The sequence below is a fragment of the Dipteris shenzhenensis genome, chromosome 13, assembly GCF_047967505.1.
Source record: "Dipteris shenzhenensis isolate YYH24624 ecotype China chromosome 13, Dip_SZ_1.0, whole genome shotgun sequence".
Classification (NCBI taxonomy): Eukaryota; Viridiplantae; Streptophyta; class Polypodiopsida; order Gleicheniales; family Dipteridaceae; genus Dipteris; species Dipteris shenzhenensis.
In genome coordinates, this window is record NC_141608.1 from 47,843,981 (window position 1) to 47,896,212 (window position 52,232).

Here is a 52,232-nt window from a genome sequence, read left to right on the forward strand (position 1 = left end):
CTCAAGGAGGTGGATAAGGTTAGAGGTTTGAAGGTGTTATGCAAGGTCAACATGCACTCGAGCTCCCCCACCACCTCATGGAATCATTCAAGCTCCACTCCTACTCAATCCTATGTTCAAGCACAACCCAAGCTTTAAATGGACCATCTTGATCTTAACAATGTCATAGTGAAAAAGAAGCAACTCAACAGTTTGAATGCACATGAGGTAACTAGATAGAAAATGATTATAGGTTGGGTGGAGGACATGCAAAATTAGAAGTAGATCATGGAATAGGATCAATTGGTTTGCAATCCACCTTTAAATCTGCTTGTAGGAACAACAACTTCATGTCAAGTTGTCAAAATTAAGCACCCAACACGATCAAAACTAGAACAAAGGAAGCTTCAACATGATCAGAATCATGAAATGTCTTCTTTGAGAAAACAACCTCCTCTACCTTTTGTTTCCACCAACAAAAATTGCCTTTTGCCACACTCAAGAAGGATGATCTTGCACTCAGAGCTGAGTACTTTGCCTCTAAGCAAGAGGCTCAAACATGTAAGAGAACCAAGAATAATCAAAACTGAGCTATGTGAGAACAAGAGAGATAAAGCAAGAGAGATATAAACAAAAGGATTGATCCATTTACTTAGGGGAAGTTGTTACATCATATTGGGACTTTACAGTTGTAACTTCTTTCTTGGGATCGTAGAGGACATGATCAATTACACTTACCGTCTAAGTAAGCATGTGTGTGAGGACTTTAGGTCTTGTTTTTCACTCCGATACTCCCCTATAAGACAAAAAGTCTGAATGAGTAGCAAAGTATGGTTTACAATCACTAGTTTTATGTGTGGAGAGTCGCATGAGTGCTTGCGTGTATTGCCTATCTAGATAGGATCAAACATGGCATGTACCTCAAATTTTTATACAAAATATACATAATTCTTTCATTTTTACGCGGGGAGTAGGACTATCTTGAATTATTTCTTCCAAAACATCACCTTCTGCCTGGAGTTTGGTGAGTAGCTTCTCACGAGCTTGAAAGAGAGTTTATGCCACAAGTAAATATAGAGGTCGATTGTTTTATTGTGATTCGGCCATTGGATGATGAATATGAGAATCACTTTAAGTTGCCCAAGCAAGCATTTCAAAATTTTAGGTTGCCTTGATTTGTACTTTCCATCATTTTTGCCATCGGTCCCAAGCGTTAACATCTGAAAATTGGGTGAGAATCAACTTCAAAGTTGTTTCTCCTCCATGCCAAACAAAACATCTAGCTTCACCTCAAAGGTCAATGCTATTAAATTCGTGCATCACAAATTCCTTTCGTTTCATGTTGGTTGCGATCTTACAAACTGAAAACTCTCGCACCTCGAGCTGGACATTGCGGGAATTCCCTCTTCTCTAGGTCAACCCCACCTTCCCTACATTCATGGATGGTGTCTCAAATCAAGGACATCAGATGGCCACCTACACATCCACATGTCACCATCCTAGTATCCAAACCTTTACCAACAGTTGTTGTGGGTGTGTATGTGCCGATCAAGCCCTAGGGTTATGTAGCTCATGGCTTTATCTTGGTCGCTCTGTATGGGGGCACTGTTGGCACTTTCAATTTCAATACAACACAAAAAATAAATAAAAAATTGAACCTTAAACAACCTACCTAATGTATCTTTCACCTAGGATCATCTACTTTAAACTCCCCCTCCCTCTCCCCCTCTCGCCCCCTTCCCTTCTTGTCCCTTTTGACTTCTATCTCCTCTCCTTCCCCTTTTACCTTTCTCCTCTCCTTTCTTCTCGGACATTAATAAGTTTCTTACAACCTTATGTCATGGGGCCTAGAAACATAAGAAATGTGTTTTTTAAATATTCAATGCAATTGAAATACATCATAATAACATCCTAATGGCCCTCCCTCTATCCAAGTTACCACTAGAGGCTTCAAACCTTAGGATGCTCCCCCTCCTGCTATTTCTTGTCTTTTTCACATCTCCCACCCTCTCTTGTTATGACGTTGGCTGTAAAAAAACTAATTTGCTAAGGAAAAGATACATGAAAAGCTGCTTGCATTTCAGGACACAAACCCCTTAGAAATGGTGCACATATGGTGATATGATTTTTCGTAGCAAAGTATTCGATGTTGGAGGACCTCCATGGTAAATTAAATATATGGCAAAATGCTCCACACCCGCCTCTCTCACCCCCTTCAATTTCATCAACAGCTAGTGTCGAGAGAATCAAAATCATGACCATATGATAGGTTAAACACCATTGAAGGCCGGCAATCTGATTTAATAGTTACTCGGTCGGAAACCTAGACAACCGGCTCTCGGCCTAACGGTCAATTGGGGGTCAATTGCCACTTGTCAGAGTGGAGCACATTCCGTACTCCCATCATTACATCAGCCTTATCATTCCTCTCGCTTTTTACACTGCCTATCAGTGAATTGATAACCATCTTTTGGGTGCAAAGTTCGGCTTGTTATTTATCGTCTGGCTTGATTTCTGTAATTTGAACTGAACGTATGCAATTGCTATGGAAAGCTTTGCTGTACGACATCCAGTTATATTCCATGATGGGGGGCAGAGTGGCACCCATCCGCTTCTGAGATTAAAGAGGTTTCGGGCCGGACTCCCCAAGTTGCTTCATGCGGAAGCATTCCAATCCCAACGTTACACAAGATTTGGCAGGACATTCGGACCAACTGCCAAACAAATCACACCGGTGGTGGTTCACAGTTTTTCGAGCAATCCGACAACTTCAGCAACATCACGCTTTGAAAGGCCACAGCACGGTTTTGACGATGAATATGAAACGGAGAATGTTCTTGTGTTCATCTTTCGGAATTTACTCAGGTTAGTTTTCTCCGTCATTCCATTCTTATTGGAAGAGTGCCATAGTGCCCCTCGTGTAACAAAATCTCGTTAAATAAGGCGTCATAATCCTTACTTGGATTACCTTGTTAAAAAGTTTACACGTGGCTCTTTAACATTCATATATGGTAGCTAAGTTTTCAAATTCGTTTGGTTGGGACTATTCAAAGATATTTTGACTCTTCTCTTGGTAAAACGTGATATTAAAAGAACAACGTGAATAATATTGTAAAGTAAGGGTGGAAGGAATATTCTAGTCGTTTCGTGTCAAAGATCTTGACCAGAGAAAGTTCTATACCAATACCAAGCAGAGGTTAAGAAAACCTGATTCACCATAAGGGCTCTAGAGGCTATGATGGTTGAACGCCAATAAAGCAGCTTTCTCCTCACATGCTCCAAGACTGGAGCAAATTGTAGGGAGGAGCAGATATCCACTCCTACTTGACAACTCAGATATCTTGTGGTAGTGCCTCTCTTCATCCATTTCTCAAGCTCGTTGTCGACGTAAAGTTCTTTGCCATTTTGTGTGGGAAGGTAAAAGCCAGTAGTCCGTTTCTGCAAATGGAAGAAATGTCTCATTGCCTCAGTCACAAACAAATATAGAAAGGGGTAGCCAAGTCTAAAATTGTCCCCTCTAGCACTTTGTGTGAGAACCTAGCTTTGAGTTGATTGATAAAGCGAGAGACTCGAGAGACTCCTAAGATCCATTGCTCACAAAACACCCATCCGACATAGGATTCCCTTTAGAAGCTCTAGTCCACTTTGCCCTATGTTTTCTCAATGAGAAGGCAAGTACAAGAATGGCTAAGGTCTGTGGCTTTCCTTGGCTCATTCAAGTGCTTGCCAAAATGTCTTTTCATTGTCGAAGATGCTCCTGCTTTGTACGAAGCCGGTTTGAGTGTAATAAATGCCCTTCTCAGATACCAGATAAGCTTGACATTGAGGATCTTCACGAGTTGCAAATGTGGCCAAGTGTTTATTGAAGTCATCTTCATCATCCCAGGGTGGGCACTACTGAAGTCATAGACCACTCAATATCAAATAGCACTCCCAATCGACAGAGTCACTTGATGTAGTCCCTGAAGCCCCATTTCTCTTATTTCCCACATGATTGCAAGTCTCTTGCAAGGTTCTTTCAGCTCTATGACCCTTGATTGAGTGTCTCAGTGTATTCCCTCAAGCCCCATTATTGACTAACTGCTGCGAGCTGATCGCGCACCACCTTCATCTTGGTGATGTGCTCCCGTACTAAATCCCCCTCATCCATGCTCCTCATGCCATAGAGCTCTGTCTGGTGGTTCAAAATCCTCACTTCATTCTTGAGCTCATACACGTCCCTCAAAATTGTCCAGGCCTTGAAGGAAGAGCCCGCCGTCTGTTTGTGAGGGAGTATAGCATCCGCTGTGGTGCTCACAATGATAGCCAATGCCTTCGCATCTCGTATTCGCCAGGCTCTCACCAAGATTGGTACAATCATTTGCGTTACAGTCACTGTTGCTAGAGTTGTCGTTGCCTGAGGTATTAACTCTCTATGTGTTGCAATCCTCTAAGACTCTCTCATCACTAAATTGCTCCTGACCTTCATCTTCCATAGTCCCATCCAACTTGGTTCCCAAAATTAGGAATAGTATACCTCTGGGTCATGACAATGAACAGAGAAAATATAAAGCAAGAGTGTTGTGCACCTGTTTGAACTTGAGCCTCCCTCCTTCTCACAAGGGCACAAGCCTTTAGACATCGAGCACTAAATGAAGTTCATTCTTCAGCAAGGTCCTTGCCTTCAAGCTCCACTTCCCGTGAACTTCCGATGAGGGCTCTGATACCATGTTAGAAGTGATCCCGACAGAGGGTATCCTGCAGCGGAAGACTGATAGAGCATCCTAGGAATTCACGTGGAAGTGTTTAACTACAGAATCCAAAACTTCTTTACTTGTGTGTACTCCACAAACATGTATGTGTGCTAGCCAGTAATTACACAATGATCCAAGAGAGATATAGCACCATTAAAAGATATATTTCTGTCCTCAAATGGACACTATACAAAAGACAGGTCTAGAGTCCCACCAAACCATGGTCCTCTGTCCTTAGCAAAAGTTCCCCTACTATCTCCTTGGCACCTCTAGAAACCTGAGTCCGCGTGCTCCTCACTGAGCTTCCGTAGGAGTAGTCTCTGTGTCTCTCCACCTTGTTGTGAGCTTGCTGCCCATATGTCAGCCAAAGTGGTGCCCATGTGGCAGCCACATCGCCCTATGGTCCACCCCCCCTTTGCTCTCCTCATATGGGGGCTTAAAGATGGGGAGCTGACCAACGCTATTCCAACAAGATTGATACTATGGATGAAAGATAGGCTTCAAATATATTGAGTCTCTCCGTACGCCTCCTTTATAGAGGGAGTAGTGGGTTCTAGATTCAAGATATTGAGAATTGCGTCGAAGCTTCCATTCTACAACACAGTGCCAAAACAAGAGCTTTGAAGGCTACAATGACAAGTGATGCCGACCTGCATACAAAGAAATTAAGGGCCTTTCAGGCTTGGGTGTCCAACCAGTCAACGACAACATGATATGGTATTAAGCAAAATAGGGCAAACAGTGCCTAGACAAAGAAGCAGCAGCAGCTAAAAACAAAAAGGGGGTTGCTGAATAGCCTGCTATTCTTTTAGTTTCAAAAGAGAGTTTGATTGAGTATGCATGTGCTTTTAGGAATGTAATTTTTGCATCTTTGTAGGAAGTGGTACATAAGTGTAAGAGGTTCTTTTTTTAATATTATAAATGTTTTAAATAATTCATTCCTTTTGTAAATTCTTTCTTTCAGTCCTGCATGAGAGAGAGAGACACAGAGAGAGAGAGAGAGAGATTTTATTCCTGTTTTTTGATCGATCTTGTTTCTTGATTTGCTTGTTTATTTTTGCTTAGTCACCTTCTTCCTTTCTTCTTCCTTTCTTGTTTTCTTTCTCTTTTGTTTATTCGACGTATTTTAGTAAGCATTGGGTTTGCCCAAGAGACTCCGTGGGTCTTTAGAAACCCAATATAGCGGCTTATGCTTGGTTATTGATGATGACGTAAGTGATGCTTTGCTTGCTAAGTATACCTTCTTTTGTTTTTCAAAAGAATTGTTACCTCTTTTTTCTTCTCTGTCGTTTTCCCTTTTTTTCGTGTAGATTTTTGGACTTTAGAACAACAAAATTTCTAAATTTGTACGATTGGATATATTCTAGTCGTACAAAATTTGTACAAGGGTTGTGCTGAATAGCCTGTTTTTCTTTTAGTTTCAAAAGAGAGTTTGATTGAGTGTACAAGGGGGCCTTTCAGGCTTGGGTGTTTCTTTCAGTCCTGCATGAGAGAGAGAGAGAGAGAGAGAGAGAGAGAGAGAGAGAGAGAGAGAGAGATTTTATTCTTGTTTTTTGATCGATTTCGTTTCTTGATTTGCTTGTTTATTTTTGCTTGGTCACCTTCCTCCTTTCTTCTTTATTTCTTGTTTTCTCTCTCTTTTGTTTTCGACGTATTTAGTAAGCATTGGGTCTGCCCAAGAGACTCTGCGGGTCTTTAGAAACCCAATATAGCTGCTTATGCTTGGGCACTGATGACGACATAAGCGATGCTTTGCTTGCTAAATATGCCTTCCTTGTGTTTTTCAAAAAAATTGTTACCTCTTTTTTCTTCTCTTCCGTTTTCTTTTTTTCTGTGTAGATTTTTTGACTTTGGAACAACAAAATTTCTAAATTTGTACGATTGGATATATTCTAGTCGCACAAAGGTATATATGTATATTTAATGACGATTTGCCGAGCTTTGAAGAAGAGCCTAGAAGGGGCTTCCATCTCCAAAAGACGTAGCAGCATAGCCTTCAATGATGATCTGCAAGAGCTCTGAAGAAGAGCCTAGAAGGGGATTTCATCTCCGTTGACATGCACAAGGAAGAAAATCAAGAACAGAGCATCAGTGGCAAAACGTGCTGCAAACATATCAGAAGCTGATGGAAATATGGGTCATTTCTAACATGGTATTAGAGCCCAAGTAGGAGGCTCACAGGTGTGGGAGCTTGAAGGCAGGGACCTTGTTGAAGGACGACCCTGATTCAGACGCTCTTGGGAATCGACTTCCACAACTGGAGGATTGTGCCCTTGCGAGAAGGAGGGTGACTCAGGTTTAGTCAGGTGCGTTTAAAGTTCGCGGTACAGGTTATTTGGAGATGTACTTTTGTTGCAGACCTTGCCAAAGGAAGGACGGGTTGAAACAGACTGTGCGGAAGCGGAACCAGACCTGGTGGAGCAGGAGCCACTGGATGAAAAGCCAGGAAAAGATTTTGACATCGAAAATTTCCAGAGGACTACGACCAAGGAGTTACTGGAGCATCTTCATCGACGTGTTGGCATTGGGCATGGATGTGTCGGTGAGAGGGGGTGTGTAATAGAGGGTTACTTTTTACTTAGGCTAAAAGTTAGTAGAAAGGCCTTTATTGGCTTGTAAGTGTTTTCTTCTTTTTTTAAGGGATACCATAAGTTGCCACGTGGCATCCTAGGAGGTAATCCCATAAACAATACTGCTTTGCACTACCTTGGGCCATACCTATATAAGGGCTCTAGTTGTACTTGGCAAGACATTCATGACTTGTACTTCATTACTGAAATAGAAATTACAGCAAGAGTTCAATACTCAGCTGAATTCCAAAAAGGATTGACTTCCTCCTGTCCTTGTGCAGCCCCTCACAAGTATCTATTGTAGGTCCAGCCCATGACCTTCCACTCCTACCTTTTTCCTAAAACATAAGGTACTTCACTACTCTAACTTTCCTCCATATTCTACCAATTTTAGGAAAGTTTACTGTCAGTTAGGAGCAGTCCTGTTGCATTGGTATCATAGCACTTTTCGTGGGAATTTGTGGGAAATTCTTTGTCCAATCACTTTGAAATTTGGAGCATCTACTCTTGAGCCTAGGGCCTACCTCTCTGCAAAAATTCAGCACCTATCTTGGTATGTCCTGATTTCTCTCAACCTTTTATAATAATTGAGGCTGATGCTAGTGGAAGGGGCATTGGAGCTGTCCTAAAGCAGAGTCATGGAGTTATTGCCTTTGAAAGTCGGAAATTGGATGACAAAGACTCAAGTTTCCACATTTATGACCAAGAGATGTTGGCAATACTTCATGCAATCAAAAAGTGGCACCACTACATTTATGGCAGCCATTTCAATTGAGGTCAAGACTGATCATAAGACTCTTAGATATTTTCTATCTCAGTCTTCTCTATCACCCAAGCAAAGGAGATGGCTATCCATTGTGCAAAACTATGACTTTGACATAGATTACAAGATGGGCAAAGAAAATATTGTGGCAGATTCTCTTTCCAGGATATGGGCTTGTACTTTATCATCTATTACTGAGGTTTATGAAGATTGGATCCATGGCATTCAAGAAGAGTATCTCAATGATCCTCAAGCAGCTGCTATGTTCCAAGACTTGCAAGATCTTGACTGTCAGCAATATCCCAATTTCAAGTTGCACAATGGGCTCTTGTGGTATAATGATAGAATATTTCTTACTGAAAATTCCTCCTATAAGCTGCTAATCTTGCAGGAATTTCACTCATCTCCTATTGCTGGGCATATAGGCCTCAACAAGACGTATGATAAGGTAAAACATAGTTTTGACTGGAAGGGGCTTTGGAAGGATGTTCTTGCTTATGTTCAAAGCTGTAAACCCTGTCAACAAAACAGGGAGTTGAATTTGAGGCCAGCTGGTCTACTACAACCTCTACCTATACCTCAAGGTAAATGGACACATATCAGCATGGACTATATTACAGGTCTACTAGTGACCTCTAAGGGTTGGAACAGTATCTTTGTGGTTGTTGATAGACTTACTAAAGCTGCCCACTTTATTCCTATTAAGACCCAATTTACAGCTTCCAAGGTGGCTAAGCAATTCATGGAGAATGTGTTTAAATTACATGGACTTCCTCAGGAGATTTTGAGTGATCGTGATGCTAAGTTCATGGGGCATTTTTGGCAAGAGCTTTTCAGTTCCATGGGAACACTTCTTACCCCAAGTACAGCAGATCACCCTCAAACTGATGGGCAAACAGAGAGGGTTAACCGCTGGTTGGAAGAGTATCTAAGGCATTTTTGCTTTGAGACCCAAGCATCGTGGGATCAATGGTTGCATCTAGCTGAATTTTGTTATAATACCACCAAGCATACTTCAATTGGTATGAGCCCTTTTGAAGCCATGTTTGGCTGTAAAGCTCATGTCCCATCAACCATTATTGATCAAGCATCGACAAGCCAACAAGCCAAGGATGATTTGGCTCACATGACTGCTCTATTACAGCAATGTGAAGATAATATGGTAAGGGCCCAAGCAAGGATGAAGGATTATGCTGATGAGCATAGGAGAGATCTTCATTTTGAAGAAGGGAATTATGTATTTCTCAGATTACATAAGTCTAGGCGTGCTTCTTTGAAAGGTAATACCAATATTAAACTTGCTCATAGGTATTATGGACCTTACAAGGTTTTGAGGAAAGTTGGGGAAGTGGCTTATGAGTTGGAGCTCCCACCATCCTCTAGAATACACAAAGTATTCCATGTATCACTGCTCAAGAAGTATTTGGGGCCTAGGGAGCAAGTTATGGAAGAGCTACCTCCTATGGATGAAGAGGGCCGAATTGAGTATATACGTGAGAAGATCCTTGGATTTAGAGATCATGTGTTGAGGAACAAGTCCTACATGGAATATCTTATCAAATGGAGAGGTCTACCTAATGAGGAGTCTTCTTGGCAGCCATCTACAATTGTGGAGCAGTACCCTCAATTGCTTAGCTGAATTCTATGGCCAAAATTGAGTCTTTATGAGCAGATTTGATTTTCTCTTGCTATATAGCATACATGGACATGCTGCAGCCAGCATTCACTTTTCTTTCTCAGATCAGCATGTCTCTCACTGGATTATATGATCAGATCTGTTATATTGGACAGCATAGCTCTTCCACCCAATTGCTTGATTTCTTGGGAATATTATATGATATATTTACAGATCAGCATGCCTACAGGGAGGTATTTGACTGAGAAACTTCATTGTTCAGTTGATATGACCAGAATTGAGCTGTTCAGGTTTACAAGGAGCATTGGATGTCCAGGTTACAGCCTTTTCAAATTTGAGGACAAATTTCTATTTGAGGAGGGAGGATTGTAACAGAGGGTTACTTTTTACTTAGGCTAAAAGTTAGTAGAAAGGCCTTTATTGGCTTGTAAGTGTTTTCTTCTTTTTTTAGGGGATACCATAAGTTGCCACGTGGCATCCTAGGAGGTAATCCCATAAGCAATACTGCTTTGTACTACCCTGGGCCATACCTATATAAGGGCTCTAGTTGTACTTGGCAAGACATTCATGACTTGTACTTCATTACTGAAATAGAAATTACAGCAAGAGTTCAATACTCAGCTGAATTCTAAAAAGGATTGACTTCCTTCTGTCCTTGTGCAGCCCTCACAAGTCTCTGTTGTAGGTCCAGCCCATGACCTTCCACTCCTACCTTTTTCCTAAAACATAAGGTACTTCACTACTCTAACTTTCTGCATATTCTACCAATTTTAGGGAAGTTTACTGTCAGTTAGGAGCAGTCCTGTTGCAGGGTGTTGGAATGGTCACCTCCCCATCTGTAAGTCCCCATATGAGGAGAGCGTGGTGGAGGGAGACCTAGGGCAGAAGATGCCTAGACAGATCCTTGGAGGCACGATGACATCAGCAGGGTGCGCCGACCTGTATGGTTGCAGTACGGCTGCATGGCGGGGGTCTATGGGCAGGTATGAAGCTTGCAAGAGCGTCTCCAGCAGCAACAAAAGGGCAGCCTAGCAGCAGCCCAAAAGGGCCTGGCTAGGGCCCTTATATAGGGTCTGAAGAAAAGCCCCAACCAGGTCGGTTTTACAGAACGGGGGGGGGGGCAGACTGGTTGGCCCAAACAGACCAGCTAGTCTGCCCATTTAGGGCTGGCTGGTCGGTTGGTTCAAGGGGGCCTTGAGCCCTATAAAAGGAGAGGCCCTGGGCCTCATTTCATATCCAACTATCCAGCAAGAAAAGGAGCAGACAGAAGCCACTCCCTTGGGCCTCACACTGGGGGTGAAGGAGAGTGGAAGGTGTGCTGCAGACTGAGTTCCCTAGAGGCTGGACCTTGGCTGTCTTCTAGGGCAGCAAGGTGTTGTGATCATCATATCATTTGGAGCAGCAGAGCCTCAGCAGACTGGAGCAGCAGATCAGCACCTATAGGGCCTACATCCAGGAGGTGTATAGGAGGCTGAAGAGCTGCAGACAAGCTGAGTTAGGGCTGCGCACCTAGGCTGACATCCAGGGCAGCAAGGTGTAGAGATCAAGGCACGGTGACCAAGTCTACAGAAGCTCGACAAGGAGCACGCGGGCTCGAGTCTAGAGATAGCCAGCAGATAGGAGAAGTACCTTGTGGTAAGATCAGAGGACCACACCATTGGTGGGACTCTTGATCTATCTCTTTTGTATTGTGTCCATAGCTTTGGACAAAGATATATTATTTTGGTGGTTTCTCTATCTGGCTGGTTTATTGTCTATTGATGAGTCTGCACTTCCATTTTATGCACATAAGTTAAGAAGTTTGAGATTCCACACACCCACACCACACTGTGTGAGCTCTTGGGCATTACTATCAGTCTTCTACTGTGCGTACCCTTTGTTGGGTCATTTCTAACAATCTCCATAACCAGTCGCTGCTAAAGCGGTCCTGAACAAAACTCCTGAAGAGGAGCCTACAAGTGTAAAGCCTAAATTGATTACCTAAGGATATGTGGCTGTGCTTGCATCCCTGATGCCAACAGAATGAAACTTGATAATAAATCATTGAGAGGGATATTTGTTGCCTATAGTAACGATCACAAGGCTCTCCTGAAGCATGCAAGATCGTCGCAAGAAGCTATGCTATTTTTTATGAAGAAGGTATAATATACTCCACAACAATATTCAGTCCTATCACTGAGCAAGTGGTATTGAAAGAGGATGAACCATCTACTGCTGAAGCCTTCATCAAGTATTGTTAAGATGAAGCTGAGTCAAGGACCTTGCCTAGATGGCTTTATGAAACCATCAGAGGGTCAGGTTATAGATGACCCCCTTGACATGTGAGAATAGACTCAGAAGATCTACTAGGATATGAAAGGGGAACTGATAGGCTCAATGTAAGTCATACTAAGTGATGAAAGTAAAGAAAAGGGGTAAAGCAAGGTTGGTTGCAAAGGGGTATGCCTAGAAGGAGCACATAGATTATGACGAAACCTTTGCACCAATTGCCAAGCATAATACTATCAGATCGATTGTAGCCCTTGCCACTTACTATGGCTGGCCTCTTTCTCAAATGGATGTTAAACCCATCAGTTGTATTTTTCATTCTAGCCAGTGTTGGCATTTTCCATTGCAGCAATTCATTTGTTCTGTATGCATCTATTCCTGCTGCATGTATGTGGACCGCATTGTAATCTAGAAGGCCTCCACCTGTTTTCTTTCAGGAAAAGTCATTTATTAATTGCGAATCATCTATATTGTGGAGAATTGTTAATTTGTAAACTTGCATTCCTGATGAAAGGGTCATTCCTAATTACCCACATTGTCCTGTCCTCGCTTCCATGTCTGTATGTGCACATCATTACTAAAGAAGTTAACATCTGTGTCCATCCTTATAAGAGTTTGGTTCGATTTTATTCGAGATGGCTTGAATGCAATTTGTCCCTCTATCATGCAGAAAGGGCTTCTGTATGCCATAGGTGTGCTGCATTCACAATTTTTGGTAACACAAGTGAACTAGGAAAGCTGGACTAGAAAGGGTTCTCCCTTGTCATTGTAAACAATTTCCAAGTTCTAAGATTTTATCTAACGACTTATTGATGTTTGAAAAAGAACATGCTAAGGGGTGTTGGAGTGAATTATAAGAGTTGGGTGTATTGAGGATTTGTGTAGATGGTAACATAAAGCGAAGCTTTTATATTGATGCAGTGATTTGCGGAATGGTTTGTTGTTCCTATTGAAGCAGCCCAGTGAGTTGAAATACCTGGAATTCCCTTCTCTTCAGAGTGCGGTAAAATTTTAACCTTCTGCACTTTTCAAAATAATTTAGGATGATGGAAATGTTGATTAGTAATTAAATTCATCTTCTATGTGGCTTTGGAAGGCTTTGTATTGTGTATATTACATTCTAACTAGTTTTCAGAACATTTTAACTAGAATGTATTATGTACATTCTAACTAGTTTTCATAACATTCTTGAAAGCGGAATTCGGTTCTTCTGGCTTTGACATCAGTCTGCAAATTACATGTATTGACATAGTCTGTTTATATGGTGCGAAAAAACCATGGCAAGTATCTTGTTATCACAAAAATTATGCCCAGCTTATTCGACAGACCTTCTTCTGATAAACTAGGCATATAAATATTGAGTGTAGCCCTCAGCCTTTGCTTTTTCCCTCGTCTCTTGCCTTACCTTACTCCTTTTTCCCTTCCACCTCTTCGTTAGCACTGCCCTGCCTTCTTACACTTTTGAGAAAATGTGTCCCTTCAATTATATCTGGCCACGTTTGCTCCTTTCTATTCCAAGTGATCTCTCTCTCTCTCTCTCTCTCTCTCTCTATTCTATGTGTCTGCCCAGTCTACTATGAGATCCGAGGACGATATCACTGCCTCTTTCAGGAGGGACATGGCTTTGGTCCACTCACATGGCTGATACATTTTCACGATCAAGTCCGTGTTGGGCTCTACCTACTTGAGATGCGTCGACGGAGAGACACACTAATGCGACAGGCCAGAGAGCAGCATGGACTGATGCCACAGGTCACCGTTGATAGATCACAGACTTTTGTGACACACTTCTATGCATCTGAGTCAGCTGCCGGTGTGGTTGAGGGAGAGGAGCTTGATGAGATGAGAGCATCATGGATCAGCAGTAGGAGTGTTCACTGCGATGCGACCAAATGAGGGACACACTCTCCCCGTGCGACATGGAGAGAGACCAGATCACACACGATCGAGGTCCGGTCTATCTCAGCCCTTCTCAGAGGCAACCGCCAGAGACGAGGCATCACCCTTGACATAGCCCACCGGATCCAGAGATCGAGGAGACCACGCCCTCCCCCACGTCGCGAGACAGCTCGATAGACACAGATACGAGAGCTTCTCACATCTCATCAAAGTGTCACTAGGTTACCTGGATATGTGGAACCTGAGCATGTACTAGGAGTGCTAGCCCTGACACTCTTCTGTTACGTTGCTACTCTATATTTTGCTCACTAGTTTAGCATTTTAGCACTTTAGCTTTAGCTTTCAGTTTTCAGTTTTCCTCAGTGGCTTGTATGAGGTACCTTTTGGATTTGCACTTTGTCTCATAGGCCCGCGAGGCCTCTTGCAGACGTTAATACATCTTTCTTTATTTTCTTTTTCTCCCTCTTTCTTCTGTCTCTCCTCCCTCTTTCCTCTCCCCCTTCCCAAATCAACTCTTCTCTCTCTCTCTCTCTCTCTCTCTCTCTCTAAGGGTAGTGCTCACGAGTACTTGTACTCGCTTGTTGTTGTTACTTTTTTTCCTTTGTTGTCTTCTTTCCTCACTTTTGGTCATAAATGTTTGTAGTTATGAAGAATTCAAGAGTACCACAAGAAGTCGTTGCCATGACTAGAGGACTCCCATGGCAGCTCTCTGCCCAACCTTATTGGCCTAAGCATCTTCTAGTTGAGAGCAAGTGGTGAGAGAGGCCCGAGGGAGAGGGGGTGTATGGAGGGGCAAACGCTCTTGGGGCTATCCGGTAATTTTGATTTTTTGGTATTGATAAGGGGCATGCTGATCTAACATGCCTTATATAAGGGCATGGGCCAATGTTGACAAAATGCATTGTAAATAGAAGCCACGGTCTTGGAGGGCATAAGAAATGTAATGTACATCATCCTCTTTGCTGATCCTACATTCGGCTCATGCTGCATGCTCAACCCTCCTTTCTCCCTCCTGAGTTTCTCTCACTCTTGGTCCTTCTGTTTGGCTCCATCCATCAAATAGTGCCTCCACCTTTTTTCGAGGCCAAACCCTTATGGCAAGTATTTGTGAGCAGTGTGTGCCAATAGACATGTTGCATACCTTTCCTGCGCTGGATGGCACAGATGTTTCTTGATCAAGGCATTCAAAATGCAAGGTGGAGAATGCTCAAGCCACCATAAGAGCCAATCATAGAGTGGGTGAGAGCAAGGAGAGATTGCTAACTGCTCGAGATAAACTGAAGGTGCAAGAGAAAAGAGAGTAATCTGGAGCGAGGGGGGGGGGGAGCAAGGAGGCAAGTATGCTATGGTGAGAGCGGAGAGTGAGTTGAAGGGAAGTAGTTTCCCCACCACCCCCAAGATATTTGGGGAAGACATCGGTTAGCTGCACCCTGCTCCCGAGCTGCTCCTCCTCCTCCCTCGCCATAGCCTTCTCCTCCTCCCGCCATCTCCCCCGCCTCCAGCTCCCCCGCCTCCAGCTCCTCCTTAGCCTCCTCCCATCTCCTCCTCAGCCCCGCGCCTCCATCTCCACTGCCTCCCGCTATCTCTTTCTCCCGCTACCTTCTTTGCCTGGCTCCTCCTCCTGCCTGCTCCTACTGCCTCCTCCTCCTCCTTCCGACTTCTTCTCCTCCCGCCTCCATCTCCCCTACCTCCTCCTCCTCTGCGTCCATCTCCCCCCTCTGTCCATCTCTCCTCCCCCGGCCTTCCCCTCCCATTCCCTGCTCCGCACCCCCCCCCCCTCTTCGATTCCCGCTTCGCCCCTGGTCCCATTCGTCCTCCTCTACCGTCCCCGTCCTTCTCTGCTTGCTTTCTTTTGGAGTTTTTCATTTTCCCTTTTTCTGCCCCTCCTCTTCCTTCACGCAGTTTCAGGTTAATTGTTTAGGCCATGGAGAAAGAAACCTTGGTTGTGACACTTGTCTGGTCAGAAGGGCTTAATGGCAGCTCTCCTCAGGACAAGCAACAGGTTAAGAAAGCAGTTTAGTCCCTCACAGACAAAGGAGTAGTGGGTCGGATAGTAGGGCTCACACCTTCCAAGAGTCAGATAAGAGATTGGTTATTGGTGAGTTTAGCGCTAGAGGGGGCCATATTTAGGAGGTCACCTTCTATGGACAAGGATTCTTTCTTCCCCAGCTTTGCTCACCCGACACCACCCTGGCATTGGTGGAGCAGAGCCCCATCTACCTTGGCCCGCACCTTGTTTACCTTTTTCCTTGGTACCACGGCTTCACAGTAGAGGACATGGAGTTGACTCATCATGTGCCTCGCTTTTCGGTGACGATCCGCTCCCCAGGGCTTCCCAAGGAGTACAGGTCGAGTTCTCGAGTCTTGAGGTGTCAAGTCTACCAAGTCAGTGCCTTTGATGCAGAGAGTGGGGACATTTGGATAGGGACTGTCCTCGAGGTTAGCGACAATCCTTTCCCTAGCAGGATCACTAGTGGGCATCACAGGTGGATAGGTCGAGCCTCCCTCGCAGGCATCAACAAGTCTCAGACCCCCCCGCAGGCTAGACAGAGTCAGTAGCGGGAGCCCCAGGAGACCAAGAACTAGCAGCCCATCAAGTTGTAGCAGCAGTTGGAGGAGTCGTCCCAAACCCCTTGGGTGACACCCTCAGAGGGAGAGTGGACCAAGGTGGTTAAGATAAAGCCTAGCAAGTGGGCCCCAAAGCGCAGTAGACAGCACGCTCGATTGACACATCCCAGCACTCCTGAAACCTCTGATCTGCAAACAAACACACACAACGTGAGAAACTGAGCAGGCTGCTCACCACCCAACCATGACATCTACGGGATGTGATCCCGAATCAGGAGATGTCCCCTCCGAGCCACGAGTTGAGCTACTGGCACGATTTCCCAATCAGATCCAAACCAGCCTGGTGTCCCATACCACCAGGTGGTGCTGTGAAGCTTGGGATCTGCTATTGGGCCTTGGGCTACGCTAACATGCAGGCGCGCGTCCGCGACTCAATCCAGGATCAGACCTAGCACCTGGGAACGAAACTTGCTCCCATCGGCTCCCTGAGAACTGAACCCCTGGGCCCCTTTTATAGACTCGGGCCCCAAGCGCCAAAAATAGCGAAGACCTCTAATTGGTTCGTACCCTTGCCACTCAACCCGAGAATCAAGCCTGCCTAGCTCTAAGCCTCCTCAGGCTACTTGAGCTAGTCTTGTGTACCCAGTACACGTCAGATACCAATCCGTGCACATGACATACAATCCATGGAAATACTTTCCCATTTATTTCCTGGAATCTGTAATGGCTGTAATAGACCCGCGCTTCTAAGGCGTTCTGCCTTAGTAACCTGACAAACCCGGCAACCTACTACATAGTTCTCAATAAATGCACGCATCTTAGGCCAATAAAAGGTATGCTTCACAAGAGACAGAGTCCGATGTATACCCGGATGTCCAGCACTAGGAGCATCATGACACTCCCAGAGAATCTTGGATCTAAGTTCCAGAACATCTGGCACACAAATCTTTCCATTCCGGAACAGCAAGCCGTTCCTAATCATCCACTGACCTCCCGCTGCCTGTACCGTAGGTGGCACAATCCATGAGTCCTGGTCAACCATGGAGCTCCCATCCTGGACTCTCTGCCAATAAGAACTGAAATGACTATCAGTTGCGTATAGCCCTCTCAAGGATTGAAACAGATATTTCCGTAAATGACATAGCATTTACAAACTTGACTCGACTTAAGGCATCCGCCACACTATTCAACGAACCCTTACGATAACGTATTTCAAAATCAAAGTCTTGCATTAATTCTGCCCATCTAGCTTTCCGTCCCCTCAATTCAGATCCATCACACACATACTTAATTGACTGATGATCAGTCAATACAAGAAACTTCGAACCATACAAGTAGTGTCTCCAAACCTTAAGGGCATACACTACAGCATAAAGTTCCTTTTCTAGTGTGGGCCAACGATATTGGGTGTGTCATCTAGCTTTTTACTTTCAAAAGCTACAGGTCTGCCCTCTTGGAATAGAGCTGCCCCAATCGCAAAATCACTCGCATCGGCCTCTAAAACATAAGGTCGGGTAGGATTGGGTAATGCAAGAACGGGTGCTTCCTTGATAGAAAACTTCAAGGTTTCAAAAGCCTTGTTAATTGCATCATTCCAAGAGATCGGCTGGGTAGACCTGCGTCCACGACCTTTCAATATGTTTGTCAGGGGTGCCGTGATATGTGAATAATCACGCACAGACTTCCGTAGAAATACCGTAAATCCTAGGAAAGAACGAAGTTGTTTCACAGTCTAAGGGATAGGCCATTCTAAAACCTTGTGGATATGATCCAGATCAATGCTAATATCTTCAGAAGAAATCTTGTGTCCTAAGTAAATGATCTCCTTCATAAAGAAGTCACATTTACTCATCTTGGCATAGAGCTTATGCTGTCTTAGAATAACTAAGACAATCCAGAGGTGTCCTATGTGATCCTCAAGCGTTCGGCTATATACTAAGATGTCATCTAAGAACACTACAACGAATTTGCCCAGAAAATCTCGGAACAAATCGTTCATCATCTGCTGGAAGGTAGCAGGAGCATTGGTCAAACCAAAAGGTAATACAAGAAACTCGTAGTGACCATATCTAGTTCGGAATGCGGTTCTATCTATGTGTTTAGCATAGATACGGATTTGGTGATAACCCGTACGCAAATCAATCTTAGTGAAATACTTCGCTCCGGCCAAACGGTCTATTAGATCATCGGAACGAGGTAGAGGGTATCGATTCTTAATTGTCACTTTATTTAATCGTTTATAATCTATACACATTCTCCATGTAGAATCTTTCTTCTTCCTTAAGAGGACAGGTGCACCCCAAGGTGATTTACTTGGGCGAATATAGCCCATATTCAGGTAATCGTGTAGCTGTGTAGCTAACTCATCCTCCTCAAGCTGGCTCATCCTATAAGGTGGTACACTAATAGGTTGAGCCCCTGGGACTAAGTCTATGCGATGATCTACTGCCCGTTCTGGAGGTAAACCTTCTGGCAGTGGAGCAGGGAATACATCCTTAAAACTATCTAACAACATTCTCAATTCACGGTGTTCAAACACACTTAAATCATTCTTGTTATTTACAGAGACAACAAATGAAGAAAGCGGAATCAAAACACACTGATAGACATCATAATGAGAAGTGTTTAATATATTCCGAAGCTGCATTGATACAATAGGTCCCCGAGAAGAGGGAATTTTATCACACTGAATACAAAATTGGATGTCCTTATCCACAAAAGAAAGGGTATGCTCCGTCCATCCAATCCGAATATTGTGGGTTTTAAACCACTCTATTCCGATTAACAAGTCCACATGCTCTAAGTGCATAACATAGCACGTAAGAGCCCCTGTGTATGCTTGAATCTGGATAGGAAGCGCTTCAATCTTGCGATCCCAAAACTGCTTCCCAGCTGGAAGCTGCACCTCATAGGTGTGCTCGCTAGGTATTGTGGACAGCTCCATCTTCTACACAAATTTGTAATTAACAAAGTTGTGAGAGCTGCCCGGGTCAAAGAGAATGTGAACCCTTTGGTCCCTAACTTCTCCATAAACTCGGAAAAGATCATGGGAACCAAACAACGAAGTATTGAAAGTGCAATTACAAGAAAGTGGGCAGGTAATGACATTTACAGAAATACCTGTCATCGAAACTTGGTTCGCTCCCTTGGCTTTGGTACCTGGACCCGCCTGGAGCTTCGGTCCGAGCGCTAACTTTTGATTTTTGCGCTTTGGACATTCATTCTTGGTGTGGCCCCGTTCCTCGCAGTAGAAGCAACGTCCTTCCTTCTTAAGCTTCAAGGTACGAAGGAAACGGGCTCGACCATTCTTTGCCTGAGTCAAGTGTTTCTTGGAGGCGTTGTCTATAGACTTCGTCTCCCCGGTACCAGTCGTAGACTGAAAGAACTTTCGTTTGTTCTTTCCACTCGTGTCGGAAACTATAGTTGCTTTTGCACCGGCCATTGTATCATCATAAATACGCGCGTAATTCATGGCCTCTTGCAACGTTGTACATTTATTGTTCTTGATCTGCAACTTGTACGAATCTGGCAAACCATCCACAAAGAAACCTAACAAGGTCACTGGATCCATCTTTGTGGCCCTGGTCTGCAGATCTCGAAACCTTTGAAGATAAACTTCAAATGACAAGTTCAGCTTAGACATATCGAGGGCTTTAAGCTTGCCTACGATATCATAGTCGTCCTCCTTCTTCAGGAACAACTTCCTGAAGACCCCTTCGAAATCTATCCATGTTACCGGCTTAGGTTGGAGTTCCTTCCACCATAACAAAGCCTTTCCTGACATGAAGCCGGCTGCAAGCTGTATTTTCTTTTCATCTGGGTACGGGTGGAACTGGAAGTGTACGTGCCACTTGTGCAACCAAGTGTCAATAACTTCCTTGGTTCGAGACTTCTGATCTCCGGGAAAAGGATCTGGAGTTATGTTCGGACCTAGCACTGAAGCCATGGCATCCACATGCGTGAGTGCCTACACAGTGCTAGTTAGAAGGGTGAGAGTCGTCTGAGTCCCTTGGAGTTGCTGTGTCAACCCCGTTTGATTCGCATTAACCTGCTCGAATTTTCCATCCAGAGCAGTGGTGAATTCACTGAAGGCCTTCTTCGTAATCAGATGATCGTAAAGACCCTGGTCTTCCTCAGCAGGGTAATCCAAATCCTGATCTCCCATGGCAAACTCGGGATTTACAGAATCAGACATGTCTGAAATCTGATTTGAATAGAGTATAAAACTGAGAGAAATAACCGGGGGAATCGAAGCTGGAAGGAGAGTGGAGCAGAGAAAAACCGTCCCAAGAGGATGTGACGAAAGAAGAGGAGCTGGCCGAAAGAAGATGCTGGAGCTGTCGATCAGCTGGCGTAGGTGATCCCGTGGTCTTCCCTTGCTGGTTTCGCTGCAGGCTGCAGTGTACGGAATTTTTTCAGGTAGAGGAGGAGTCCCTTGTGACCTTGATAACTCGGGAGGCGGTTTTGGAGCAGGTGCTTTTAGTGGGCACGCTGAGCCTGAGCAGACGTCTGGAGGCCCCTTTCATAGACCAGGAGCTCAGAGAGGCCCTCAAAGCCCTCCCTCTAGAAGTGCCTAGGGGAGGATGGCCTGACCCCGATGTTTTTCTTGAGCTTTTGGGAGCACATCAACACGCCCTTTCGCCTGGCTTGTGAGGAAGGAGATCTTCGACTTTGGCTTGCTCCCATAGTCCTTGAGTCGAGGTTGGATTTTTCTGATCCCGAAAGGGGGGGACAAGTCGGACATTCACCAATGGAGACCAATCACATTGCTGGATACTGCTAACAAGATCTTACTCAAGGCCTTGAGCTTGTAGTTGTGGCCCTCCTAGACATTATCCATGACATGCAGACAGGCTTTGTGCGGGAGCGGAGCATCCTGGACAACATCTTCACTTTTTGGGAGGTAGTGGATTGGGCCATGGAGGAGTCGCAGCCCCTCGCCGTGCTACCCTTAGATTTCGAGAAGGCCTACGAGTGGAGTGGTCTTTCCTAGAGGGCACGTTGTAGCGCCTGGGTTTCTCGAACATGTGGATTAGAGGGGTATCAGGTCTTAGAGTTTGAGTGTCAGCCACTTATGTGGCACCTAGAGGTTTGAAACTCGGAGGGGCGTATGCTGGGACATTGGACGCACATTGGGTGGGCACAGTGGGACAGCGGCTCGACGAGGTCGTTTGGCGTCTGAGAGCGGCTCTTGCAAGAGTCAGCAGCGAGGGCACATGCGCTTTCTCACCTGAGAGGAGCAGATACCTGAATGACAGAGATTGAGGCAGCGATCCCGACTCTTGGTGGGAGGGGCTTATGTCACCTTGGACCCCGCACTACTAGGCCGGTCAGTTCTCGCGATAGGAGTGCCCCTTAGGATACGCTTCTTCTAGGACTCTCCTCTCTTGCTGCCACCGCTTCTACAGGGTGGGGCCAGGTGGCCTCTTATAGGCTGAGTGGGAGAGTGACGGTGGGGAGGTGGGAGATTTGGAGGAGCTGGAGTGGCAGCGGATCAAGGTAGTAGGCCGACTAGGCGAGGCCTGGCAGATAGACGCGGACATAGTTCTTGCGGGATTAGAGGGAGCAATTTGGCGCCTTTGGCTTTGGAAGGATTGGCCTCTCCGTGACTTGCAGTGGGACCCAGGGGAGTGGTTTTGGCCTGCACGAGTAGGAGAGTCAGACAGAGTGGAGGAGGTGCCCTTTTTCTCTTACATAGACTCGCATTGGTTGTCGGATACAGTTAGAGGCCGCAGCTTGGACCCCATTGAGGGAGCGCCACTGGGTTGAGCAAGATGTCCCCTAGGAGGTCATCTCATGTTTTTGGCCTCGCCTCTGCACCAGCCTGAGGCCATGGAAGATCTCCTATTTCTTTTTGTTAATGGCTCATGGAGGGCTGCCCATTGGTCCCTGGCTAGAGCAGATGAAACCGGCCCTTGATAAACAAAAGGGCAGTGATCTTCTTTTACTCAGTCATAAACTTCATAAATGGCCACAATGCAAGCTTCAGTCACTTCAATCACTTAGCACAACTTAGAAACAAACTTCAACAACAACAAAGGTGAGGCTAGAATGCCCCTGCTCAATGAAAATAGTACACCGTGCACCCACTGACCCCAAATGCCTTGTCGCCCCTTACGGTATTTATTCAATGCTTCTGAATGGAAATGTTTACAACAGGGGTTCAACCCTGCACTGTTCCTCTCTGCAAATCCTCTACATGTCTTCAAGGCATCTAATCCAAGTGCACCACTAGAATTCCCACTGGCAAGGCATACTCGCTCTGACCCAACTGAGAGGCATTCAGGCATCCAAACCACTGGCAAACTGAGCTCAAGGCAGCCTCAAGGCTCACACATGTATCCACGCTGTCCTTAGGCCTACCACAGGATCACCCTTGCCTTTGGGTTCTTGCTAGAACTTGTAGGAGTCCTTGCAAACAACATGCATGCACTGCAAAAAGCTGCAAAACAAGAAAGAACAAGGAAAAACAGAACCGAACCACTTCCCACTGTCTGTGCCAGAGGGGCGAGCTCCTTCCTCGCACCTATCCTCTGTCCAAGCTCCCCGCAGGGTGCAGGTGTCTTCCAACAATCAGGATAAGAGAGAAATGAAGGTAGAGAGCGGAGGGTGACCAACAAAGAGCTGTAGAGGAAAGATGGTCCACAGATATGCCCTGAAATGATTGCCTCGGGATCTGTGGCTGAGTCATCCTAAGAGAGGATCGTGTTGATGGCATGGCAGATACTTTTGTTGTGTAGAGGGAGTAATGGAGACGATCCCCCACGGCCTGTGGGGTGCAGGGCTGCATAGAGAATTTGGCTCGCGACATTTCGGATTGTGTCTAGTACACAACAGATGCAGAGGGACTTCACTTGGGGGATGGTAGCATGGCTCACAGAGGGCGGGAACTCTTTTTCCATTGACCCAGTGTCACCGGCTTATAGGATCCATGGCCAACAAGTCTCCCGGATAGAGGCCTTTGACACAGCGCCACCCACCTGTTCACAACCGACATTCTCACCAGAGGATAGTGTCTGGGAGACGGTGGCCAGCATCACCGCCTGGAACATTTGAGTTGCTTGTTGCAGTCAGGTGATGGGGGGACAGCCGACAACCCCTGCGCTATCCCAGTGGCCATCTAGTAGGATATCATTTTCACGCCGCGCGCTACTTGGGAGCGTGGCACTCCAAGTTTGAGAGGGACTGCCGAAAGGCGGGACCGCTTCAGCAAGGTTTGGCCTGCAGGGATTTTCTACACTCTTTACACGGGAGAGATCCATAGGATGTATAGACCACCTCCATGGCTGTTAGCTCCTGTTCCAGAGGCAACCTAGGCAGTGAGCCGGTGCCCTGGGAACAGGCTGGTTTTTCTTCTAACAGCCTTGCCATTGTAATTAGCGGTATTTCAGCTCCGTATGGGGGCTGAAAGCACCGGGGTTTATTTTGAAGCATTAATAGAGGTTTCTTTTCTCTAGAGTTGAAGGGGAAGTAAGGAGGGGTCACGAGCTCGCTTGAGCATGTGCTATGTTGTTGTGGAGATTCAGTTGGGAGTGTGGAGTTCTTGTTCTTGATGTAACATTGGATCTGTGGAAACAGCGCTTATTTGGAATTGTGTAGTCTTAATACTGTTCTTGCAGCAACAATTGTTTTGCATTGTAATTTGTGTGGTCCTCTGTCTTCTGTCTTTTACACTTCTTTCACTTGCTTATCCTCTTCAAAAATGATGATTGCATACTTCTTGTAAAACTTTTGAAGGAACACCAGCCCCTACCTTAGACATATGACATGATCACAACAACATTCTTCTGCATTGCAATTTGTGCAGCCCTCTGTCTTGTACACCTTGTTTGCTTGCTTATTCTCTTCGGAAGTGATCATTGCATACTTCTTGCCTCCTTGCACAAGTAGTCTGACAAGACTTTCGAAAAAGCACCAGCTTCTTCCTCAGATATATAATGCAATCGCAGTGGGTTCTTCTTGTGTTGAGAAGTAAAGGGTGAGAGATCTTGAAGGCCTTCGAGGAAAATAGAGGTAGGTTCCTGCTGATCCAATAAAATATATAAAAGCAAACTACAACATGTTGTCTAGTAATAACTTCCATATTAAATATGACTTTCACTACTTTACCATATAGTATGACATTGTCAGCACCATCCATGGCCTTTGTCCCTGTTCATCTTGTCTACATGCTATCCTCATTTTCAAAAGTGTATATGTTGTGGTCTCGTAAACCATATTGATAGTTTTACCTGAGTCAGGAAACATCATTCAACCATTTAATAATTTAAAGCCAAATGTATGTCTGTGACGGAGCTCTTTGTTTCATTGCAATCCTAGGTATAGTACTATACCTGGGCATTTAATAGTATTGTGTTCTTGCAGCAACATGCATTAGTATGTGGAAATAAGGGAAAGTCAATGGAAGAAAGAAGTGAGTGGTAAGATAGTTTTGTCGGTCTAGACTGCTCAATATTTTACGTCTTTTTTTAAAACAAAATTTGAGGGACGAGATGAAATTCTTGTGAAAGAGAAAAATAGGGGCATAAGTTCAGAAATTGGTGATTGTATCATGTTCTTAAGATATATTTTGCTGCATAGTTGGTGCTTTTACATGTTGCGTAAGACGAGGTGGATGGATACATATGGCATCAATGCTCATCCATCTATCAATCAGATACATATGCTGATGTGCGGACAGCACCATAGGCTGTCTATTAAGCCACCAAAGCGGCTGCTGACACATAGTAATGATGTGGCATTTGGCAACATGCCACATCGGAAGCAAGTTGCAAGCAGGTTGTCTGTTGACATGGCATACGGCCACATGGCAGGTTAGCCATGAGGTAGGTCGGTCATATAGGGCATTCGGATGATGACATGGCAGGTTGGCCACATGGGAGGTCGTCTGCATATGGGTCGGCCAGCTCACATCTGGTCAGCCACTTCCCCTGCTAGGTTGGCCAGCTTGGGGCCATTCCTTGGCCTATGTAAAGGGGGATTTGTACCCTCCTCTCGACACACATCCACTCAAGGCTTTCACTCATCCAAAGAAGAAAGTTAGGAGAAGGTCTTGTGCCCACTGCATGGAGCACATTGTCCTTCACATCTCCTATCTCAAGAGTGTGCAAGGAGTATATTTGCATTTAGTAGTAGGAGAGCATGGTCACTTGTTTGGACTTGTGGTGGAGCTTGTATTCTCAGCCTGATTTGGGCAACATCTATATAAATCTACATTCTCTCTTGAGAGAGTTCAATTAGTGTGGGGAGCCGGTGGAGGTCGTGCAGTCCTACACTTACCTAGGGACAATTGCCATAGGATAAGTGTTCATGATTATTAGGGCACCGCTTATGAGAGGTCAAGGAGCTTAGGCACCAAGATCATTGTCGACTACATCTTTTGGCTCTCTTAGGATTTTTGAGTTTTGGTTTTGTGTTTTTAGTATAGCACTCAGCAAGGGCCCTAGCAAGCCTTTGTGTGAGCCCATGGCATCTTGTATCTCACTATAGTGTACCTTCTCTCGTAGGCCCATGAGGGCTCCAAAAGACATTAATATATCTTTCTTTCTTTCTCTACCCCTTCCTCTTTCTCACATTATTTCTTCTCTCTCTCTTAGAGGTAGAGTGGAGATGCCAGGATCCACAGTAAGCCGTCAGTCCCACATCAGATCATTCTGGCTGAGTTTGGGGTACCCCCACTACAGCTTGACATAGCATTCCGGGTGATCAAATACCTCTAGCCAGGGATTATGATTCCTCGACCTCATGTCAGCACAGTTGGCCTTGTCCTGATCCACGTCTTCAGCACTTGAGGGTGAGGTGTTGTACAATTTTATGCTGCCTCGTACATCACTGGAGCCTCTCGTGTACTTGACTCCTATGCCAATGTACAAAGTACCACCACAGTGACACCACACCATAGCTTCTGCCTTGTCCATGGTGATCACTTATTTGCCTCCTTGTACCTTGAAGAGAGCATGGACTTTGAGGGACTCTCTTTTGAAGGTTCCAAAAGTCGAAAAACCTTTCAAAACTTACAGATAAGAGTAGTACTCTTAGATATCCCTCATTAGAAACTGAATTCTTTCTTAACGAGAAAGAACACACTCATTGTCTCTCCAAATCTCTAAAAAAGAATACCTCTCTCTCTCTCTCTCTTTCAATCGGCAAAGAAATGAACGGAATGAATAACTCTCACTCTCTCTCATGGAAGAAAGAACTCTTAATTAACAGAACTTTCACTCAACGGAAGTGAACGGAATACTCAAGAAGAAGTCAATCTCTCACACTAGGATGACACCTCAATGAAAGGTGCAACCATGCTCTCTTACCATGAACAAATATGGCAAAAGGAGAGGAGAAGAGTGGAGATGAGGAGAGAGGGCACAACTAGAGAGCACACGGCAAATGACTAATTGTACACTAGATTTAGTTGAAAATAAAGAATGTATACAAACCCCTTTAGGGTTAGGGTTAGGGTTTCCAACCCTTGTGCATTCTTTTGTTTGTGCTATGCACATGTGATAATACATGATGTTGAGATGAATCCTCAACACATGGGCCCAGAAACCTTGTAATAGTATTTTTATGTCTATGTTGTACTTGTCTTGGGTGCAGGTGCTTGCTTAGAGGCTCCACTCATTCATCTCATTGTATGTGTTTTTTCAATCTCATAGACCCATGGTCTTTTGAAGACTTCATTAAAATTTTTCTTCTTTCTTTCTCTCCTCGCTCTCTCTTGATATCTCTCTCCCTTTGTTTCTCATCCAACATGTCTTATGTCCTCTCTTTTAGCACTCTTTGGTTAGTGCTATGCACATGTGATAATACATATTGTTGAGATGAATTCTCAACACACGGGCCTAGAAACCTTGTAATAGTGGTTTTATGTCTATGTTGAACTTGTCTTGGGTGCAGGTGCCTACTTAGAGGCTCCACTCATTCATCTCATTGTATGTGTTTTTTCAATCTCATAGATGGGTGGTCTTTTGAAGACTTCAATAAACTCTCTTTCTTTCTTTCTTTCTCTCCTCGCTCTTCTCTCTTGGTATCTCTCTCCCTCTATCTCTCATCCAATATGTCTTATCTCCTCTCTTCTCCCCTCTCCTCTCTTGTCCCTCCCCTCTCATGTCCCCTTTCTCTCTCCACCTCTCTCTTTCGATCTCTCTCATCTCATTTCATCTCTTACAAGTGTGAACTATTCTTGGTCAATATCAACATTTGCTATTTGTGTATGTGTGCACATGATACTGTCCACATTCTAGGCCCAAAATTCAGGTGAGGGAAGAGGGGGGGGGTTAGAGAGACAGAGAAGGTGAGGGGGATTTATTCACATTTGCGAGAGGCCAAAAAGGCCTATGAGAGTAAGATCTGAAATACATCTTGTTCATACCCCCTATATAGGGGAACTAGACGTATCTAGCACACCTCTACAAGGTGTAACTTTAAGAAAGTGGATATCAAATATTGAAGGAAAAGGTACGTCTTAGGTGTAGTAAGATAGAAGTAAGATAGAGCTGGGCTAGGATCTTTGTGTCCCTTGGTGTCCAAGAAACTTGTTTGAGATTTATGTCATTTGCCGATCTACTAATAAGGGGGGGGGCATTGACTATTTGGAACCGATCCGCCGAACCACTAAGATACACAAGCTTGATATATAATTGGGAGTTACAAAATGGGTAAAAGCAAGAGCACATGCAAGGAGCACATCCAAGCTCTTGTACAAACAATTACTCACCATATAATCATCATATTTGGTTGTCCAATTGTGAATATTGGAGGAAGTTATCCTTAGCCATACCGTGAGTGGACGCAACTTCTCAGCCATGCCTACTAATGCCTCTCATCATCACTATTGCCAGTAGCCACTATTTGGACGAAGGAAGTATCAACCATGGGAGTCTGCATCTACTTTATTGTGAGTGACCATAATGACTTGCTTGGTATATGCATCCATGCATATATATTTATATCTGCAGAGCAAGCATGTACCCGTGCGTGCACATGCACACACACAAGAGTAAATGATGCTCTAAAGAAGATGTCCATCTATAGGGAATCAATGTGTGGGGTGGCTACTTGACTTAAGCAAGCATCATAATCATTAGTGTCGTTAATGCATTCCTCTCATCCTTCAATAGATCTACTACTGAAAAAGCACTTGTATTAGAAGGTTTTTATGTGCACATGCTGAAAATCGAGGGAGGCTTGCCCACTTTTCGTTGTGTTCGGGTGGCCAATGTTGATGGAATAGGAGACGCCATAAACGTGCATTCCAAGTAAATATTTGATATCCCCTCATGATGGATTCGACTTTCATTAGTGTTGACTACCTTGACTTTGGTTTATCCAAGATTGACCTTTATGTATCGACTGCCATAGAATGCATGGAGTGCCAGATTGAACTTTACTTATCGACTGTCATAGAATGCCTGGAGTGCCTCCTACAACGTCTGCATACAACTAGATAGGGACAAATACATGTGTGAGTGGAGATGGTTCTCCATTCAGAGTGTCAGCGAGGGATATCGGCTGATCAATGTAAAGCACAAACAATGTAGGAGAGACTGAGTAGCCTTGCTTCATGATGATATAGCTAATAGCTTGCTTTTGATCTTCTCATATGAATCCACGAGTCCCCATGGTCGCATGCTTAACATCTCTGCGGTGCAAAGCCTCCTTGTCACAACCCGTCCCTTTTAGACATGCCATGTGCCATGTGGACCATGGTTGTGACCCTCTTATGGAAGGCCATGAGTGCTTATAGACCTCGTTTTCCCTTAATAATACATCTTGGAGTCATGAGATGAGACGAGCTCATAATACAAATCAAAGGCCTTATGAAAGCAATATACTATCTTTTACTAATGCTTGGTGTCCTCTGTGATGGCCTATAATGTGAAGATGTATTTCTTGCATACTGTCTTGCTTAGCAAATTTGTTAATTAGCATTTGTAGTTCAGATCTTTTTGCCTTGGCCATCAGGTATCCTACCATGATAGTGCAATAGCTGCTTTGCATCCTTGGGTCATCCTGTCTTTTGGATTTTGATTATGGTGTTGAGAGTCTAGGAGATGGGAACACCTTTGGAGGAGGCTTCATAGAATAGCTTGACGAGGATCGGGGCGAGTATTTCACAACTTTAAGTTCGGAGTTTTATTTGAAGACACTTGCAATTCTTGGCCTTAGCTTCTAGCTTATGTAGTTGAGATGAGAGCTGGTAAAGAGTGGATTAGTGGGCTAGAGTATGTCGGTGAGGTCTTGTGTGGCTTGGTTAGGTAAATGGCAAGGTCTTGAATGAGACAACATGACCTCTTTTTAAAGAGTTTTATCTAAACTCCTTAAACTGATTGCAATAAAGCGTAGTAAGCATTGGAATACTCTCTCTTGCACTTTGATCCTTCTTTGGGTGCCCTTGTGTTGGACTTGGTATAGCAGCGTCATCTTAGGGCTTTACACTTGTCATCATGTGACTATTGTGAGGAAGAAATCCTTCGGGTGGCTTTGAAGGTGTATAAGGTAACGAGTGTTGCGCTACTTCATGAATAGAGCTGGGGTTTGGCATCAAGAAAAGGTTGGCCGCCTATAGCCTCTAAAAGTGACTACTGGATAAGGTATCTAGTGTGTGGTTAAACTGATAGTGATAGTGATCGTTGGTAGGAGCAACGGTTATGGTAGGGTGAGGTCAAAGGGAGACGAGAGTGGTTGCTCTAGGCATAAAAGGTAAATTTTGAGGTTAGTGATGTGAGTGAAAGGAGGATGGCAATGTTTAAGCATTTAAGGCCCCCCCCCCCCCCCCCCCTCTGGAACCGCTGCCATCATGCCAGTGTAGCAGCCTGGGCATAAGTCGATGCCTCGAAAGGGAAGTGACAAGCTGCAACATGGTCGAGGCTCACCAAATATGAACCCACTTGTCTCTTGCCTGCGTGGTTGTATATTTTCTCACAAGAGTACAGCAACCCCTCCTGATGTGCAGGTCTTCCTTCCATATGTATTTTTGTGAAGATCTTCTCTCTATATGTAGATGTCCATGTGCTAGCATGTACTGTTGGGAGACCCCTCTTTGGGCTGTGGTGTGTCTGTGAAGAATGACGCCATTCCCATGGAAGGTCTCGGTAAGGTTGCATAGGGAGGACCATAGCCCAAAACTCTGCCCATGCTAGAGTTTTGATGGTTCCATATGTCAGTGTCCACAAGAGACAACATCTACGGAGGACAAAAGAAGTCTGTTGTATTTGAGTTAAAAGTGCAGCTCTGTGATAGCTTCCTCAGATTACACCCAAAGGCTAGACAAAATGTGTGCATGTGTGTGAGGTTGGGGCTTGTTGACCAGGTTATATGCCATTTCCAAGGCCCTTTTTGATACTTCAGCATTCCATTGGGTACAAGCCAATTCTTTTGGGTTGCTTCTCTTGAACGGTTAAGGTGCATAAGTTGTGTTCCTCTTTGATATGCTGATAATGTAGTTATCTAGTAGAGTGTTTCTATATTGGGACGGGAAACATAAGACTATATTATGGATGGAAACAATTCTAGCCACTTCTAGGATGATCCGAAATACCATGTGAGTGTTTGGGCTACTTTTATTATGGTATCATCTTCAGATTGCCACTAGTCAAAGCCTTGAATAGAATCAACTAGTAGGTGGAAACTCAGCGCTTTGATTTTCTTCATTTATGTGAAATTAATCCTTGTTGGTCCAATGATTTGTTGATTTGCAAATTGAATGAATAGGGTGTTACTAAGATAGAGTTGAGGGACATCCAATATTAAATTTGTAATCTTAGAGAGGGTGATGCTGCATTTTCGGAGTTGTTGTTCACTTAAAGGGAGCTAGGGCACACCATGATGGTTCCAGTTGTTGTTCATTCTTTATGCTTGCCTTCTTCCATAGCCTCTTGTTAAAGATTTCTGATTCAAGCAGTTTGGTATTACCTAGCCGAGATAGATAGATAGAGAGAGAGAGAGAGAGAGAGAGAGAGATGGTTTAGTTGGGCTAAATGTATTGTAACATATAACTTTTCGTATCTTGAAATTGTAGGCTAAAATGGCAGCATTCACAATTGCTGTGGTTATGGTGCTTATCGTGTTTTTGGCCACAGTTGACTCAGCTTTCAGCTATATTGTGGCTGTAGTGTTTCGCCGTGCTAGTTAATGATGTATTCAATTTCAACAACGTTGAAACTTGATATGCTGGAAGTAATGGATTAGAGATTATGATTTTACAGGTCGATGAAATTGTGATATGTAAGGTTCGCTTTTGCAAAGTGGCAAATGTTATTCTAGACCATTCACTTGGATACATTCAGTCTTTCTTTTCAACAACTTGTGTGTACGTGTGTGTGTGTGTGTGTGCATGTGTTCACGAGAGAGAGAGAGAGAGAGAGAGACAGACCTAAGGAAGGATTGCAACCATCGGTACTTTGGTGATCCCACTCTTGCTAAATATCGGTTCTTCCAGACATTTCTACAACAGTCTTGTCTAGTTTGCGTGGGATTTAGATTATCTTGCTTTCTTGCCATATAATGATCTCTTCCGATGCTTGTAACTGGAGGTCCCAGCTTTTGGGATTGTTTCTTGTAATTTAATCTTCAATGGATTTCACAAAAGAAGAAGAAGCGCGCGCGTGTGTGTATCAATCATGATTATTGTTAAATAAATGTTATCACACTTCAGGTGCACACACATTAATAATTGGGGATTTAGTTGTTCAATCAGTTCAAAATAAATAAATAACCCTCTGGATTATGAAAAGTTAAAAGGTTGACCTTGATGTTCAAGTAGGGCATCCTTCCATTATCACTTGCAACATTGTTTGAAATTCATAATATACTTCTTGCAAGCTTGGACTCTTTGTTTGGTGACCTGTGTTTCATCATGAATTTGCACTATAAACAAAAATCTTCACCACAATTTTGTATGCGTGAACATTCTCCTCATGCCATCTATCTCTATTATTCGGCAAGGGTGCCATAGATAATTCTATCCTAATAATAGCGAGTGTCCCGGTTGGAGACGTCATTAAAAAACCTCTAATTCTTACTTATCCAGCCATTTTCTTTTACATTTGGCTTGAAGTCTCAAACATATATGTGGTTTTAGAGTTTCCCACATACCTTGTCCACGTAGATCTCTTCTTATAGGCACATTATTTTGTATTCACAAGATCTTGCTTTTTGTTTGCAATGTGTAATTAAACCTGATGATCATGATACACTTTACACTTGTAGCTTCAAATGTGCTTGCAAAAATTTAAAGCGTCCTTCAACGTTTTGTAGTAGTTGGCAATTGTCATGTCAACTGCTTGTATAGCCTCTGAGAGCTTCCTCAAGCACAAGAAAAATGATTGTGATATAAACTTGTTTTCCATGACTTTGTATTAGATCCTCAAGGTTGATATGTTATGAAAAATTAAACTTGGACATGATCACAAATTCATGATTTACCTAAAACCATAGAAACCAAGAACAAGGAAATAAGTGGGAGAGAGAAGACAAAGAGAGAGTAACATTACATGGGGTCCAATCTCTCTCTCCTAGATGGTGGCTCTTGCTTCCCATCTAGAGTATCTATAATTGTAATTTTCAAAAAGCAAAGAGTCAATAATAGTAAATCTAAAAGCATTTCTTGTCCATAATTAGAGGGATTGCTCAACATAGCTACATGAGCTTAAAATATCACAAGGCTTAATACACCTCCATCCATGATTAATAAAATAAATTAGTCCACGGTTTACTATTCATTATTTTACAATCTTGGCCCTTGTCCTTTGACAACCGTTCGATACTTTCGATCCCTCCAAATCATCTTCACCATCTCGGTTTCTCGTTATCCAACTCATCGTCTATACTTAAGCCACTAATTGTGTTAGTTGTTACAAGGTTAGAAATTACCCAACAAAGGGTACGCACAGCTGAAGACTGATAGAATTGCCCAAGGGCTCACACAGTGTGGTGTGGGGTGTGTAATCACAAACTTCTTAAACTTATGTGCATAGATGTACAAGACAGTAAATTAAAAATGCTCAGAGACAAATATAAAAGCAATACTTTATATTTTCGTCTGTCCACAAAGTAGGACATGATACAATACCAAAAGATTCTCCTACTAGATGCCAAGCACTTCTAGATCTCTGAGCCTGCGTGCTCCACCTTGAGTATATATAAACTCTCTATTTGGAGTGTTCTTCTCCACCTTACTGCCTGTGAATCACTCTAGGTGGGCAGCACCTTGCTGAGCTAGGTCTGCAACTCTGCAGCCTCTATGTCCTCTTGGATGTAGGTAGGCTCATAGGCTGTTGGTCTGCTGCTCTTGCTCCCTGAAGTGCTGCTCCAGAAGATGATGATCACAATACCTCACTGCCCTAGAAGACAGCGAGTATGATTTTTCTCCGAGTTGAAACCCACGAGCTTAGAGTTCTGAGCTTACTTCCTATGAGATTTCACAACACACCCTTTCTTGGGGGAATAGTACAAGATTTCATAGGATTTTTTCAAGTATGTCGAAGATTAACAAGTCACAGAGCAATCCAAATAGTAACATAGACTATGTTGTCAAAAACATACATAGTGCAAAACACCTAGCATAGAACTTATGCGTATATAGCATTTTGTAAAATCATACATTATATTACATAAAACTTAGCATGTTCACAATAAGAAATCATGCACCGCAAATGAACGATGTACACCATGACGACTCATGTATATGACTAAAATAGAAATCCAAGCACCACATGTCCATATCATGATCTCATGTTTACTGTGACTGATATGTATGGCAAAAGATTGTCCATATCATGCTAACATATAAAACAAACAAACTATGTCCATAGCACATCAAACATAATAAAATATCATGTAGTACAAGTGAACATGTAGTGTGTCCATATCATGCCACCATATAGCACAAGAAAACAATGTCCATAGCAAAGTAAAGCCCTAGATGTTGCTCTCTTGAGCCATATCATCAAATATGAGATGGAAAATATAATGAACCACTTAAAATCATAAAAAATCCCAAGATATCATTTCTTAAACCAAAACAAGCATAGGTTCCACATGTAGACTAAACTAGTGATTGCCTACATGTCACGGTTCTCCTCAGCCATGTCATCTATAAAAATTGATCGAAATGGTCGTCACTTTATCCCAATAGATTGGAAGTGGAATCAAAGATTTGAGTCTGCTCCATGTGTGTAGCCATGTCCTCTGCATAACAAGGAAGAGTGTAATTTTCAATATACTCAAAGATCTTACCTTGGGGTGATTTGGGGAGCTTAAAGCAAAGAATACAAAATATTACTCACTTAGAGTCCAAAGGAGCATGGAATGCCAACTCAGCATCATCTATTACCTTGGCATAAGTCCCTCTACAAAAAACCAATAATTAGAAACAATGAGCACTAAGATGCAAACAATTTTGAGATCATCTTTCTCACCTCAGTCCTCTTGGCATCTTCCACAAGGCAAGGTGTCAAGCACTTCTCACATATATGTGGGTCATTGTCCATTAATAGGTATACAAGCACACCCATACTTGAGTGTTGCTCTCATGCATGGCCTGGTACCCGCTCCAAACTCCATAATAACACCCCCTTTAGGACACAAAAACTCCATAAAGCATTACAAAAAAGCCGGGGATTTCTCAAGCCCCACATGCCATGTCTCTTTGCCTTCTTTTTTCACTCGATCTGTTGATGGCAAGTAATGAGAAAGTACATAGTCACTAAGACTCAATTGTAACTTGGAGCACACACCATTTGCTGTCCGGACATATGTACGTGCCTTGTGTCCAACACGTTGCAATGCCATGACATGAAAAGTTGTAACCTGCAAAAGGAAATTCCTACTTATTTAACAAAACCAAACAATCAACATCATCCAACCATAATCATGTTGTTTGAAGCCAATAGAATACCTTCATTTGAAGGTTTCCCGCTTGTGCATAACAATAGGCATCACCAATATCAACCATCCATCTCATGCACACCTCTAATCTCACCCGCATGGCAACTCGCTCCACCATGGAAATGGCCATAGGAGAGCACATGACTAACACCCAACCATAGTCATCAACTACAACTGCAGAGACATCGAGGGAGTATGTGATATGATCTTCTGTGAGAATGTTCCATGCGGGAATATCATTTGGCTGGGAAGACAACCCTGTCTTGTAGGTCGATTCTCAAGACAAAGATCCAAACTCTAAGCACATGTGTTGGAGTTCCACTACTTTGGAGGCTTTCCTAAAGAGGAGAACTACCTAACCACCTCAAACTCCCCTTTGTAGTTTCCTTATAGAACTTGTCATCCTAGAACAATGTCATCACCAATCCACACCTTCACTGCATCTTTACCAAAAGGATCGTAGGACTCTAAAGCCATTGTAGACAATGGTAGGTGAACCATCTCCAAACTCCTAGTTTTTCTTCTCTCCAAGAGCATATCCCCACCACAACCAGCCCGAACACCACCAAAATCTGCAAATCAGAACTCATTTACTTACTTCAAGTGTATCTCTATGAGGTTGAATTATAGATAGTTTTGTGGGCATACATATGTGATGCAACATTTAATTTTAGGCATGTATACATATATCAGTGTAGGCGTATGTGTTTTCACATGTGTTTGTGCATATTCAAATCCTTTTGTAGGTATAGCTTTATATACATATGTGTATATATATGTATACACATGTGTATCCTACAAGATTAAACAATGCAATTGAATGGCAACTAATTTAGATGGAGGTGTTTTGGTCGGCCAACTTTTCCCATGCCATGTTTAGCCATGCTCTCTTGACTTTGTTTTTCATGTTATTTCCTTCTTTCTTCCTCACCTACATTACCATAAGATCCTGAACTAGACTTGCAATCCCCACTCGCATGTTTCTCATAGACATACTTCTCCTCCTCAATGAATGTACCAAGCTTCATATCTATCTACCACAGGTAGTTCTTGTGCTCTTAATCTGTCATTGTTATCTTACCTTTTGGATCTTTATTCTCTTGAAACAAAGGAGATGTGTACATACAAAAAGTAGGTGGACTAAGCATTGTCCATGCCTTGCAAACATGGGGCACACTCTCCACATGCTTTAAGGTCACAAGGGACAACAAGAATTTGTAAAATAAGAGTACACAAAGTCCAATTATCACATGAACATGCACAAGTATAAACTTAATTAAACTATTCATTTCCAAAGTACTCATTTTTCCTAAAGAAAGAAAGATAGTATACCTGTAAACCACTCTTCTAGCACAATTGAACATATCCACTTGCTTTGATGTGGTGCACTCACTATCATGAACACATTCAAAGGTTGAAATATATATTGCCTATGTTGTATGACAATATATTCAAGATACTCTTTCAAAGTTGGATGACCTGGCAAAACAACTTGAGCACTACTCATTGAAGCATTAGTGACTTGTTGAAGTAGACGTTCACTTTTTTTCAAAAGTGAAGGTTTTTATTAACACCAAGAAGAGTAGGAACCCAAACTTTTTTCTCGATGGAGGAGCATGAAATAGAAACTTGGTAAAGCTTGTCTAATGTTACAATTGGCCTCTTTCCCTCATAGGGCAAGTGCCACAAAACCTTAAGCCATGCCTCTCCATTGCTTGGATTCACTATGGAGAGAAGCTGCACATAAATACCATACAAGATTATTGCATAATATTTACTATTTGTATGCATTAGTTCCTGAATGATAAAAGCGAGACTTTACCTGTTGCATCTTTCGGGCATCAGCTTGACCCACAGCCTTTCTTGCATCAGCCACATGAGCTTCGTAAGATTCCTTTGGAAGCCTACTTGGAATCTCCTTGCACTTTTCCTCAAAGTCCATCTTCCATTTTCCCTATGATGACAACATAGTTTAGGTAACAACAAAGATCCAACATTAGATATTAATCACTTTCCAAAAAGTAAAAGAAAGAAAAAATCAAATGGAAAAACCTCTTACATAAAATGTCATGCGTCCCAAAATTGTTCGTGTTAAGGGATACCATGGCCTTTAACCTTGCGAAATCTCCATTTGATGTGACTTTTCCAAGCTCTTTTTCTCCTCCTCAGAAAAACTATCAATGAATTGCTCATGATCACAAGCACACATAGTGCTATAATGTCATAATATATCTTTAAGATTGGTAGTCACAATTGCATCCTCATTCATCCTATCGAGTCATGAGAAAGAATAATGAAGATTAATTTTTTCTTAATGCAAATCTTTAAGAGCCTTCACTAAAAATATGAAAGTACTTATAGATTAAACCTTTGAAGCAGCCGACAACTTGATTTGATCTTTCTCTATAGGTGATATGAATTGAGCATGAACTCTTATGTGCCTTGCCTTCACTCCTTTGAAGAGCTCTTCAATACTCTTGATCCATGAAGCTGTTTCCTTCCCATACAAAAAACATGTAATTGCTTAAGAACCCCCAATCCTTGTCCTCAGATATTTCCCTTTTAAATTATTCATTGACTTCCACCCAATATTTATCCCAGCTTGCCTTGATTTGATCATCAACCATTCTTGTCTCACCATTTGGTAATTTTATAGATAGGATGAAAGAACCCTTATTAGGTAAATAACTTTCACTCTCAAAAGCAAGGTTCAAGTTAGAGAGGTCATTTCTAAGCTCTCTAACCTTATTATTTACAACACATCTGCATAAAGGAATTTTGGGTACCACCTTTGAGTTATTTATGGTCTAACCCTCTAGAATGTCACTACCATGAGGCCTTTCTATGCAATCTAGGATGACCTCTGAAGCTTGTTCTTGCCCACTCTTTTATATCTCTATTGGAGTATTGGAGGTCAAAGGAACAATGGCAAGTGGATTAGCTTCATCAACATTCTCTTCAATAAGCTCTTCGACTGCTTGGTTCTGCTCAACTCTTGATGCTTTCTGTCTTTTACCTCTTCCTCTCCCTGTAGAAGACACTTGTTTTTTTGGTTTTTGGACATCATCAAGAATATATATTTGTTATGTATCAAAAAGTATAATGATATTATAAATGTATACAAACAATAATCTATTAAATTATCCAATTAATATATGAAGATTAATAAACCAACCAAAGAAGTGCGAGAGATTACCGGATCCATTTGAATCAATGAAAAACACTGAATCTGAAAAAATAGGAAAACAATGAATCATAGTCACAAGAAACGTTTCGAGATTTTGACAGACGTTTCATCAAGAAACATGTAAAGTTAGTGTATTTTATATAAATAATAAAAATAGTGTATTTTTTATTTAAAAAAATTAAAAGAAACTTTCACGTTTCGCACGTTTCTTAGAAATGTTTCGTCACGTTTCTACTACTAGAAACGCATTTTCTGGTGACAGAGCAATGAATCATAAAAATTGAACATGACCACCTCTAAAGAGAATCGCAATGACAAATAGATAATGAAATATTTAAAATAGTGCTTGAAACTATGTTAGTAATCAAGTGTAGATATGTATTTTGAGTTAAGAGCAAACAAACTTTAATTTGCTACTAGTCTAATAACATTTTGCTTTTTGTACGAATAACTTTGGCTTAAAAAAGCACTGTTCTTTACAAATCATCTCATGTGACAGCTCTTTGTAGATACATGGATGCTCATTGTTGGCTCGATTCCATGAAATCTTTAGATAATCAAGTAAGGTAGACTCTCAAGTTGGAAACATAAGCAACTCTCAAGACTCTTTCGCCCTTTCGCTAGCGAAAGGGTCCAAAGGCATGTTATTTCATTTTTCATGAAATAGTGTTTGAAAGGACGATGAGAAAATGTCATGAGAGGCTAGACCTACATTCTGAGATCTCTTTAGATAACAACTTTCCTTCTTTCCATCAAGGCTAGGTCCAATTTGACTTGGAAGGAAATCTCTAGTAGCTTCAAGAACCTTTCTTTGGTGAAAGGGTCTAGACATTGCATTTTCATCTTCATCGACAGAGAAATTTCAACTCAATCATCATCATCCCAGCTTAAACTTGAAAGCCTTAGAGTCTTAACCAGACTCTTCCTCAATGAAAAGGGACCTAAAGTTTCTTCTAATACACCTCTCAAGTTATATTTGTGTACAAGCTCCCCCTTTCGCTAGGGAAAGGGTCCAAACATCGCTTTAAGCCCTTTTAGCTTTTGTGTGAGCTCCTAGGACCCTTTCGCTGGTGATAGGGTCCTCAAGGCTATTACTCGAAATAACACTAATGTCTTCAAGGGTCTTAGCTTTTGTATGAGAGGGCATTCTCATGCCCTAAAAAAGCACGAGCTATTTCCATGGCATGAGAAATGAGAGATGTTCCCATGCAGTCCATCGTCGACAGTAGAAGGTGCTTCACTATCATTGGGCCAAAGGATGATCTTAAGTGGAATTATACGAGTTCCAAGCTTTTCAGACATGTATAAGCCGGTGGCCTGCAAACCGCGCCATTTCTCTGTCCAAACAGTCCACAAACCTCCTTTGTAGTTTTTTGCTAGTCTCGACACCTCCATCAACCTCCAGGCTCCAAAATTGAAAGCAGCATTGGATAGGATAGGAGAACAGCCATTGGATAGGACCCTTTCACTGGTGATAGGATCTGCAAGGGTCTTTTAAGGACATGGCATGATGAGGCATGGCTTGAGAGATTGAGACTGAGACTGAGACCGACACACACACACACACACGCATAGAAGGCGAGAGATTGCTTGCAAGGAAGCCTTCAGACCTTTGTAATTCGTCCAGGCTTCAATGTAGAACACAATATATGAAATTAGTCCACGGTAAGAGAGAAGAGGTATTGACCTTCCTTATTGAATTCTTTACTCGCAGCAATGAGAAAAGGCAGTCCCGACAGTCACAACTGCAGTAGATGCATTCGAGTAGTGGCCAATGCAAGAAATGGAATGGGGTCTGGGGGGGAGCAAGGGCCAAGGCAGTGAAGGATGAGAGGATGATGCGATGAAGTGAAGAATTTGCAAGAAAAAGATGAAGATGAAGACAAAGATTGATGAAGACGAAGAGATGATGAAATTCTCCATCTCGGGAGGGCATTGGAATGTGATGTTCCAAGGATCCTTTTGCTTGCGATAAGGTTCAAAAGGGTCTTGGAAGTTTGGAGGAAAAAGATGAAGATGAAGACAAAGATTGATGAAGACGAAGAGATGATGAAATTCTCCATCTCGGGAGGGCATTGGAATGTGATGTTCCAAGGATATGTCAAGCATAAAAAAAGACAGCTCAGAATAAGCAAACAAAAATCCCACATGGCGGCTCAAAATGCCAGGGCATTGGAATGTGCTATTCCAAGGATCCTTTCGCTTGCGATAGGATTCAAAAGGGTCTTTGAAGTAAGGACTAGCATTTCTCCACATGTCACTGGCAAGGACTCTTTCTTTCAAGAAAAGTACTTCATTAAGTATGAATAAAAAACGCAGAGCAAGCTCAAGTGCGGGAGTACATCATGTCAAGCATGAGAAAAAACAGCTCAGAATAAGCAAACAAAAATCCCACGTGGCAGTTGAAAACGCCACCTCATCCTTTAAGGAGAGTCAGAGAAGAAAGGACAATTCTTCCAGACTCTGAGAAAAGCAACCCTCCTAGCAGTAGTAGTCCTGAAGGTTTCCTATATGTTCGCCCAAATGGCCATGAAAGTGTGTATAGTATCGCCCCAGATACTGGCCATAATCTGAGAAGGGTGAACCTGGGAGTCCTCCAAAGCCTCTGTACATCTGGCTCTCCAAGTATGCCCTGCTGTAATACTAGCAAGAATCTCCCAAGATGTGTTTACAGAAGTGTGGGAAGCTCTGAATGGAGTAAAGGGAACATCCCGGAGAGAGCATGACTCCACAAGGTGTCGTCGAACAAAGGAAGCTGTGTTCGTGTCATGTCTCTTGAAGAGACCAATGAGTGACAACCAAGCAACTAATCCCTAGGTCATGAAGAAGGGTGCTCTATGAAAAATGCAAAGTATCCTATCAACACCCTTCCAAATCGTCCTCGCCTGAGTGCATTCCCAAAGGCAGTGCTGAACTAACTCAAGTGCTGAGTGGCATCGAGGACCTGTAAGGTGAGCCCTGACTCAACTTGTTGAGTGGCATCGAGTAGGAAGGACCCTTTCGCTAGCGATAGGGTTAGAAAGGGTCTTTTTTGTTCATACGATTTCTTGGGCATACAGAACTCTACCTTGCATTGCGGGAGAACTCTACCTTGCATTGCCCGCAGAATGATTTCTTGTGTTGAAGATTCTGCCTTGCATTGCTCGCAGAACCAGAACTCTCACGTTCTTTGCCGCCTTCTCGCACCCTCACCCCACCACCTCTTCTGCTCCCCATGCCTCACGCAATGTTTCAAGATTCTCTAGCGCAGCTGCTGGTCCTCACCAAAGTATCCCTCTTCATTCTCCTTTACTTGCGTTAGTCACCGTTACTAGAAAATGGAACGTTGACGTTTCTTCAATTAGCTTGTGTTTACGAAATAATAGAACAACAAAAATTTCTTCGACCTAAGGAAAGCAACTTGAGACGAGTCACGGCTATGGAAGCTTCCTCACTGAAAACCCATCATTTGGACGTCTATTGAGCTGGGATATTGGGCCATGAGGATCCATCATTTGGATGGTTCAACAGACGAAAACTTTAGGACTTTGGCTGTGTCAAGCTACGTCAAGGACCGTCGACGGAATTAAAGCTACGTCAAGGACCTCTTGTGGCAATGTGGGAATGCAAAAGTGGACTCGAGGAGCAAAAGCTTTCCCAAAGCCTCCTTGTGCAGATGGAAGGGTGTTATTACCGATGTCGCACAAGCTCTTCTTGCTCAAGGAAGATCTCCCAGGCCTCGTTTGGATAACGAGAACTTTCTAGCCATCGATCCTCCCGTCTGAAACACCGGCTGATGTCTGTGAAGCTGTCAAGAAAGGGAGACTTAATCTGAGAAGGGATCCATAGCCGACGGTTTCTGCAAAATCTCCTAGCTAGACAGATGGGCAGTGGGTGCTTGAAGCGTTTCAGGGATGAACGAATCCATTGACGGAAAGAACCTCAGCAACAGCTTCTACTGCCATTTTGTTCCGTTTTGGCAATTATCGTCAACAATCTCTCGAGGAGGCTAAGTTCAGGCGGCTTTTTGGTGGAGATTTCCGCAAGAGATTACAGCTTTTCGTTGGAGATCATTCACACGCCGTTAAGGTGTAGTCTTACATAGAGAGACAAACAGTTAGGATAGACACCCCCTCAACTTTCTCCCGCTAAGACACCCCCTCAACTTTCTCCCGTTGAACGCCTTCGTAGACTTTTGCTTAGCCTTGGGCAGGGTTGCTTCCGAACCACATGGTGTCATGAATAGGTCTCATTAATGCAACCGGAACCAGATCGGGTCATTAAGAGGTCTCATTAATGGGTTGCAGGCTACATCAGCTCAAAGCGGCATCATTAATCGTGTGCAGGAGCAGAAAGACGGCAATGGATTATGGGTTGCAAGCTCTATTTATATGGTTCATTAATCGTCTGCAGCAGGAAGACGGCACTATTTTATGCTTCATTAATCACTTTTATGATTCAGAGTTGCATTTCGCAATCCTTCCCGCTTCTCTGCGAGCTTCAATGGCGATGGAATTCGCTTGCATCATTTCGCTTTGATGCGGCCTTTTGGAGTGTGGATCCCTTGTGCATTCAATGCTGGAATTTTCAAATCACCCAGAGCATTCTTGATTCTTCTGAAGAGTCTGAGTCTCTGAGATTGATTCAGAGCCGTCATAAAATGATTCAATTTTTTAATCACTTTCCTGTGAGACGGATTCAGGTTGTGCAATGTGTGCAGTGTGCACCCACGAGTCACAAAACGTGTGAGTTTCCGAATCACATCGTGAAGCGCACTATGCTCTGGACTCTGATGTTCATTAGAGTGTGCATTGTGCATGTTTTAGCTTCTGCAATCCAAGCTTTCATACTTCATGGCAATGACAAGAAGCTTGCATGAATTCAGCTTCTTGTCAATCTTCTTTTCTCACCAAACGAAGGTCGAATGCTTCTGCTTTCAATGTTGCAATCCCCTCAATCCCTCATTCTGGGTTCTGATTGACTCGTTGTCTGATCCCCGATATCTCAGCTCGATCCTCTCCGGAGACCGCCACCTTGAGCTAGATTGTTCAGTTCTTTGGATTAACTTTCAAAAGTGCCACCAACTATTTGCTTCATGAGCATCCACATTAGATGTGAAAGTCCTGCAAATCGCCTTTCTCGAACCAACTAAGGAATGATCTGACAAGGAAGGAGGAGAGCTCTACGCTGAGCATCTTGGGCATTGGAGGGAGGAGATTGTAGCCAATGCTATCTTGGCCATTTGACCATCAACATTTGAAGCATTTTACATTGTTTCTATGGAGACAACTTCCTTGGAAACACCGACTGTTGCTATCCTAGAGGATGAAAGAGGTTTGAGAACTTTAAGGAAGCTCACTCAAAATGGTGTTTGTGTTATCGGGATTAAAGAGATTTCTTCTTACTTTGGCTTTGATAGTGCGACTATTAGAGTGCATCAACTATTTCATGAATCCAATGAGGACATTTCATTTGAAGTTCCTTCTAGTTTGAGTGGGGGTGAGAAGGAGTTCATCCTAGATATTCAATTCGGGCATAAATTTAAGGTTCATGGTCTTACAACACGAAGCCCTTCTATTAAGACTACATCAATATTTTCTAAATCTTGCACTGAGGAAAAGTCGTTTTTGAGTGTGATTGATTTGATCAAAGAATTACCTTCCAAAAGCACATTGTATACTACTTTCCAAATGGTATCTACACTCTATCTACAATTCAAAATGTCATTGAACTTCCTAGCTCGTGTGACAGCAATATTCTTTTTGAGTTTCCACCTGCAAGTGCAGGTGTGAGGACAAAAGGAATGGAGCTAAAATTTGATGGCCATGTTTGGAGTGAAGAGTTGATATCTAATATTTCAAGATTTAATGGTGTTGTGAGATTAAGGAGGTGTGGAGGTCATTTGGTGTGCAAGAACAAGCTTTGTCCTTTTTTTATTCATCTAGCATAGAAAATGATCGTCAATGGAAGGGTCGGCTTTATAAAGTGGTTGGTAATGGCCAAGGTATAGAGGAATTTGGAACTTTGCAATGTTACCATTGTTGGAAAAGTCCACAATGCATAGCATCTTGCCCATATAAAATGTATATTTATTACCTGAATGACATAGATGGAGGAAAGGTAAAAGATGCATAATTCATATTGGATGTCATTTACATGTTGTCACAGAGGGTACATCTAGAAAGGTGATGGAGGACTTCAAATCCAAGGTTACTACTTTCGTAAAAAGTGTTGGCCGGGCACCTTCATTATGACTATGGATTTTGGGTAGAGTTTAGAAGATCATGTGCTCAACTTATAAGAAATAAACAAGCTATTATGGGATTACTTTGCAATTTGGTATTCTTGTCATTGTGTGTTCTGTAAAATTGAGATTTCTTTTGTTTTGAGATACTCCAAGATGCCATTCCTAGTTTCATGGTTGCCATTGTGTAGCTTTATGATTGATGTTTGGTATTGGACGTTGGGCTAAATATATTTTACCATTTCTTTGAGAAAGGCTAGTTTGGGTTGGTGCCTTCATGATCAAAGGTCCTAGGTGATAAGGGCTTTGTGTTGTGAATATATGGTGCAAATGCTTGTTAATGTACACGTCGAGGTCATAGCTCGGGACTTTTGGCTCAAAGCTCGAGGGTCTTGGCTCAAAAAATGGCAATCCTCGAACACAGCCAAGGTCGAGCCTCTAGGGAACTCAGTCTGCAGCACACCTTCCACTCTCCTTCACCCCCTAGTGTGAGGCCCATGGGAGTGGCTTCTGTCTGCTCCTGCTCTTGCTGAATGGTTGGATGAATTATGAGGCCTAGGGGCTCTCCTTTCATAGGCCCAAGGCTTGGTCAAAATAACTGACTGGTCAACCCTGTTTTGGCCGACTGAGTCTAGCTAGAAATCGACCTGGTTGGTTGCCCCTACTAGCCCAACCATGGTCATATATAAGGGTCTTAACTAGGCCCTTTGCAGCCTTTGTTCCACAGAGGGACCTAGCCCTCTCGACCAGCCTAACCAAGGCCTGGTTGCCTAGCTCAACCAGCCCTAACCAGCCCTACTGTTGGCCGACCTGTTTGTTGATCCGTCTCGCCATATTCCTGTGCCATCTTTAGGGTATCTTGTGGGCCATGTGCCTACCACATGCCTCACTAGATAGCTTGCCATGTAGGAGCCTATACCCCGAGATACCCCGCCATCTTGTGCTACTCTAGATCTATCTCTTCTAGGCCAAATCTATGCCATGTATGCATTGCCATGTGTTGTAGCCACTTTGATGCCTCCAGGTACTTTCCTTTCTCTCTCAGATCTCTGCTTCCATGGCAGCCATCTTGTTGCCCATGTGGCCATCCCTTAGGACCCATATCCACCCCCTAATGCTCTCCTCATATGAGATGACCTTTCCAACAGTCCCATACCAATATGATATTGAGAAATAATAACAAATACAAAGCATAATTCTTTTTTCTTTTGATGTGAGTAGCAATAAGTGACATATACTATTCTGTGATCAACAGAAGGGTATATGTATGTCATTGTCTAATCACGACCAAATTTTTGATTTAACTTGGTAGCTAGTAATGATCCAATATGTATTTTCTTCAGCTGTTGCTAGAAAGTACATACAAGATATTATCTGACATACTAACTTTTTTCATTATCTATAAAAACAATTTTGTAAAATGAGATTACCAAAGCAAAAAACTTGCTAGCAAACAATCATGCCTTCCCTCCTGCTTAGCAAAAATGTCATATGCTTTTTCATCTAATTTTCTCCAATTCAATTCACTTTAATAGACCACTTTATCGAAGCATACCATATGTATGACACAATAATAATTTTGTTATCTACAATTAAGCTAGGATTGGGATCTACTCAAGTGGGCTATGACGATACAAGCCCTTTAAGTAATTGTTTTTCTTATTTCATACATACCACATGATATATGTCTTCTCATCCTTATCAATGCACATAATCATGCTTATTTAATCATAAAAAACTCTTAGCTCACTTAGATTATCCTAGATCCTACATAAGCTATCATATTTTATTCTCCTTTTCATGATATTTTAATATGATCTATCACTCTTCTTCAGGTTCAATTATTTTAATATGATCTATCGCTCTTCTTCAGTTTCAATTATTCCCTTCTGTTGCCATACCATTGTTTCTTGAATACTTCTATGAGATCAAGAAAAATAAAAATATCAAAAAACAAAATATGGGAATAGATACGTATCTCCTTTGTCCTTCCAAATCTTTGCTTGCTTGGTTGAGCCCCAATCAGCTTTCTTTTGCTTCTCGTTCAATCGTCGGTTTGATAACTTTGTTGTTCAAAAGAGATTCCTTGTAGAGCCTCTCTTTCATATTGACCTCATGATATGCAACTTAAGAAAAGCAATTAAGTAAAAAGAAATAAGAATGATAAAAGATGTATCTAGAGATGCCTTGGTCGTCTTGTCACAATGCTTGTATGCTTGATTGTGTCTACTAAGTTGACAAGAGAAATTGCGATTGTTGTCAAAGCAATAACATGCATATAGTGCATGTGTTTATCATTGTTTCATCTGCAGCTCTCGATTCTTGATTTAGTCCTATTGCTTTCTTCCAAATTAAATAGCCGTGGTCGTTTGCTTAGGAGAGCAACATCCCTAATGCGATTTTCATATGCCTTCCATTCTTGAAATCACATGTTGCTACTATTACTCAAATATAATTTATTCTATAAGAATATGCATATTTTCTATCCTCATGCCCTAAGATTATGTCATCTCTAGTTGTGTTGTTCATCTTCCTATCCAAAGGCTGCTTCTACCAACTTGTTGACAGCAGGTAGTGAAAAGAAATAATCATAAATTTCTTACCTCAAGTTAGAATATAGTGATCCAACCACTCAAAAAAACTGACACATACCCTTTAAAGAACCTTAGGTGGGCCGTTTTCATCAATCACAATTGTAGCATTGATTTTTAGAGCATCTTTGATAACTTTTGCATATGAACTCAAAACCTAGCGATCAGGTAGTTGAAACAATAAGAAAGAACATTGTGAGAATGACTATGTCATAAAATCATGTTCCTTGCCTCTCATAGCCAAGCAAAAGCATATCCAAGATGTAATACCACTGTTATGAAAAATTAAACTTAGACATGATCACAAATTCATGATTTACCAAAAACCATAAAAACCAAGAACAAGGAAACAAGTGGGAGAGAGAAGAGAAAGAGAGAGTGACATTGCATGGGGTCCAATTTGCCCCCCTAGATGGTTGCAGTTGCTTCCCATCTAGAGTATTTATATTGTGATTCTCAAAAAGCAAAGAGCCACTAATAGTACATCTAAAAGCATCCCTTGTCCACAATAAGAGGGATTACTCAACATAACTCCACGAGCTAAAAATATCACAAAGCTTAATACACCCCCATCCACAATTAATAAAATAAATTGGCCCATGGCTTACTATTCATTATTTTACAATCTTGGCCCATGGCCTTTGGCAACCGTTCGATATTTCGATCAATCCAAATCAGCTTTACCATCTCGGTTCCTTGTTACCGAACTCATCATCTATACTCAAGCCACTAATTGTGTTAGTTGTTACAACTAATTGATGAGTCATCACACCAACTAATCCCAACATAATTTTATGTTGGATATACAGACATCAAAATACACACCTTGCGACCAATTGCAATTACACCAGTAACACTAGTGACATTAGTATTAACATGGAATCACCCACAATACTAACCATCTAGCTTGGCAAAGCACAGGTAGTTAGGCGTCCCCAACTAAACCCCACAAAGCATCCACTAGGATCCCCGTCACGTCCGGTGCGCTCCTATGGAATACTTTGCCATAGTCACACTTGACTAAATAAAATAATTTCCATAGCAAGAAATATCAAAAATACAATTCCGTAACATGATCCTAGGAACAACTTAATCAGACATTATTAGAAGAGTCATTAGAGGAGACACCAAGCACACAACAAGATAATTGTGCACAATTGAGAACTCCTTTGCATAGGAAAGTAGGATATTTCCAATCAACAAAGCATGTTAGAGAAACATATGATAAATAGACAATGTATGACAATGAATGAATGGCTATTTGAAGAGATTAATGGAACAAGAATGCAATGATAGCAAGAATCCAATGGCCAAAAAGCAAGATAAAGTTGAAGACTTCCTATCCTCTAGTAGGGTTATTGTATTTTAGATGCCTAGCATTAAAAATAGTTGTATAGCATAGCTACACATAGGGAAAAAGAGGGAATCAAATTATCTTTCTATCTCGCCTCAAATCTTGAACCTACAACTAGATATTATTTTTATATTGGACAAAAGGATTAATCATTATAGTAGTTGAATATCAATACACTGTTGAAAATACGCAAATACATCCCTATAACTTAGAAGTGATTTTTTTCATTTAAAAAGTAAAAATTTCTTGTCAATGTGGGTATCTTTTACGTCACTCTATATTGTTTAGAAGAAACATTACAAATAAGTAAAATTATTTTTGTTTTTTAAATTAAAACAAACTTGTGAAAGCAATGAGCTGTAACCTTTTGATTGGTTATTAATCTTAACACTCAATGTTCAAACTAACACTGACTATTCTTAAGAGATTTTTTGGTGATAATTTATTCTAACACTTGGTTCAAAATCAACCCCCTCAGAACCAAAAAATTTGCTAGGTTTTACACCAAATAACCATACAATTGTTGAATATAGACAATTGTATTTATTTTTAGTTTAGACAATTGTATTTTATGACCAAAACACTTAAACAAATTTCTCAAAGGAAAATGTTATCATATGTTAAAATATGCTACAATTATACAAACCTATTTATGTATCAAACAAAGCACCACTTGTTTGCTCCAATTAATAAGGTTATTATGATTTAGGCTCTAGGATCTAGGTTTGTAGTAAATGGCCTCAATATACATCCAATTGATTTCAAATTAGTATCTATCTTGAGAATTATTTAGACAAACCACCACCATGTTGCATTGTTGTAGATGCCTTTTGAATGATGCTCTCATGAGTTGTTCACTCCAAAAACTCAACGATTATTCTCATTATTACAGAATTCTCTCCCAAGGTCTTATGACACCTATTTGATGCAACAAAATTCATCCCTCTTTTCATTTATTAGAGGACCTTGTTTCTTACTTTGCTCTTATTCACATTAATATGTGGCACTTTTCTCTAGGAACATCCTAATAGTAGCCTTGAAATATAAGATGACTTCATCTATATCCATAGACAACAAGAGGAGAGCTAAAGAGTTGAAGCAATATGGCTTGAAAGAAAGCCATGTATGTGATATGAACCACATATCCTATCTGTTCTCATATCATTTCCAAAAGGGGAAACATTTGTTGAAAGAAGTGCAAGACTTTCGCGCCCAAAAACACAACCGTCGAGCATGTTAATCCCCTTGCAATCGCCTCACTGGTGCTCACGGGATTTTCTTGGTCGAGCACTTCCAATTAGTAGATAATTAGCTACCAGTAGATTCTTAGATTACATTGCATGCTATAACTTAGGTCACAATTAGGTCTCGTACACGCCATCTTCATCTGATCAATACCTAAGGATCAGAAGACATCGGCTCTATTATTGAATATGAAAGACCGCAAATGGTGGTGCTTCCAACTTTAATGACTGGACTCATAATGCATTTGTATTTCATTTTATGTGTTTATATTGATAAAGTCTTTAACCTTTCAACCATAACATCAACTTTGAATGACAAATTTTGTCTCCTTGACTTTTGATGGTATACATTCTAGTATTAACAGGGTAGTAAAAGGATATTCAAATTTTTAATTGTAATGTATTTCCAATCCCCGTTTTTACAAGAGTAGTGTCACTTGCCATGGATGCAGAGAGAAGGGTCATTATTGGTTTGAGTGTCCCAAACAAACATCCAGGGTAAACATCTTAGACCTGGAGGAACCCTCTGACGTCGTAGAAGTTTTTGTAGCCAAGAGAGCAAGGGAAGGTAGCAATTCTAGGTACAAGAGAAGAGATCAATGACCTACTCCCAAGGCCTTGAAAATCCCCTTGAAGCCAAGACGTCTAAAGATTCCTTTGTGAAGAAACATAGATAGTTTAGGAGACATTTGGTTCAATCCCACAAGGAGAGCCTTATTCTATCCTTACTGATGTAGCCAAATGCCCTATTTCAATCTCTTCTTGTACTATGTCCAATTCATCAAGTGTTCAATGGGTGTGTTTCCACAAGGAGATCTCAAAAGAAATAAGTTACTATAAGTTTAGCTCAAGATCTCCTTATGTTGTGATATGATGCTAATAAGTTTGATCATACCATTGATGTTGTCATAGATAGTGTGAACCTTCATAGGGCTTGCATATATGGAGGTGCTAGCAATAATGTGATACCAATGGGCATCTATGGTAAATTAGGCTTACAATGGATGCATCCTACCCTTGTCAAGATTAAGGTGGCTGATGGAAGAAGGGTTCCACCATTGGGTGTCATAAAATCACAATATGTGGGCTGACCAAACCACTAGACTTCTAGATTGAGTGCGAGAGACTATCCCATGATTTTAGGAAGGCCTTGGATCAATCAAGTGAACATAGTCAACCATTGGGAAATTGATCACATAACAATGGGAAATTCGATACAAATAATTCCCATCCAACCAAGGGCAGGGTAAATAAAAGAAGTAGCTTCAATTTCCACATTTGAAAGATAGTATGAGGATACTAGAGATGAGGCTAGGCTAAAGAAAGTGAATACAAAGTGGATGCATACACTATGCTTCTAGAGGGTTCACACCAGTGGAAGGAAAGAGGCTTGGACATGGATAGGAATTGCAAACAACTGTAGACCCACAACTCACAAAGACAAAAAAGAAAGACTATACACTTTGTGGGGGAAGCAAAGGGACCTGGACACAAAGAGGAATTACAAAACATGCCAGATCCACAACTGCCAGAGATAGAGTAGAAGGACCATATGGAGATGCTAGAAGGGTTTCCCCAACTCTTTGCGACCTCTTATGAGAAGGTAAGGAATCTAAAGGGAGTTGGGCATAAAATTGAATTAGTTCCAAATAGTAAGCCACTAGTGTAAAAAATTCAGAGGTTGGGACCAGTTCAACGAGATCCTTAAAGGTAGAGGTTTCAAACTTGTTGAAGGTAGGATTGGAAGTGCATATTGACAATTTTGAATGGGTATCCCAAGTAGTAGTTAGCCTAAGAAAAATGAGAAATGGAGGGTATGCATTGACTGCAAAAGATTAAACCAAGATACCAAAAGAGACCATTACCAGATTTCTTTCCAAGATCTCACTATTGATGAGGTAGCAGGACATGAGAAGAACACTTTTTGTTATGGGCAAAAATAGCAACTGACATCTAGAAGACTACCTTCACCACTCCATGGGGTACATTTGAATTCACAGTCATGCCTTTCAGGTTAAACAATGCCCTTACCACTTTTCAAAGGTTGATAAATAAGGTTTTTGCACCCTATTTGAATGTGTTCATGCAAGTTTATCTTGATGAGGTTGACATGTATAGTACTTGGTTGAGTCATTTGGGAAAAGACAAGGAAACTTTCATAAGGATATAAAGGCTGACCCATAAAAGATAATCAAAATCCAAGGTGTAAATTATTTTTCAACTTTTGAAGCAAGCCTTTACAATGACCCCTATTCTTAGGTATCCCATTTGGAAGAAAATCTTCTATCTCAATGCTAGGAGTTGTAGCTATACATTGGTCGGATTACTC

General features: G+C 42.2%; 1 protein-coding gene across 1 annotated transcript; it reads left to right on the forward strand.

Annotated features, from left to right (window-relative positions):
• Positions 1 to 2,186: 2,186 nt before the first annotated feature.
• On the forward strand, positions 2,187 to 31,696 carry LOC147895509 (uncharacterized). The gene is made up of 3 exons (XM_087384071.1): positions 2,187 to 2,844; positions 12,871 to 12,952; positions 31,436 to 31,696. Exons 1-3 carry the CDS (start codon positions 2,525 to 2,527, stop codon positions 31,547 to 31,549), a joined length of 516 nt encoding a protein of 171 aa, XP_087240197.1. The 5' UTR covers positions 2,187 to 2,524; the 3' UTR covers positions 31,550 to 31,696.
• Positions 31,697 to 52,232: the final 20,536 nt, after the last annotated feature.

Bases quoted from the DNA above. Each gene is read 5' to 3' on its own strand.
- LOC147895509 (XM_087384071.1), top strand. From the start codon at position 2,525: ATGGAAAGCTTTGCTGTACGACATCCAGTTATATTCCATGATGGGGGG. The intron at 2,845-12,870 runs GTTAGTTTTCTC...ATATTGATGCAG, and splicing joins ATCTTTCGGAATTTACTCAG to TGATTTGCGGAATGGTTTGT. The intron at 12,953-31,435 runs GTAAAATTTTAA...TTGAAATTGTAG, and splicing joins TCCCTTCTCTTCAGAGTGCG to GCTAAAATGGCAGCATTCAC.